Source organism: Lathyrus oleraceus, chromosome 5 (assembly GCF_024323335.1).
Source record: "Lathyrus oleraceus cultivar Zhongwan6 chromosome 5, CAAS_Psat_ZW6_1.0, whole genome shotgun sequence".
Taxonomy (NCBI): Eukaryota; Viridiplantae; Streptophyta; class Magnoliopsida; order Fabales; family Fabaceae; genus Lathyrus; species Lathyrus oleraceus.
Window position 1 is genome coordinate 329,988,605 of NC_066583.1, and position 72,089 is coordinate 330,060,693.

The window sequence follows — 72,089 nt, forward strand, 5'->3', positions numbered from 1 at the left end:
ATTAGGGGAAAGGTTGACTCTACACTCTTCTGTAAAAACATTAGAAATGATCTCATGATATGTCAGATGTATGTTGATGATATAATTTTTGGTTCAGCTAACCCCTCTGTTTGTCAAGAATTTTCTGAGCTAATGCAGGCAGAATTTGAAATGAGTTTAATACAAGAACTAAAACTCTTTATGGGAATACAAATTAATCAAGCTTCAGAAGCTACATATGTATATCAAAGTAAATACATAAAAGACATTCTGAAGAAATTTGAAATGTCAGAATGCAAACCAGCAAAGACACGCATGCATCCAACCTGCATTCTGGAGAAAGAAGAAGTAAGTCACAAGGCTTGTCAGAAGCTCTATTGTGGTATGATAAGCTCTCTTTTCTATCTGACGGCTACTCGTCTTGATATTCTTTGTAGTGTATGTCTTTGTGCCAGATTCCAATTAGATCCAATGGAATCTCATTTAACAGTAGTTAAAAGAATCTTAAGGTATTTGAAAGGAACCCCTAACCTTGGCCTGATGTATGAGAAAACATCAGAGTATAAGCCCTCTAGATATTGTGATACACATTATGCAGGGGACATAATGGAACAAAAAAGCACATATGGGAACTATCAGTTCTTGGGAAACAATCTCATGTCTTGAGCTAGCAAAAGATAGTCAACCATCGCTCTGTCTACTGCAGAAACAGAATATATATCAGCTTCACTATGCACTACTCGAATGCTCTGGATGAAAAATAAACTATAAGACCTTCAGATATTTGAGAATAACGTTCTTATCTTCTTTGATAATACTGATGCCATATGTTTAAGTAAGAACCCTATTTTTCATTCCAGAGCGAAGCACATAAAAATAAAACATCATTTTATCAGAGACTATGTTCAAAAAGGGGTAATATCTTTGAAATTTATAGATCCAGACCATCAATGGGCTGGCATCTTCACAAAACCCCTCGCTGAAGATAAATTCTCATTCATTCTGAAACACTTAAAAATTGAAAATTGCCTAGAATGAATCTAACGTGCTTATCTGAAATAGCAAAATAAGGCTCTGAAAATAACACCTGGTATCTGGATCTAAATCTGATACTTCTACCAGTTAGGAGTCATCTGAATCAGAAATCCTCAGGATCCAAACCCTTTGCATTCCTGAAGATCAGATAGATCAACACGTGGGCTATCTTGCGTCTGACCTTGGATCTTCTAGACAACTATCTAGCAGAAATCAAGAGACAGGCCCTTGAGATCTCCTCAAGCATTTTGCTGATTTGGGGATTAGACTTTCATCATTAGCTATAATCATGTCTCTCCTAAGCGTGTCAACTCGTTTATTGTGCCATCATTAATTTTTTAACTTTCAACTGCTCTTAACGTTGTCGTTTTGCATGTTTTCTATGTGTATTTATAATTTTCACAATTCACAATTTCACACTTTACACTCACAACCTACACAAACCTCTCTTCCTCTCCAAGTTCCTAAAAGTTCTTCAACCTTCATCAACTTCATTAACTTCCTCATGGATTCCCAGCAACAATCCATCTACAACTACTCCCAGCAAATGGAATCAACGGAATAACCTCCCAGTTCCTCTCAGCAAACAACTGCAATAACTGGTGTTGTCTCCACCCCCATTTATAAAGAACCACATATTTTGGAACGTGAACCATGTAACACCCCGATAAAAATAAGATAAGTATTTAATTTAAGTTAATATTATATTTATTAATTTAATTAAATAATTGGAATTTGCTGGATTATTATTATTATTATTATTGGAATAATAATTATTGGAAAATATATATAAGTTGGAAATAAGAAAAAGAGTTCCATTTTTTGGTAAAAAGGGTTTCACGTGAAAAGCAGAGAAGCGGCTGAAAAGAGGAAAAGGGCAAAGAGACAGAGCAAGAGGAAGAAGGTTGGAGAAGAGAAAAGCTTGAAGCTTAAAGATTCGCCGGATTAACTCAGGTAAGGGGGGTTTATCGTCGTTTAATGGGTATTATGGGTTAACATGTGATGGGTAGTGATAAACCGTTGAATTGACCCTAATTGGGATGTTGAATGCTGAAAAATTTTGTTGGATGAGTTGTGTTAAAACTGAAATTGAATCTGTAATTGGATGGGTAGTGATTTCCCGAACGTATAGCTTTTTACGGAATCGGAATCGGAGGTCCGGAAGTCTTCCAACGGCGAAAAATGCGGAGAATTCTGCATTCTGCTTCGTGTTAGCGCAGGAACAGCTTTCTGTCTTGCGTTAACCGGTTAACCCAGGGTGTTAACCGGTTAACACTGTTAGGAATTGTGAAGTATTGTTGTTTTGCTTGCGTTAACCGGTTAACCCAGGGCGTTAACCGGTTAACACTGTTGTAATTTCTGAGAAATTGCTGTTCTGTCTGTGTTAACCGGTTAACCCAGGGCGTTAACCGGTTAACACTGTTGAATTTTGCCAGAAAGCGTGTTCTGTGTTGCATTAACCGGTTAACCCAGGGCGTTAACCGGTTAACACTGTTGGAAATTGGAAAAATTGATATTTTAATGTTGTGAACATTATTGGTGATTGGCCTATATCGGTGTGTGATATAGTAGGGATTATTTCTCGTTGTTTTGAGTAGGATAGGTATTAGTAGAGTGTGCTAATACTGTGATTGAATTATTTGGCATGACATGATATGATTATGTGATAAATATGCTGCTGATGTGTGAAAAAATGCATAATGTTGTGAATGTATATATTATGTATGTAATTGTGGATGGACTGTTTTATGGCTTAGAGTGTGAGCATATGTCCATTGTGGATTGTTGTTGATGTTGCATGCTAGGTGATTGGCATAGCATAATGTGGCCTTTATGGTGGTAGCTAATTCCCATAGTGAGGAATTAGTGATGTTAGTCATTTTGGACTGTTGTTGATGTTTGCATGCTAGGTGATTAGCGTGCATAGCATGGCCCTTGGGGTGGTAGCTAATTCCCATGGTGAGGAATTAGTGATGTGAGTCACTAGGTCTCAAATGAGTGGGACTAGTGAGCTTGGTAGCCGTACCTGGATTTGGTCGGTGAAGTTGAACTATATGTTCACGAATAGTCGGTACCGCATGCATGGAGTCTCATTGCATAGTGTATGTATGGCGTATAATATGAATGGATGTATTCCAATATTATATGTGTGTTTTGTGTTGGTGTTGAGTGTGAATTGAGATTATACGTGTGCCTTATATTGGTGTTGAGTATGATGTTTGAGTTGATGTGCCGTTACTGAATGTGTGTTATGATTAGGGTGATGAAATGTGTTAAATTACTTAACATTGCATGATATTTTATAATGCTTATTATATCGATTGAGGAACTCACCCTTACAACTATTTTTCAGGTAACGAGCAGTGATTGAGTAGGAGCTAGTGCTTGGAGTCTAGTGTAGTTCCTTAGTGGGTCATGCTCTGGTAGATGTAACATCGGGATGGGATGTTTTAAATGTTTTATTGTTGGTTGTGAACCAGTTTACATGTAATGTGTTACATGTTTTGCAAGATTGATTTGATTCCTATCCGCTGCGTATTGTGCAAATGTTTTATGTTTTGAATTAATAAAAGAGCATGACAGTTATTATGGTGAATGGTGTGAAGTGATTGTGTGACACCCTTAATTGCATATTTACTCTGATTGATATATGTTGTTATTTTAATTAAATATTTGGGGTAATTTAGAAGGGTGTTACATTAGTGGTATCAGAGCATAGTCGGTCGAGTCGAGTCGTAATTATTCTGTTTCCCTGTACGTGATAGGTGTTGCGCAACCCTATCAGTACTTATTGTTTTAGCTTGTTGGGTTTTCAGAGTAGAGATGGCTGGAAGAGGTAGAGATGATGCTGCGATTGCTGAGGCTCTGGGTATGCTAGCTGGAGTACTTGGAGGGAATCCGAATGTTGTGGGAATGGGAGCTGCTCGTCAACTGAGTGAGTTCCAGAAGAACAATCCTCCAATGTTTAAGGGAGCATACGATCCAGATGGCGCTCAGAAGTGGTTAAAGGAGATCGAGAGAATCTTCTGAGTGACTGAGTGTGCCGAGAACCAGAAGGTCAGGTTCGGTACGCATATGCTGTCGGAAGAAGCAGATGATTGGTGGGTTGCTACCCGCACTGAGTTGGAATCTGCTGGGAATGCTGAGATCACTTGGGCTGTGTTTAGAGAGAGATTCCTGAGGAAGTACTTTCCAGAGGATGTTAGAGGAAAGAAAGAGATAGAGTTCTTAGAATTGAAGCAGGGCAATCGGTCTGTTACTGAGTATGCTGCTAAGTTCACAGAGCTGTCGAAGTATTACACTCCCTATGATGAGGCTACTGGGGAATTTTCAAAATGTGTGAAGTTTGAGAACGGGTTGCGTCCCGAGATCAAGCAGGCTATTGGATATCAGCGGATTAGAGTGTTTTCTGATTTGGTTGACTGTTGCAGGATTTTTGAACAGGATACCAAGGCCAGAGCGGAGAGCTATCAGCAGAGGGTTGATAGGAAAGGCAAGAATCAGAATGATCGTGGGAAACCGTATGCAGCTGGCAAAGGTTTCCAGAGACAGAGTGGGATGAAGAGGCCTAGTGGGGGAGACTCTAGTGCCCCTGCTAAGTGTTACAGAAGTGGTCAGGCTGGACATCGTTTCCATGAGTGTACCAGTGCTGAGAAGAAGTGTTTCAAGTGTGGCAAAGGTGGTCACTTGGCTGCAGAGTGCCGGTTGAAGACTATGACTTGTTTCAACTGTGGAGAGGTGGGTCATATTAGCCCACAGTGTCCTAAGCCGAAGAAAGAGAACCAGTCAGGAGGCAAGGTCTTTGCTTTATCGGGTTCTGAGACTTTTGCAGATGATCGTTTGATCCGAGGTACGTGTTATATTAATGGCTTTCCTCTTGTAGCTATTATTGACACAGGTGCGACTCATTCCTTTATATCTTTGGATTGTGCTGTGAAACTTAAGTTAGAGATATCTGAGATGCATGGAAGTATGGTGATTGATACTCCTGCGAAGGGTTCAGTGACTACTACTTCAGTTTGTTTAAATTGTCCTTTGAGTATTTTTGGTAGAGACTTTGGGATGGACCTAGTGTGTCTTCCACTAGTGCAGATTGATGTTATTCTGGGTATGAACTGGTTGGTGTGTAACCGAGTTTATATCAACTGTTTTGATAAGACTGTGATCTTTCCTGAGATTGAGGAAGGGAAGAGTTTGTTTCTATCAGCAAGGCAGGTGAATGAGGCAGTAGCAGATGGGGCAGAGTTGTTTATGCTGTTAGCGACTTTGGAGGCTAAAGATAAACTCGTGATTTGCGATCTAGCTGTGGTGTGTGATTTTCCTGATGTGTTTCCGGAAGAAGTGAATGAATTACCGCCAGAGCGTGAAGTTGAGTTCTCGATTGATTTGGTACCTGGTACTAGGCCGGTGTCGATGGCTCCGTACCGTATGTCTGCTGTTGAGTTAACGGAATTGAAGAGCCAGTTGGAAGATCTGTTGGATAAGAAATTTATTCGTCCGAGTGTGTCACCGTGGGGTGCACCAGTGTTATTGGTTAAGAAGAAAGAAGGTACTATGAGGTTGTGTGTGGACTACAGGCAACTGAATAAAGTGACAATCAAGAATCGGTATCCTTTGCCGAGGATTGATGATTTGATGGATCAGTTGGTTAGTGCGAGTGTGTTCAGCAAAATAGATTTGAGATCGGGGTATCATCAGATACGTGTGAAGACTGAGGATATTCAGAAGACTGCTTTCAGAACGAGGTATGGACATTATGAGTATTCTGTAATGCCTTTTGGTGTGACTAATGCGCCTGGAGTGTTTATGGAGTATATGAATAGGATTTTCCATCCGTACCTAGATCAGTTTGTTGTGGTGTTTATTGACGATATTTTGGTATATTCGAAATCTGAAGAAGAGCATGCTGAACATTTGAGAGTGGTTTGGGGAGTTCTGCGGGAAAAGAAGTTATTTGCGAAACTGTCAAAGTGTGAATTTTGGTTAGAAGAGGTTAGTTTTCTTGGCCATGTGATTTCAAGAGATGGTGTTGCTGTTGATCCTTCTAAGATAGAAGCGGTATCTAAGTGGGAAGCTCCGAAGTCAGTTTCTGAGATAAGGAGTTTTCTTGGACTTGCAGGTTATTATAGGAAATTCATTGAGGGATTTTCTAAGTTGGCGTTACCGTTGACGATGTTGACTAGAAAGGGGCAAGCGTTTGTTTGGGACTCAAAGTGTGAAGAAGGTTTCCAAGAGTTAAAGAGAAGATTAACTACTGCTCCTATTCTGATATTACCAAGTCCGTCGGAACCATTTGAGGTTTACTGTGATGCTTCATTGTTGGGCTTGGGTGGTGTTTTGATGCAGAATCAGCAGGTTATAGCTTATGCTTCGAGACAGCTGAGGGTTCATGAGAGGAACTATCCGACACACGATTTAGAGTTGGCAGCTGTGGTTTTTGTTCTGAAGTTATGGAGGCATTACTTGTACGGGTCAAGATTTGAGGTTTTCAGTGACCATAAAAGTTTAAAGTATTTGTTTGATCAGAAAGAACTGAATATGAGACAGAGGAGATGGTTAGAGTTTCTGAAGGATTATGACTTTGGTTTGAATTACCATCCGGGTAAAGCAAACGTAGTGGCTGATGCATTGAGTCGGAAATCATTGCATATGTCGATGTTAATGGTTAAAGAATTGGATTTAATTGAACAGTTTAGAGACATGAGTTTGGTGTGTGAGAGTACTCACAATAGTGTTAAATTGGGAATGTTGAAGTTAACGAGTGGTATTCTGGATGAGATTAGAGAGGGTCAGAAATCCGATGTGCTTTTGGTTGATAAGTTGACTCTAGTGAATCAAGGTCAAGGTGGTGAATTCAGAGTTGATGAGAATGGTGTTTTGAAATTTGGTAATCGGGTGTGTATTCCGGATGTTACCGAACTTAAGAAGAGTATTCTTGAGGAAGGACATCGTAGTGGCCTGAGTATTCATCCTGGGGCTACGAAGATGTATCATGACTTGAAAAAGTTATTTTGGTGGCCGGGAATGAAAAGAGAAATTGCGAGTTTTGTTTATTCTTGTTTGACTTGTCAGAAGTCAAAGATTGAGCATCAGAAGCCGTCTGGGCTAATGCAACCGTTGACTATTCCAGAGTGGAAGTGGGATAATATCAGTATGGATTTTGTTTCTGGTTTACCGAGGACAATTAAGAATTTTGAAGCTATTTGGGTGATTGTCGACAGATTGACGAAATCGGCTCATTTCATTCCAATCAGAATGGATTATCCGTTAGAGAGATTAGCTGAGTTGTATATTGAGAAAATTGTAAGTTTGCATGGTATTCCGTCGAGTATTGTTTCGGACAGAGATCCTAGATTTACATCTAAGTTCTGGGAAGGTTTGCAGAGGGCTTTGGGAACTAAGCTGAGATTGAGTTCTGCATATCATCCGCAGACTGATGGTCAGACTGAGAGGACGATTCAGTCACTGGAGGATCTTTTGAGAGCTTGTGTTTTGGAAAAGGGAGGTGCTTGGGATTGTTACTTACCTTTGATTGAGTTTACCTACAATAATAGTTTTCATTCGAGCATTGGTATGGCACCGTTTGAAGCTTTGTATGGTAGGAGATGTCGGACGCCTTTATGTTGGTATGAGTCCGGTGAGAGTGCTGTGGTTGGACCGGAGATTGTTCAACAGACTACGGAAAAGATTAAGATGATTCAGGAGAAGATGAGAATTGCTCAGAGTCGTCAGAAGAGTTATCACGACAAGAGAAGGAAGTCACTTGAGTTTCAAGAGGGAGATCATGTGTTCCTCCATGTTACTCTGATAACTGGGGTTGGTCGAGCTTTGAAGTCGAAGAAGTTGACACCTCGATTTATTGGTCCTTATCAGATTTTGGAGAGGGTAGGGGAGGTAGCCTATCGTATCGCTTTACCGCCGTCGCTTGCGAATTTGCATGAGGTTTTTCATGTGTCTCAGTTGAGGAGGTACATTCATGATCCGTCGCATGTAGTCCAAATAGATGATGTACAGGTGAGAGATAACCTGACTGTTGACACATCACCTATGAGGATCGAGGATCGAGAGTTGAAGCAGTTGCGGGGTAAAGAGATTGCTTTGGTGAAGGTAGCTTGGGGAGGACCAGCAGGTGGAAATGTGACTTGGGAACTTGAGAGTCAGATGAAGGAGTCCTATCCAGAGTTATTCGCTTAAGATATGTTTTCGAGGACGAAAACTCTTTTAGTGGGGGAGAGTTGTAACACCCCGATAAAAATAAGATAAGTATTTAATTTAAGTTAATATTATATTTATTAATTTAATTAAATAATTGGAATTTGCTGGATTATTATTATTATTATTATTGGAATAATAATTATTGGAAAATATATATAAGTTGGAAATAAGAAAAAGAGTTCCATTTTTTGGTAAAAAGGGTTTCACGTGAAAAGCAGAGAAGCGGCTGAAAAGAGGAAAAGGGCAAAGAGACAGAGCAAGAGGAAGAAGGTTGGAGAAGAGAAAAGCTTGAAGCTTAAAGATTCGCCGGATTAACTCAGGTAAGGGGGTTTATCATCGTTTAATGGGTATTATGGGTTAACATGTGATGGGTAGTGATAAACCGTTGAATTGACCCTAATTGGGATGTTGAATGCTGAAAAATTTTGTTGGATGAGTTGTGTTAAAACTGAAATTGAATCTGTAATTGGATGGGTAGTGATTTCCCGAACGTATAGCTTTTTACGGAATCGGAATCGGAGGTCCGGAAGTCCTCCAACGGCGGAAAATGCGGAGAATTCTGCATTCTGCTTCGTGTTAGCGCAGGAACAGCTTTCTGTCTTGCGTTAACCGGTTAACCCAGGGTGTTAACCGGTTAACACTGTTAGGAATTGTGAAGTATTGCTGTTTTGCTTGCGTTAACCGGTTAACCCAGGGCGTTAACCGGTTAACACTGTTGTGATTTCTGAGAAATTGCTGTTCTGTCTGCGTTAACCGGTTAACCCAGGGCGTTAACCGGTTAACACTGTTGAATTTTGCCAGAAAGTGTGTTCTGTGTTGCGTTAACCGGTTAACCCAGGGCGTTAACCGGTTAACACTGTTGGAAATTGGAAAAATTGATATTTTAATGTTGTGAACATTATTGGTGATTGGCCTATATCGGTGTGTGATATAGTAGGGATTATTTCCCGTTGTTTTGAGTAGGATAGGTATTAGTAGAGTGTGCTAATACTGTGATTGAATTATTTGGCATGACATGATATGATTATGTGATAAATATGCTGCTGATGTGTGAAAAAATGCATAATGTTGTGAATGTATATATTATGTATGTAATTGTGGATGGACTGTTTTATGGCTTAGAGTGTGAGCATATGTCCATTGTGGATTGTTGTTGATGTTGCATGCTAGGTGATTGGCATAGCATAATGTGGCCTTTATGGTGGTAGCTAATTCCCATGGTGAGGAATTAGTGATGTTAGTCATTTTGGACTGTTGTTGATGTTTGCATGCTAGGTGATTAGCGTGCATAGCATGGCCCTTGGGGTGGTAGCTAATTCCCATGGTGAGGAATTAGTGATGTGAGTCACTAGGTCTCAAATGAGTGGGACTAGTGAGCTTGGTAGCCGTACCTGGATTTGGTCGGTGAAGTTGAACTATATGTTCACGAATTGTCGGTACCGCATGCATGGAGTCTCATTGCATAGTGTATGTATGGCGTATAATATGAATGGATGTATTCCAATATTATATGTGTGTTTTGTGTTGGTGTTGAGTGTGAATTGAGATTATACGTGTGCCTTATGTTGGTGTTGAGTATGATGTTTGAGTTGATGTGCCGTTACTGAATGTGTGTTATGATTAGGGTGATGAAATGTGTTAAATTACTTAACATTGCATGATATTTTATAATGCTTATTATATCGATTGAGGAACTCACCCTTACAACTATTTTTCAGGTAACGAGCAGTGATTGAGTAGGAGCTAGTGCTTGGAGTCTAGTGTAGTTCCTTAGTGGGTCATGCTCTGGTAGATGTAACATCGGGATGGGATGTTTTAAATGTTTTATTGTTGGTTGTGAACCAGTTTACATGTAATGTGTTACATGTTTTGCAAGATTGATTTGATTCCTATCCGCTGCGTATTGTGCAAATGTTTTATGTTTTGAATTAATAAAAGAGCATGACAGTTATTATGGTGAATGGTGTGAAGTGATTGTGTGACACCCTTAATTGCACATTTACTCTGATTGATATATGTTGTTATTTTAATTAAATATTTGGGGTAATTTAGAAGGGTGTTACAAACCACACATCCATCTTGCTACTCCCTTTGACAAGCTTGAGGTCTTGTGTGAATCCTTGGTGGACTTTGAGAACATGAAGCAAAATGGAATAGACCTTACTGAAGAACTCAGAAAGCAAGGGTGGGAAAACTACTTTCAAAGGCTCTATGGTCCTGTCTACAACTATCTGGTAAAAGAATTCTAGCGGTTTGCAGACTCACATGATCATTATATAGTGTCATATGTTCTGGGGGTAAAAATTGTCATCACTGAGAAGTCCATCGTCTCCCTTCTGAACATGAAGAAGACATGGGAAAGAAGGATTTACAATATCAACCCTAGGGCAAAGTACACGTCCCAGGAAATTGCCCCAACCATTTTCCAACAGAACGTTGAAGACAACTCCTCCAAGAACAAGGAACTTCACCAGAACCTCCGAGTCTGGCTAAAGATCATCCTGGGAAGCATTCATTACCTCCCAGCCTCCAACTCTTATGACTACATCAACACGGATCAGAAGTGCATACTCTACTGCTTCCACAAAGGGCTCAAGCTGAATCTGTCAGCGCTGCTATTCTAATACCTGAGAGACTCTGTAAGAGACACCAGGAACAATATGAAGCCCAAAACCTACATCCATTTGGGAAGGCTAATCTATGACATTCTGATCGAGAGCGGGCTGATGGATCACCTGATTCATCACAATTTGATGGAGGATGTCACCGTGGACACTGGAAGGCCTCTGAACGCTCACAATCTGAAGAGCATGGGGGTGATTGAGCAAATTAGGGTGAAACCCTCGTTGGACACCTCCTGGGAAGCCCTCAAAGATCAGAGGAAGATTCCAAATGGCCTCTACCTCTTCTCTAAAATCGATCCTCCAGAGGTTGCTACACACTATCTGCAGGATCTCGCAAGACAAGGAGTTGACATCTCAGAGTTCTCTGTGGATTGGCTGCCTGAGCATCCACCCAACTTCATGAAGAGACAACGAGAACCTTCTGGGAATTTAAAGAAAGCCAAGAAAGCAAAGCTGGGGGAAACTTCTATATCAAGACCTCTGGTCCCTCTGATCGAATCTCCCAGTAAGTCTCCGCCTCCTCCTTCTCGCCCTGTAAATTTAAAGCAAATTGCCTCTTCTCTTACCCAGACCATACCCATCTACACTTACTTTGAACCCTCTCCCTCTATCACTAAACCATCTAATACTCCCATCTCTAATCCACCATCACCTCAATTTCAGAAATTTAATCTCTCCACAACAACTCTACCAATCTCTGAAGCTGAAATGCTTAAAGAACCTATTTCACCAATCTCTTCAACACCATCCTCTCCACCTTACTACATTCTCTCGTCTGAATCAGAACCCTCTGACCCCCAATCCCTCACCTTGGCTTAACTTCAGGCTCATACTCTTGCCTCACAACAACAACCTGAACCAGAAGCCAACACTCATACACCACCTGAACAACCAATTCCACCACCATCCAAACAACCACAAATACCAACACCTGAACAACCCACAACAACACCATCTGAACAACCACCAACTCCACCACTTGAACAACAAACAACACCACCATCTGAAACTCCCATCGTACCACCCTTTAAACACATTACTATCCCTACCTCTCAACCTCCCGCTGACACTACCCAAACACCACCAGAATCTCCATCCCCCAACTCTAAACCAGAACCTATCTTCCCCACCCTGGAAGAAGCAATCTCTTTATTTGTTGAGTCTTCAGTGGAGAAGATCAAACCTCTATCTGAGAACTCTGGTATCAGTGGCGATCCCTCTGCAGTGAGGATTCACTGGAACAAAGTGATCAGATGCATGACCTCTGAGGCCTTCAAACTGAAAAGCCTCTCTGAACAAGTCCGCAATGACTTTATCAGAGAAGCTGGAGAAAGGCTGCAGGCACGACTGTTCAGAGAGGCAGAGGAAAAGGCCAGAAGAGAAGGAGAAGAGAAGGCTCGTGTGGAAGAAGAGCAAATGGTTAGAGAAGCTACAAAGAAGGTTGCTGCTAAAGCTGCTGCTGCTGAAGCTGAGGCAAAAGTAAAAGCTGACGCTGAAGAGGCAGCACACATAGCTGTAGAAGAAGCTGCAAAGGCAAGCAATGATGCTCTGGCTCAGGGGGAGCAATCAAACTCTGATTTTCCTCCTCTAGTACTGAAGACTCTGGAAGAGCTGCAGAAGGAACAACAAATTGTGAGAGCCAAATTGGATCAACAGGACTCCATCAACAACAATATTCAGAACCTGCTGACTCAGCTGCTCCAGATGATGCCTCCGCCTCCAAACCCTTAGGCACTTAGGTTTCTCTTGTTTTATTTATGTTTTCTGCTGTGTATTATGTGTTCTTTTTTTTTTGAATTGTTGCTTACCTGTACCTGTCTTTATCATATATGAACTTTTTCTTTTGCCTACTCTTTTATGTGCTAAGTTTTTTTTGAGTCTGACAAAAAGGGGGAGAATAAAAGCAGCTCTGATGAAAATATATCTAAGCCTCTTGCTGCACTGCGCACATTAATCTTGTATGAAAACTAAGTTATGCAGGATAACAACTAAGGTAAAAATTAGCTGCCACACAAGGAAAATCTGGTAAGAACTTCTGAGAAATCCTTATGCTTCATCTCAGGGGGAGTCATCTCTCATCTGACCCTAAGATATTATTCTATATTCTTACTGACAGTATATTGTTTCATCATCACTATGAATATTTTTTGTCATCATCAAAAAGGGGGAGATTGTAAGAACAAATTCAGTATCTACAATTCATCTCTAAGATTTTGATTATAACAAAGGATGAAACAAAATGGTATCCTAACAAAATTTATCTAAGTGTGCAAGACTCTAATAAAAAAGAAGTCAAGCAAACACTCATCAGATACAAACATAATTTCGGAATAACCACTTAGAAGGTACTCAAGCAGAAGCTCTGACTCTGATTAAAGGACATGTACAAAGAGCAACAAATAAAAGATCAACATCGGACATTGTATCAATGACAAGCTCTTCAAATTGAAGAGGTTTAGGTTACACGTGAATAAGACTTGCAATTGTTTGCAGCGGATGATGATCAGCTTCTCTAAACTCATGAGAGAATCAAAGGAAAGGGGACCATTGCACAATTCTACCAAACTTTCCATTTCATCCAAATATAGTATAACTAATTTGGAGAACACAATTGTTACTTGAGAATTACCATGCTTAGTGTCAATGAGACACTTAAGCTTTGGAATGCAACTCAATCTAAGCTCGACTAGATCATTCATACCATGATCCATAGGAACAATCTCAGGTATGATATTTATCCATCCCCGCCAGATTCCTCTTAGTACAAGAACCTCTGCTGCTTGAATACAATCCTTGAGTTTTTTTTCAGAGAGTAAATGTTCATTTTTTTGATGTAAAAGAGACACACATTTTGATAGTGAATCATCCACAAATCTCCCATTATCATCCACTATAAATCTTTGTAACATTGGGAAGGATATTTCTCGGCAACAATCATTAAAACTGGTTATGAAATACAACTCTTCAAGTGAGGAGCATCCTCCAATCACTTTAAATGGATTATTCCTTCTAATTTCACAAAATCTCAAATTCAATAATCTAAGATTCGGTAGTTTTTCCATTCCTTCTGGAAATTCATTAATTTCACACATATCCAAATCAAGTGTCTAAAGACTTTGCAGATTTCCCAAAATAGAGATATCACCTAAATCAACACCATTAAAAAGAAGAGATCGAATATTCTTCCACAACAGAATTGATTGATCTAATGATAGATTTGTTGGATAAATATAACTAAAGAAATGAAAAACACAAAGGCCACTAATATTTTCAAAAAATGAATTTGGGACTTCGATTTTCTCCTTGTGCCAATAATCATCATCACTGTCGATATGGACAATTAGAATTTGGAGCTTTGAACTCTCAAGCTTGCACAATATCACGTCTTTTAGCTTTCCTTCGCATAACAAATATTTAATACTCTTCTCCCTTTCAACCATTGTTTTTTTATTTTTATCATACAACTTTACTGTTTGAATCTCTTTGTTTGCTATCCATTGGGCTGCATCACGAACCAAGTCATGCATTTTCACTGTATCATCATCGACCTCCAACAATAAACAAGAATCTAGGAGTTTATTTTTGGATATAACTACTTGACTTCGAGCATCTTCGTAGCTGCCATAATCTTCCCCGAAAAGGCCAGCTCTTATGCCAAGTCTGATTAAACTTTCAGTAGGAATTTTTTCATCTTCTCGAAATACAGAACACAGCAGGAATAGTCTCTTTGCCTTTCCATCGTTCATATTATCATAGCTAAACTTCAAGCATTCATATATTTTAACCAAATCATCATCATCATCAATATCATGCATTGAAGCATATTTCTGCAAGGATTTTAAGGCAACATCCCATTCTTCCCGATGTTGTTTTCCCCTCAAACTACTTGCGATAACAGCAATTGCAATTGGTAATCCTTTGCATTCGTCTGCAATTTTACGACCCTTGTCTAGCAAAAGCTCTGACTCTGATTAAAGGAAGTGTACAAAGAGCAACAACCAAAAGAGCGCACTCCAGGATCTGAAACTTTTAGACTCTGATGTAATCAATCAGGAAGACATCAAGAACCTCTGAAGACAGTCAACTGCAAGCAACTATCTGAAGATATACTCGCAGAACAGAAACTCGGATATCTGAACCTTATGATTCAGAAACGATTTCCAAAGACTTAGGTATGAAGACTTCCGCTTATGGCAAGAATCTAATTTTGGAAGAAAGTTATAGCGCCCCAAAACTGCTTTGGAAAGAACATAGAGATTAATGACATTAATCAACCATCATTGCTAAAGATCCTTTCATTATACGGTCTCCTCATCACTCCTATATATAGGATGGATCATTTCACTAAGTATACAACAGAAACACACGAGAATACAAAACTACTTTCATATATTTTACTCATTCTCTTTTTCACACGAATTGCTGCTTTAAAGTGTGAATATTTCGTTTGCTCTTACTTTGTGTAATTTCTGCTTACCTAGAAGCACTAAGCATTACTGCAATTCTAATTAATTGTTGAATTCTCCTCAAGTGGCTTGTGAAGTCTGTAAACTTGAGAGGGATAAGAGATCTTTATCCTCTTAGATGATCATTGTTGTAATCTTTCAAGATTAATAGATTAAGTCCTTATTGAAGGCGAAATCACCTTGGTCGGGTGGACTGGAGTAGCTTTGAATTTCTAACGAACCAGTATAAAAATTCCGTGTTGATATCCTTTATTTTTCGCGTGTGTTTATTTCCCAAATTTTTTTATTATCAGTTAAAACAATTCAAACCCTCTTTCTTGTTTTTCTCTACCTTCAATATGACCTATCAAAGTCTTTTAGATCACCTTGGACCAGACGATGTATTACAACTAAACTATTCATCATCTCAGTAATTTATTTTTAATATTAACCATTTAATAATATATTTTTCCACTACAGTTTATTTGGAGGCAACATCTGAGTATGGAACATGAAATTAACCATGAAGATGTTGCTGTTTGGACTGCAAAAACAACAATAATCAGGTTCACTAGTGTGGAGATGCACCATATTGAACGTGTCAAACTACAACTCGACATGCATCAACAAATCCTAGATTCCCAAACGTGTTTGGGACAATGGCATCAACTTAGTGTCGATGCCCAGTGGAACTTCTCTGATTGGAAAAACTTCGCCAAAGATGTGTGTCGTCATTGGAAGTGTCGTCATCAATGGGTCATAAACAAAGTTGTCGTGCCATTCGAATATAAACCAACTCATAATTATATAAATTTGTATACATCAGTTACAATAACTTAGTTTGTCGGAACCGAGGTATTTGATCGATCCACGCCAACGAGCTTCATCATCAAACGCCCAACATGATTACCAACACACCTACACCCAACAACAAACCAAACTATATTACCAACCCAACTACACCTAACAACCAACCCAACAACATTACTAATTCACATGCACCTAACAAATAACCGAACATGATTACTAACCCACCTACACCCAAACTTGCGACCAATACATGTCACACCCAAACACAAAACCAAGAACATGACTCATACCACCGACAAACATATGCTTCCACCATATCTTACCATAGCACCGAAGAAGCATGTGATACCACAATGTCTACCATTGCATCCAACCAACGTACAACCAAACATCATCCCATCAAAGCACTCAAACATCACACCACAAAAGCACCCAACCAACACATGTCTATCAAACATTGCGACAACCATTGCTTCGTTTCCAAAACGAATCAATGTCTCAATTCAACCGACCATCCCGCTCACCCATAACCCAACCAACACGACCAAACTATGATGACATTGACACCAAACTCGAATACGACAATGCGTCCTAACTAAGCTGGGAAAAGATGCTAGATTTAATGGATAACACTAATATCCTAGGGACCTCGCACCAAATACCTCAAGTGAATCCTGGGAGGCACCAAACACCTCAGGTGAATCATGGGAGACCTCAACAGCGAAGGGCGTTGTCTGGGTGTGGAACTGATGGTCATTATGATCAAGCGAGTCGTCAAAATGTGTGTACCAAATTTTCCCGCATGTCATTATATTTAAACTAATTAACAATAGTAATAATTTTTTTTTATTTCCCAAAATTTTTATCATTATTTAATTGTAAATTTAATTTTAAAAAATAAAATAAAAATGAATACACATTGGCGCCAGACCAATTGGTGCATGCGTATAGCAGTTGCTCATAGATGCCAATGGGTTTGGCGCATTAGTGGTGAAGGCGTAACAAGTGTGTGTGTGTCGTCTAGGTGTATTTTTGAGTGCATACGCACATATGTGTGGCATCTTTTCTTTGTTGCAAAATTATTTTGTTTAAAACATGAGTATTTTGGTATATTTGGGGAAAAGATGATTATTGTGGTAAGAAAGTTAAAAAAAAAATCATGAAAAAAATTTCTAAAATTTATAGTTAGAGGTGATTTTTTAAAAATATTTTTCATTTCTTCCTGACAACTTATAATCTTTTAGTTGAATTTGAAAATATTTTTTCTTCAAAATAACATTTTATAATTAAAAATGAAATTAAGAAATTAAAAAAAAAAGTAAAACTTTCTCACCTCTATGTATAAATCTCCACTTAATTGTATTTTTAAATATCTATAAATCTCCATTTAATTTAAGATATTTTATTTATTTTTGTTTATAGAAATATAATAATTTATATTATTATAAAAATAAAAAATAATTATAAATGATATTTTTTGTTATTTAATTTTTATTTATTTATTATTGTTTTTATAGGTTTAATATCTATTTTAGTTCTGTATGTTAATCTAAAAATTTTAATCCTAATTTATAAAAAAAGATTGTATTGGTTATTTAAAGACACATAATGTTATTTTTTCCGAACAATTATTGATTAATTTACCAATCAAAGTAAACTTGAAACTTTTTACAATTTGTAGGGATTTATACATAATAGTAGGTTTTACTAAAAAATTCTTCTAGGGATTTATACATAATAGTAGGTTTTACTAAAACTTTTTTGATTCTTTTCTTCTCCAAAAAGAAATAAGAAGAAAGTTCAAGTTATGCCTTGCTTAACTCGTTTTCATCACTCAATGAATGCACTTTACGTGTTTGTAATAATGTTTCTTCTAAACATGTATATGAGTTGTAAGAAACCAAAAGAGAGAAAGAAGAACTTGAATTGCATTGAACACTAGAAGATTGTTCATACTACTTCGCTCAAAGTTGGGAATACGGTAAATCACAATCATATGATTTTTTATTTTATTTTTTAATTTTTAGAATTAGCTTTTCTTCATAACCTATATGATCAATGTCACCTTAGAATGTTTTCAATTTTATTTCATGTTTTCATAAATAACACTAGCATGTACAATACCCTTTCATGATTAAACTATTATGAATTATGATTAATCTATGATGTAATCTCTGCTGCTCTTTGTTTGCTGTAGAACTTGAACTGAAGTGTGCACTACATATTGGAGAAAGAAGATTAATTGTTCATTCAACTTGAGCTTGCATTGAAAGTGGTGAAAATAAAAATAAGGTAAAAAAATAGCATATGGTTGCCTTTCTTTTTAATATTTTGTTGTTGCTCATAACCCAGAATTATTATATCACCATAGACAACTTATGTTCATAAACAATTACCTCAAATATATAATAATTATTACATGATTCCTTTTTATATTGTTGGATATTCTATGGATATTTTATTTTTTCTATAATGCATATATCATGGGATGCTGAGAAATATTTTACTTTGAGGGGTGCATGTAAGTGGACGAGCTCACAGGAGAGAGATTGTTGTGATAGAAGTGTGAGTTAGAAGTTCCACATCATTTGAAAAAGTGGAGATAAAGAAATATATAACTGAGAGGATCCATAATGAAATTCTAGTTATCAGACTTTAGATGTCACACGGGTTGTTATGACATCCAATTCTGCACAGACAAGAATTAAGCAGAACTTAAAAGTAAGTGCAGTAAATAACCCAAGTAATTGTTTACCCAGTTCAGTTCAACATGACCTACATCTGGGGGCTACCAAGCCAGAGAGGAAATCAACTATCAGTAGTATTAATTCAAAGCTAAACTCACCCATTTACAACTTGTCACTTAATCCCTACCCAATGCAATTTCAATCTTACTCTAAGATCAGAGTTCCTACTCACTCCCCCTCAATCACCTCAGTGATTACTTCCTTTAATCAATATTAAAGACAACTTTGAAGTCACACTTCAAACAACTCTTGATTGTGCTTAACAGCTTTAATCAAGATACACAGCACTCACGCTTAAAAGCTTTGAGCGACACAACACTTACAACTCAATGAACACCCTATGCCAAAGCAATCATCAACGTGATAATGGCTTGGCTTACAAGATATGTCTAATACAAGACTCACAAAAATACAGCAGTGAAGTATGATGGACACACTAAATCTTCACGCCTCAAAATCCCCAAAATCTGAATGAAGGAACGACTTCCTTTTATATTGCAGTACCTGGGCTTTTGCACTTGTATTCTCCTGAATTTAAGGTCACGCGAGTTCACATAAATTCAACATCTAGGTTACTAACAAATAGGCTATTTGTTAGGTTCATTAAATGTAGCTTGGTTGTTGATTTCCTGGATTTTCTCTAAGTTGTTGAATCCCTGAAGAATAGCCTGAGAAAAAGCTGAAACAGAAAACTGAACAACCTACAATATAGCATATGCTGTCAGGAATGAATGTCACGACATTCAGCTTGACATCAAGGATCATATGCTGAGTCTGTTTTTCCAGAAAACAGACTGTACAATTTTGCTGACCTGTATATGACCAAAATGACCATACTACAGTAACAGCTTACATTAATAGATGTCAAAGTATCCAATTTGACATTTACACATTTGGCCTTAAGTCAGTTCTGTTATCCTCTTGAAGAACAGACTAAGTAACATGCTGAAGTATAGCAGAACACCACTCTGTCTAATGTTCAGTATATGCTGTCAATGATGAATGTCATAACATCCATTTTGACATTCAGTCAGTAGGCCTTATGCCAGGTCTGGTCTTTCCTTGATAACCAGACTGGAAATAAATACTAAGTTCTAACAGAACACCAGCTGTTCTATTCCTTAGTATCTGCTGACAGGTATGAATGTCACAGCATCCAGTTTGACATTCAATAAATCCTATATTAGCTAATCCTGCAGTAACTACTCAAGTGTGTCATGACATCAGTCAAGACATCAGAGTACAGTTAGTTATTCTAACCTACAACGCAGTCACACATACACACCATGTCATGACATCAGTCAAGACATTAGTAACCAGCTAGTGTTTTACCATATAATGCAGCCAATTAAACACCTACAAACTCCCCCTTTGGCAAATTTTTGACTAAAACACTTTGATCCCCATAACAGAGTTCATAGCAGCGGAATCACACATCTAGCAGGAAATAAACCTAGCTAACACACTCAAAGTGGCAGCACACTCACACACATGGAAGTTAAATAAAAACTTCACATAACAGCACACATACAGAAGTTAAATAAAAACTTCTAATTGCAGCACACATACAGAGGAACAGAAGTTAAATACAACACTTCAACACACATCAGCTGCAGGGGAAGGAAGTTAAATAAAAACTTCACACACACATCAGCATACAACCAGAAGTTAAATAAAAACTTCATCACACACCAGCTGCAGGAGGGAAAGTAGAGTCTGTCATGGATATCTGTTTAGCAAGATACTCTGTTGTCTTGGGGTATCACCTGTTACTCCCCCTTTTTGTCAAAAATGTTGCCAAAGCAACACTTTAAATTACAAGCCAACACCATAAACAGAATTAAAAAAATGACAGAATTACAGACAATGATTTATTCCTCAGCCTCATCATCAGCCTCCTCTTCAGAACTGGCCTCCTCCTCATCCTCAGAACTTTGCCTAGCAGCTTCATTCGTATCCTCAGCAGACGTCTCCAATTGAAAGATCAGCTTTTCCAACGCAAGCTTCCTAGACTCCAGCTCTTTGCAAGTCTCTCTGAGCACTGCAATGACAGCAGCTTTATCTGGTTGGTTGCTAGCTTTGGATGCTTCTTCCGATGTCATGACAATGTCAGGAACATGCTTGCCCTGGAACAGTTTGTAGCTGAAGGCCAATGGACTCACTCTTCTTTTCACAAAGTCATTGTCTGTCAGGATGTGTGGGAATTGATTCAGCACAATACCACATATGAGAGATGGAAAGGCTATAGGTCCCTTCACACTGAAACTCCCAGCATGTTTCATGGTCTGATCAAAGATGTAGGTGCCATAATCCACCTTTGCCTTGGTTCCCACAACATATATGAACTTTCCCAACATCACAGACACAGTTGACTTGTGATTTGTGGGTACCCAGTTGGCTGCTCCAACTTTGTGTAACATGGCATACTTCACACTGAGTTGGCTGGCCACCAGCTTCCCTTTGAGAGGCCATTTCCGGACTTGCTTTGTTGTGATGACTTGACATATTCTGTTGTCAGTCACTTCAAGCTCTGGTTGCACTTCATCTGCTCTTCCCAAGTACAGATTGATTACTGAGGGGGAAAAGGTCACACACTTGCCACGCACATAGACCTTTCTAAATTCTCTGGACTTCCCATCAGCACACTCCTCAGATAGATTGACAATGAACTCCTTCACCAAAGTCTCATAGCACTTAGGGAGTTGAGTCACAGTTCTCATCAGCCCTGCCTCTTTAATGAGGTCCACAATCTCCTTGCACTCTAAGGCGTTCTGAGCCAGTTCCCTCTCCAAGGCCAGCCTCTTGTGGTAGACATACTTCCACCTGTTCACACTAGAGGCAAAGTGGAAGGACACATTGTCTATAGGTACCTCTGGAACACTAGCAGCCAACTTGCTAGAGGTTGGCTTTTTCCTGGACAGGGATGTTGTGACATCACAGGGAACATCCGAGTCAGATTCCACCACAACAACCTTGGTCTTCAGTTTCTTGGGCACCTCTTTGCTCCAAGGTTTTGCAGGTCCATGTCCTTTTCTCTTGCGTGCACTCTCTGTCACTGTTTGCTTGGGAGAGGTTGTCTCATCAACTTCCTTGGTTGGGGACTTTTGCACAACTGTCTTTTTCTCTCTCCTAGTCATGACCCTCTTGGCTATGCTAGGGATGACTGAGGCCAACAGTTCATTATCAGAGAACTCTTCCAGGTTGACTGTGTCAGCTCTAGGGTTGGCATCAACAGCTTGAGTGACACTAACCTTCTCACCTCTCACTTTGCTCACAGGTTTATCATTCTTAGGACCCTCTTCAGGTAGTCCAGACACATTCTCTCTTAACACAACTGCGGTTTCACGACATGCACCATCATCGGGTATGATAGTGGTCAAGGGAACGGAAACCCTGATTACCGGACAAAATCTTTGTGACAATAGAGGCAATGGCATTATGCACATACCTCGATCCTTCCTTGGAAGGTTTGTCCAGAGCGATAGCTGAGGAGTTTCTGGAGACCGTTTCTTTTGGTCTTCTTGCATGGGAAGACGTTGCAGCGTTGACACCAACTTCCTCCCGGTTAGGGTTGCCAAACTCCGTGCTGTGTGAATCGGACACGGTAGTGTAGGAGGTGGTATCGGATTGATGTGCCATGCTGAATATCTCAGAGGGAAGTTGAACCGTTTCTTTGGAAGAAGGTTTGCACGAATGAGGGTTTAAGCAACGGAATGTGAAACGCTTGATGCAAGAGTAAGGTCTGTTAGCTTTTGACCACTCAGAGCGCACTATTTGTTGTTTAATAATTTGACTTACTAAACAATAGCTACTTAACTTCATTAGTTGCTATAAGTTATCAGACGTACACATTCCCTCTTTGCCCTTACTATTGTCAAACTGAGTAACGTACAATGTCATGACATTCCGGGTGACATTGTACTCAGTCTGCATCAGGTTCCTCCATACTAGGGTTGACCACCTGCTACCAGACGCTAGGTAATCAGTTTCTGCAGACGACAATAGTACACACCTCTGTTTATCCCTTGCTGTCATATCATTTGAATGATGACCAATAGGTGCGAATGACTCATGACTTTCAATCAGGCATTTTCCACAGTCTGTCCTTTTATCTAAAGACAGATATGGGACTCCTCTCATAGTTCCCTTGGAAGGGCTCTTCTTCATTCCTTTTACATGAAGTTGATCAAGTCTTCCATGTCCCAGCTTCCCTTCCTGATCTCCCTTGATTAAGGGGCACTTGGGAAAGTAGAGTGAGTCTTTGGATTTCCATAGATAGCAATTATCTTTGGATCTGTCTCCTCTCATCACTTCCTGATTGCAACCATCCAACACCACACATCCTCCCTTAGTAAATTCCACCTTGCATCCTTGGTCACATAGCTGACTTATGCTTATGAGGTTTACAGTCAGTCCTTTTACTAACAGTACATCACTCAGTTTTGGAGCTTCAGGACAGTCCAGCTTACCAACACCCTTGACTTCTCCTTTAGTTACATCACCAAATGTCACAAACTTGGTGGTAGGAGGTTGTAGATTCACCACTAGGTTGCTCATCCCAGTCATATGCCTTGAGCAGCCGCTATCAAGGTACCAGTCTTGTCTGATAGGTGCCCTTGGAGATGTGTGAGCAAGGTTAGCAACACATTGTTAATTCTCAGGAGAGGAATGAAGCTTAGTTGCCTGCTGCTTAGGATTGACCAGAAGTGTCTGTTTAGCCGCCCATGTTTGTTTCTTAATGGGGACATTATGCTTAGACACCTTCTTCTTAGGCCTACCTTGCGAGGTCTGGTTTGGGTAACCATGCAGCCTATAGCAAAAGGGTTTTATGTGACCAAATCTACCACAGTAATGACATCTCCATCTCTTAAATTTCTTCTTCTGATGATTGCTCATTCTGGTTCTCCGATGTTGAGACATTGGATGTGACTTCTGTTTGAATTTCTGAACTTCAGCCTTAGATGTTTTGAGTTCAGATGAAGAATTCTTAGTGAATCCTAAACCAGACATGGCTCCTGACTTCTGTCTCACCTTTAGGATTTCTTCCAAGGTGTCAGATCCTTTATTCAACACTTTGATGGATTTGGTCAATTTGTCTAGCTTAGAAGTTAGCAGAGAAATCTCACCATTCAGACCCTCTATGACTTTCAGCTGCTCCTGTTTCTCAGCTTCTAGCTCTTTGATGAGTTTCTTCTGCTTTTCTCCTTGGATACATACTTCTGCACTTTTAACACATAGTTCTTTATATGAGGCAGCAAGTTCATCCAAGGTGAGCTCATCTCCACTTGAGTCATCCTCTGAGGCACAGACACTGGTCAGAGCTGTGACATGTTTAGCAGATTCTCCTTCAGATTCACTCTCAGTGTCTTCTTCTGACCAGGTGGCAGATAGCCCTTTCCTTTGCATATTGAGAAAGGTAGGGCATTCAGCCTTAATATGACCATATCCTTCACATCCATGGCACTGGATTCCCTTGCCTTGGTTACACTTTTCTTCAGAAGTTGATCTTTTCTTTATGTCAGACGGAATGTTATGGACATTAGGTCTACCATGTTGATCAACATTCTTTATGAACTTGTTGAACTGTCTTCCAAGCATGGCTATGGCTTCAGAGATGCTTCCATTTCCTCCACTGTTTCCTTCTTCTGACTTCTCTTCAGTGTTAGAAACAAATGCTATGCTTTTGTTCTTCCTGTCAGCATCCTCACATAAGCCCGATTCAAAGGTTTGGAGGGAACCAATGAGCTCATCTACCTTCATCTTGCAAATATCTTGAGCCTCTTCTATGGCTGTGACCTTCATAGCAAATCTCTTAGGCAAGGACCTGAGAATCTTTCTTACAAGTTTCTCTTCAGCCATTTTCTCACCTAGTCCACCAGAGGTGTTTGCAATTTCAAGAATATTCATTTGAAAGTCATGAATAGTCTCATCCTCTTTCATCCTCAGATTTTCAAACTTGGTGGTCAGCATCTGAAGTTTGGACATCTTCACCTTGGAAGTACCTTCATGAGTTACCTTGAGGGTATCCCAAACTTCCTTAGCTAGTTCACAATGGTGCACCAGCCTGAAGATGTTTTTACTGATTCCATTGAACAATGCATTCAAGGCCTTGGAATTTCCAAGAGTTAATGCCTCTTGCTCCTTGTCCCACTCTTCTTCAGGAATCTGCACACTGACTCCATCTTCACCTGTCTTCGTTGGATGTTCCCATCCTTTGTTGACAGCTCTCAAGACTTTGCTATCTAGAGACCTTAAGAAGGCTATCATACGAGGCTTCCAGTCATCATAATTAGAGCCATCCAACATGGGAGGTCTATTTGAGTGTCATATATCCTTGTCCATGGTACTAGAAAGTAACTTCCCTAGATCTCACCCAGAAATTTACAGGCAGGGTGCCTGCTCTGATGCCAATTGAAATTCTAGTTATCAGACTTTAGATGTCACACGGGTTGTTATGACATCCAATTCTGCACAGACAAGAATTAAGTAGAACTTAAAAGTAAGTGCAGTAAATAACTCAAGTAATTGTTTACCCAGTTCAGTCCAACATGACCTACATCTGGGGGCTACCAAGCCAGGGAGGAAATCCACTATCAGTAGTATTAATTCAAAGCTAAACTCACCCGTTTACAACTTGTCACTTAATCCCTACCCAATGCAATTTCAATCTTACTCTAAGATCAGAGTTCCTACTCACTCCCCCTCAATCACCTCAGTGATTACTACCTTTAATCAATATTAAAGACAACTTTGAAGTCACACTTCAAACAACTCTTGATTGTGCTTAACAGCTTTAATCAAGATACATAGCACTCACGCTTAAAAGCTTTGAGCGACACAACACTTACAACTCAATGAACACCCTATGCCAAAGCAATCATCAACGTGATAATGGCTTGGCTTACAAGATATGTCTAATACAAGACTCACAAAAATACAGCAGTGAAGTATGATGGACACACTAAATCTTCACGCCTCAAAATCCCCAAAATCTGAATGAAGGAACGACTTCCTTTTATATTGCAGTACCTGGGCTTTTGCACTTGTATTCTCCTGAATTTAAGGTCACGCGAGTTCCCATAAATTCAACATCTAGGTTACTAACAAATAGGCTATTTGTTAGGTTCATTAAATGTAGCTTGGTTGTTGATTTCCTGGATTTTCTCTAAGCTGTTGAATCCCTGAAGAATAGCCTGAGAAAAAGCTGAAACAGAAAACTGAACAACCTACAATATAGCATATGCTGTCAGGAATGAATGTCACGACATTCAGCTTGACATCAAGGATCATATGCTGAGTCTGTTTTTCCAGAAAACAGACTGTACAATTTTGCTGACCTGTATATGACCAAAATGACCATACTAAGTAACAACTTACATTAATAGATGTCAAAGTATCCAATTTGACATTTACACATTTGGCCTTAAGTCTGTTCTGTTATCCTCTTGAAGAACAGACTAAGTAACATGCTGAAGTATAGCAAAACACCACTCTGTCTAATGTTCAGTATATGCTGTCAATGATGAATGTCATAACATCCATTTTGACATTCAGTCAGTAGGCCTTATGCCAGGTCTGGTCTTTCCTTGATAACCAGACTGGAAATAAATACTAAGTTCTAACAGAACACCAGCTGTTCTATTCCTTAGTATCTGCTGACAGGTATGAATGTCACAGCATCCAGTTTGACATTCAATAAATCCTGTATTAGCTAATCCTGTAGTAACTACTCAAGTGTGTCATGACATCAGTCAAGACATCAGAGTACAGTTAGTTATTCTAACCTACAATGCAGTCACACATACACACCATGTCATGACATCAGTCAAGACATTAGTAACCAGCTAGTGTTTTACCATATAATGCAGCCAATTAAACACTTACACATAAACCTAATTCCTTAAGGTATAAGGTGAAGATGTGATGTCTCTCACTTATATGACTGCTCTTAACCCTATGTGGATGCCCCTGTTACGACTCATCATTTATTCTTAATTTTGATAACCCTATCAATCCTACATTTGTTGCTCGACTTTATGCAATGCTCAACATTTATTCTTAATTTTGATATATTGGAGTAATGTTGAACATTTATGCCTAACTTTGATCTATTGAAAATGATTTAGATGGCTAGTTTTCTGAGTGATTACGCGAAGAAAAATGTGGAGAAATTGATAGATGGAGCGCTCAAAGAATTACGATATATATGTTGTTTCACTTGCATTGCTAAGGAATTTGAAGAAAAGAAAGTTAGGTTGGAAGCAGAAAGGACAAGTGTTGGGCAACGTGTTCAAGTTGCAAAAAGAAGAGGTGAAGATGTTCAAGCTACTGCTCTTTTTTGGGAAGATGAAGCTGATAAGATCATTCAAGAAGACACCAAAACAAAACAAAAATGCTTTTTTGGATTATGTCCTGATTGCATTTGGCTATACAAAAGGGGAAAGGAATTGGAAATTAAGAAAGAGCAAATAAGTTTTTTTATGGAAACTGGAAAGGAACTTGCAATAGGTCTCCCTGCTCCTCTTCCAGATGTTGAACGATATTCATCTCGACACTATATTTCTTTTAAAAGTAGAGAATCGAAATATAATGAGCTTTTGGATGCACTGAAAGATGAAAACAATTATATAATAGGGTTGCAAGGGATGGGGGGAACAGGAAAAACTACATTGTCCAAAGAAGTGGGTAAGATACTTAAGCAATCCAGACAATTTACGTGCATTATTGTTACGACAGTGTCATTTTCTCCTGATATTAAAAAGATTCAAGATGATATTGCTGGGCCCTTGGGATTGAAGTTTGATGACTGTAGTGAATCAGACCGACCTAAAAAACTATGGAAAAGATTAACAAATGGTGAAAAGATTCTTGTAATACTTGATGATGTTTGGGGAGATATTGATTTTGAAGAAATAGGGATTCCATATAGTGACAATCACAAAGGTTGTAGAGTTCTTGTAACCACGCGCAATGTGGAGGTATGCAACACATTAGGATGCAGTAAGACAATCAGATTGGAGCTCTTGTCTTCAGATGATGCATGGGAAATGTTCAAACGACATGCTGGTCTGACTGAAACTTCAACTAGAAGTTTGCTAGACAAGGGTCGTAAAATTGCAGACGAATGCAAAGGATTACCAATTGCAATTGCTGTTATCGCAAGTAGTTTGAGGGGAAAACAACATCGGGAAGAATGGGATTTTGCCTTAAAATCCTTGCAGAAATATGCTTCAATGCATGATATTGATGATGATGATGATGATTTGGTTAAAATATATGAACGCTTGAAGTTTAGCTATGATAATATGAACGATGGAAAGGCAAAGAGACTATTCCTGTTGTGTTCTGTATTTCGAGAAGATGAAGAAATTCCTACTGAAAGTTTAATCAGACTTGGCATAGGAGCTGGCCTTTTCGGGGAAGATTATGGCAGCTACGAAGATGCTCGAAGTCAAGTAGTTATATCCAAAAATAAACTCCTAGATTCTTGTTTATTGTTGGAGGTCGATGATGATAGAGTGAAAATGCATGACTTGGTTCGTGATGCAGCCCAATGGATAGCAAACAAAGAGATTCAAACAGTAAAGTTGTATGATAAAAATAAAAAAAGAATGGTTGAAAGGGAGAAGAGTATTAAATATTTGTTATGCGAAGGAAAGCTAAAAGACGTGATATTGTGCAAGCTTGAGAGTTCAAAGCTCCAAATTCTAATTGTCAATATCGACAGTGATGATGATGATAGGCACAAGGAGAAAATCGAAGTCCCAAATTCATTTTTTAAAAATATTAGTGGCCTTCGTGTTTTTCATTTCTCTAGTTATATTTATCCAACAAATCTATCATTACCTCACTCAATTCAGTTGTTGAAGAATATTCGATCTCTTCTTTTTCATGGTTTTGATTTAGGTGATATCTCTATTTTGGGAAATCTGCAAAGTCTTGAGACACTTGATTTGGGAATGTGTGAAATTAATGAATTTCCAGAAGGAATGGCAAAACTACCGAATCTTAGATTATTGAGTTTGAGATTTTGTGAAATTAGAAGGAATAATCCATTTAAAGTGATTGAAGGATGCTCCTCACTTGAAGAGTTGTATTTCATAACCAGTTTTAATGATTGTTGCCGAGAAATATCCTTCCCACTGTTACAAAGATTTATAGTGGATGATGGGTATACAAATGAGAATGTGTCAGTATCAAAATATTTGTCTCTTTTAGACAAAAAAGATAAATATTTACTCCCCAAAAAACAATTCAAGGACTGTATACAAGCAGTAGAGGTTCTTAGACTAACAGATGGAATCTGGTGGGAATGGGTAAATATCATACCGGAAATTGTTCCTATGGATTATGGTATGAATGATCTAGTCGAGCTTAAATTGAGTTGCATTCCAAAGCTTAAGTGTCTCATTGACACTAAGCATGGTAATTCTCAAGTAACAACTGTGTTCTCCAAATTAGTTATACTACATTTGGATGAAATGGAAAGTTTGGTAGAATTGTGCAATGGTCCCCTTTCCTTTGATTCTCTCAAGAGTTTAGAGGAGCTGACCATCATCAGCTGCGATCAATTGCAAAGCTTATTCACGTGCAGCCTAAACCTCTTCAATTTGAAGACATTGTTATTGCTACAATGTCCGATGTTGATCTTCTCCCTATTTCAACTGACTACGTCTGGTAGCCTAGTGTCATTGGAGGTATTGAGAATAACTGGCTGCAAACATCTCGAATACATAATAATAGATGAAAGAAAAGTGAAGGAATCGAGAGGAGAAATAGTTGCTGCTGATGATGATAATGATCGCAAGATGAGTCAAGACTCAATATTTCCAAAACTGAAACATCTATATATTGAACACTGCCATGGATTAAAATTTATATTTTCAATTCAGGATCTTCCGGCACTGGATTTTTTCTCAATATCTGATTGTGAGAAGCTGCAATCCATATTTGGCCATGATTCAATAAATAATTTTCTAAAATGTGATGTTACCACGCCTTCTCCCATTTCTAGAGATGCTTCCAAGCCAGGAAAACAATTAGAACCTTTGAAATGCAGTACCTTTTCATGGACCAATATATGTTGCTTTGGTAAAAAATCAAGGACTACTGAAGATCAACAGCAGGTAAGCCTCTCGCCTTCTGTTATGTTATCTTTTGCTATTTTTTATTAGATATTATAACATTTGTGACTTACATGAGGAAGTTTTCTTTGATTGGTTTGTTAGTTTATTCTAAAATGAAATATTATTTAATTTTTTTTACTTAATCTCAAAAATGTTTTTATCTTACTACTTATTTATTTTAAGCAAGAATTGAGTGGGAACATCGATCATTTTGTTGGTTTGAAAAGTCTCAAGCTATATGATTGCAAAGTAGAAATTATATTACATGAACAACAAATGAACTTATGTTTGGAGTACATTGCGTTGCAGGATCTGCCTTCGAAGACTACCAGCCTTTTGGAGAATTCAATTTCCCTCAATTACCTTACAGTGATAAAAATCAGGCGATGTAAAAAATTGGAAATTGTGTTTTCCACATCTATATTAAGATGCCTACCACAATTGGTTGCTCTAAGAATAGTAGAATGCAAAGAGTTGAAGCATATTATTGAAGATGATTTGGAGAATGACAAATCCATAAATTTTGAGTCTACAAACACATACTTTCCAAAGCTAGAAATACTTATTGTAGGAAACTGCAACAAACTCAAATGTGTCTTTCCGACTTCCGTATGTAAAAAGCTTCCAAAGCTAAAAGTTCTGATAATAAGAGAAGCATATGGGCTGCAACAAATATTCAAAACCGAAGGTGATGATCAGAAACTCGAGATTCCAAATCTGGGAGTTGTATCATTTATCAATCTGCCAAACCTCTCCGATGCTCAAAAAGTGCACTTTGAGGCCGTAAATTATCGATTTCTACATAGTTGTCATAAACTGTCTCTGACTTCAGCATCAAAATCCGACACCATTGATAACATTATTGATCCTTTGTTCGACATAGGTACACACTATATCCAATATTTTTGAAGACTATTACATGTATGCTTTAAATAATTACATATTTTTATGTAATAGTATTTATATAAATTACATATTATTACAGGTTTATGCTTACTTTTTCCCTTAATTTATGAATTTGTGTGTTTGCACATGCACAAAATGCGGGGAAAAATTGAGTAGAACACAGTGAGATGTACATGTCTAAACTTGAAAATGATGATTTATAGTCAGATAGATGTTTTGATTTATTATGATTATGAGTTACTATATACTGATTTTAATCTTCATAATAATTTGTTATAGATTCTGATATCTATATGGAACTCATGGTTCTATTGCAATCGCAACCATTAAAAGAAGCGTACAAAGGCCACCACACCTGGAATCAAAGTCCTACTTCAGAAATCACTAGAGAATTTGCAGATGGGGTTGGGATTGAAGCGGAAGCAGCATTAGGACACATATTGACTTCTCCACAGGTCAATAGTAATCATATCCTATCCATAAAAATTTTGGATAAATTTAATTAATAGTTTGCTTCTGTTCTTTCTAGTTACAGATGTTATTGAATGAACAATCAATGGATCAACAACTATTGACGAACAAACAACATTCACTTGGAGAAACTGAAACGACCAATAAACCTCAGGTATACCTAAAAAGAAATAAAGTATACTTCTGGTGCTTCTTACAAATATATTACAACTTATTTACATTTGCATGCCATGAAATTAGTTGGATGGTTCTGTCACGCCGCCAGAAAAAACTTTAGCAGCAAATTCTTCTATCATTTCAGAAACAAAGAAGGAGCAACCTATACAATTACTTGGTCCTAAACAAATGGTATTTCCCCTCTTTTGCATATAATTTTTTACTCTTTTCCGATGCAGTAATCAATGATCAAGGTATAAGTTTTAAGACAACGTCATTTGTTAATTTGAGTCTAAGCAGGAAGATGTTGATTGCCAAATAGCCACAACCTCTTTGTCCAGTGTCACTACGGAAAACAATGATGAAGGTGAAGAGTCTTTGAATATATTTTTAGAGACCAATGATGAAGGTGAAGACTCTTTGATTAAACTTTCAGAGACCAATGATGAAGGTGAAGACTCTTTGAATATATTTTCCTATCCTACAATTTCTCTAAATGATGATGCTTTCATAAAAGTATGCTCAAATGTTCCTAAAGATGGTGAAAGAGTAGTTTCCAAATCTAAACCCTCTTCTAGCATCATATCTCCTATTGCATTTCAATTTCCTTCAAATTCTTCTAAAGGTATTTTATTGCTTCATTTTATTTTTAATTAATTTTATTTGTTTCTTGTAGTTTCAGAAGACTCTTCTCAAATAGATGAAAATTTAAGTGAGCTGGAGCAACTAGCTTCGAAGAAGCATTTGAATGATGAGAACTTGTGTTTGTTGAATGATTTCCTTGCAAAGCACCCTTGTGTTCGTTTAAGAGATACTTCACTTAGTAATAGATACAAGGGCTATGCCTACAACTTACTTGCTGAGCTATTGAAATTCCTCCAAAGGCATAGTCTGGTCGATGTATTGGGCTCAAGCCGCTCTGAACTTTTCGAGTTATTACAAGATGTGCGCAGCTTTGCTTTTGATAAGGATTGGTTGGATGGTGTCGAAAGGCGTATAATTCAACAAGAGGGGGTTTTAAATGCCCCTATTGGCTATTAGACTTATATTCCTCCAATGAGGGTGTCTAATGAGCATTTGATTTGATTTCGTCTAGAATTATAGAAGATTTGATTATGATTTGTTATTCCACAATAATCTCAAAGATATATTTGTTATTAATTCAGATTCAAACTTAAATCTTCATTTAAATTGATTTGATCTTCAAACAAATGTCAGACAAATCACATAAATATTGTTAAACAATCTGCAACAAATATATGATTGAATCTCAATCATAAATTTTGCACTAAGCAACGTCCATCATGGCCTGTTGACCAAGGTCAAATGTTGTATTGCATAAACCATGTTCCATATATTGTACAAGTACATCCAAATTAACTCTTCTAACTTAATTGTAGATCTTCTCTGTGGAATGAATCTTGAATAGAATAAATCTGAAGCAAAACTACTATATCATTTGTCTGTTGACAGAGACCCGATATTGCAGCATATAGGGACCAAAAGTGTAAATGCAAATTTTTAGAATGATCATTTTTTAAAGGAAATTTTTTGAGATACTAAAAGTGAAATATAAGATATTTAGAAGGACCACAAACATATTTAACCCTAAAATAAATACAAATGCAATATCATATTAATTATTTATAAATTAATATATAATTTATACAATTTAGTTTTAAGAAGTGGCTTTCTGGAATGGCAATTGATAAAACAACCTCAGTGCAAGATTTATAATAAAAAGTGAAAGAAAAATACATAGGTGGAGTCATATAAAATCAACCCAACCTAAAAATACAAAACATAACGGTTGTGGTCACTTGCACCTGTGCTACCTGCATGATATTCCTGCAGTTTCTTACCTGCTAATAAAATACATGGGGTATGAGACTATTTTTTTCCGGTGGATTTCATATGCATTTCTGATCCGTCCCATGTGATCCAGTTGGATGATGTGTAATTTAGAGAGAACTTGACTGTTGAGGCATCACCTTTACAGATCGTGGATCATAAAGTGAAGCATTTGAGAGGCAAGGAGATTGTTTTAGTGAAGGTAGCGTGGGGAGGATCTGCTGGTGGGAGTGTGACGTGCGACCTCAAGAGTCAGATGAGAGAGTCTTATCCAAAGTTTTTTTCTTCAGGTAACTTTCAAGGATGAAAATTCTTTAAGTGGGGGGAGAGTTGTAACACCCCGAATTTTCAATTAATCATTTAATTGAATGTTAATTTTCTTTTGCTTATTTCTTTTTGAGTATTGGTGAATTTATATGACTTATTAATTTTATTTAATTATTGGTGTGCTTGGATATTTTGGTGGGATTTATAGAGATTAGTGATAATTATTTAGAACCTTAATTAATTTTAAAATAATAAAATAATAAGAAAGTAAGAAATTCATGAGATTTAGGTGGTTATTAAGATTATTGGAAAAATAAGGGAATGTGGTGAAAATAAGAATAAGTTGGGGAAAGAGTGAAATGATTAAAAATCTAAAAATTAGATTAATATTAATAAGGAGGATTAGTGGAGCTTTGTGGAATTGGAGGAAATTTGCAGAAAGAGCAAATAGTGAGAAGAAGCAAAACAAGGGTTTGAGAAAGAGGAACAAGTTGTAGCCAAAGCTTGCTTTTGCTGGAATTTAAGGTAGGGGGATTACTCTAATATTGGTGTAAATTGCATGAAGGATAGAGACGGATCCTCACCCTCCTCTAGGTTTTCCCATCTTTTTTACCATTGTTGATGTTTACGTGTTATTGAGAGAAATATGTGAAAAATCTGTTACAATTACTATGGGATATATGAAATTCGTAGTCTGTTTTATGCTGAAAGTTATACATGATGTGGTTATGTGAATCTAAATGTTATTGTTGTGGTTGATGTATTTTGGTAATACATAACCTTAAATTCATGATAAAGTGATGGCTTAGGTGTTTAATTAGTGAATATGAGATGTATTAATCATGGGATAATATATATATGTTATTTTCTATTCGATTTGGATGGTTGGGGGTCAAAATCAGAGCTTTGATAGGACTCAAATGGTGAATTCGAACTATGGACGCAACGATAATCGATTACTTGCAGTTGGTAACCGGTTACTTGTGAGAAAAATGGTTCATGATGTACTTGAGGGCATAATTATACGGTGTTACTTGTTGTGTAATGCTAATTAATGGTTAATGACGATGAAAAAATTTTGTTTTGATTGTTGTGATTGATTGAATTAATGATTGTCCATGAGGATTGATGTTGATGTTGATATTGAGATGATATTATTGTGATAAAATATTATGAGAAATTGAATAACATTTGGAAAACGGATATAATTGTACGATTGTGTATTTCTGAATATTTCATACTTGTTGTGTTAAGGTGATGAACTCTTGGTGGTGTACACTGTTAGAAGTGGGGCAGGTTATGAATGATCATACTTGCATGTTATTATTGAATCCATGCATCATGGTGAACGGACTTCGGTTCAGTGGTGAGTTCTGGTTCAAAAGTGGGGACTGGGAACGAGTAGTTGATTTTAGTAATGGGATCAGTGAAGTGTTGCTGATTTAGTAGTGGGCATCAATGACATCACTATATTGAGCTCTAGTTCTGAAGTGGGGACCAGGAGCTAGTAGTTGATTTTAGTAATGGGATCAGTGAAGCGTTACTGATTCAGTAGTGGGGATCAGTGACGATTATGGTGGGCTCTGGTTCAGAAGAGGGGACCGGGAGCAAGTATGGACGAAAATCGGTAACATACCTATATGTCCTAATTGATACCACATGCATTGAGTCAAGATGGTTGGCCATATTACATACATAAAAGTATTGTGAATTGTTTAGTTGTTGTGAATATGTGACGTGCTTGCTGATTTGTGTGAATATGATACCCTTTTTATCTTTTGCACCATTAATATATTTGAGCATATTCTCAACCTTGTTTCTTTGTTGTGGTGTATGTGCTCCTTTGGAGTACATAAAATTAGGAAGAGGAGTGGCAGTTTGAGCTAAAGGACGATATTGAGGCGTCTTTAGTTATTTATCGTTCGAGTCTTTAGTGGAGTCGATCTAATATGTAGCATTAGGGACAAGTTGTCTATATTTCGTTGTTACATGTCTTATTCACTTTGAAGTTGTTGAACCACTTTGTTATTCATTTGTCATTGAGAAATTATATGTCAAACTTTATTGTTTCTGTTGCTTAATTCAAATGATTGGATTTTGTTGGTTTCTATGTTTGGTGAAACATGCGTGACACTCTAAGTGTTGAATTAAAATTGAATTATTTTACTAAATTTTGAGTCAAAGAATTAGGGTGTTATACACCTACTTCAAACTCCTTAGGAACGACTACATCAACAGTAGGTGTATCAACATGACTGGTGGGGTATATGGGGAGTTAGAAGATGAAATCTTCCTCCTCCGGGAAAACAGAGTCGGAGATGTGTGAGTCCTAGAAGTTTTCGCATTTGTATCAAAGCAATTAACATTGATTGATGGTCACGAGGGTTAGGCTATTTCCCTACGAATAGATGCATGTTGGGACATTCTGACGATCCCTAGTCGTTCATGGATGTTAGCCATGTTATCTATAATTAAACTATATAAGCCATACAAAGTAGAAAAAATCAAACACAGATGAAGCACATTGAAAATCAAGCCAAACAATACATAATACAAAATTACACTTCCGTATTTCTAGAAAATCAAATTTTAAACAGATACGGAACTGCATTTTCGTCTTTACCTACAACTTAGAAAAAAACTCAAATTACATAAATATATGGAAACTAATTATGATCAAAACGCATTGTTCATTATAAAATGCATTGGATTGAGTATTACACAACCTAATGCTCAATTTAAACAAATGCATGTATATAAAATCAAATGCGAAAAATTTGGATTCTAAAACTTATCAAATGTGAAATATTTTCACATAAATGTATACACTACCAAATTAATGCACTAGAGAATTAGTGTGTGCTAAATATATACACACTATTGGAGTTTCCGAACATCTATTTACATATTAATACATTACCACATACTAACATAGTCATTTGGTAGTAATTTTAGTTTTTATATCAGATCACAACACACTACTAATACACGATACATCAATGAATAATAGTTTTAAATACACAAACATAATAAGATGGTTTATAAGTTCATGTCATATGAGAAATGACGAAGCTTTATGCACAAGAATAACTCTCACGTTGAAAAGAATAGCATATTAGAAATGAAGGAATACATGTACATGAAAATATAATCTAATAACCAATAGGGGCGCTTAAAACCGTCTTTTGTTGAATGATACTCTCCAAAACAGCTTCAGACGATTTCAATTCATGCTTAAGATCTTCAACTTCCATGGAGACAGCTTGTTGCTTGGAATCCAATAATCTTTTCAATGTCTCAGAAAACAAAACGCGCCTTTCTACACCATCCAACCATTCCTTATCAAAACCACATTTGCGCACATCTTGTAATAATTCAACAAATTCCGAGCGGTTTGAACCTAACACATCCAACACACTATGGGTTTGGAGGAATTTCAATAGCTCTGCTAGACAGTTGTAGGCATAACCCTTGTATCTGTTACTAAGTGAAGTGTTGTTTAAAAGAACAGAAGGATGCTTAACAAGAAAATCAGTTAATAGAGACAAGCTCTCATAATCCAAATGCTTCATGGAGACTAGTTGTTCGAGCTCCCTTGTGACAAGAAAAGGAGAACTTAAATCTTCTACTATTGGAGGAAACTGAGATGCTATTGGAGACGTGATACTAGAAGAGGGTTTAGATTTGAAAACTATTATTTTATCATCCTTAGGAAACTGTTCCTCAATGTTTGAGCTTTCTTTCATGGAAGCGGCAGCTTTTAGAGAAACTGAACAAAATGTGGGATAGGAAAAAGTTCAAAACCAAAATGTGGGATAGGAAAAAGTAACATAAAAGTAGAAAATATATTGAAAGACTCTTCACCTTCATCATTGGTCTCCGTCGTGGCTATTTGGCAATCACCATCTTTCTGCATAGACTCAAAAAGAAAAAGTTTAAAATTTGATTTTTAGGCATCCAATCTCATAACAGTTAATGAATAAAAAACACGACAAGACTACCTGTGAAGATGGATCAAATGATGAACTGACTAATTCTAAATGAGGTGATGATGAACTGTTTGATTTTGAATGGGTTGAGGATGTTAAAGTCTTAACATTGGTTGATGTAATTCCATCTTCGGTACTTATCTCGACACCCTGCTTAAATTTAAAAATCTTGTTTTCAAACTCATTTTGATTATTTAGATTTTTAATATGAAGTAAAGTATTCACCTGTGGCTGTGACGAAGTCAATATACTTCCTGATTCTGATGTTGCTTCAGCTTCAACCCCAACTGCAGATTCTTGAGTGACTTTTGAACTTGGTTTTCCATTGCAGGTGAAATGGCTTATTAATGGTTTCAATTGAATCTTCAATTCCGTATAGCATTCATATTCTATAGCAAAATATTATAGAGATTAACCTCATTATATAGTAGCATGTTAGAGAAATGGAAATTTATTAACCGATGATTTCACTTTGCACTCTTAATATTTATAATAAGAATTCTGACATAGGGAATTTGGAAGAGAATTGGGCCATTACAAGGGAAACCAACTCATATTCATAATATAACTCATAATCACAATCACAAATCAAAATGTCTACTTTCAACTGAAAAATCATCATTTTTTTCAACTTTAAAAATAATATATCCTTAACTTTGTGGCATTCTGTGCATGGGTAAACACGCACAAATTAATAATGTCTTGAGAAATATTGATATAGTGTGTACCTATGCTTTGAACAAAACCAATAATGTCATCAATGTCATCTATGTCATCCGATTTTGATGCTGAAGTCAGAGAAAAATTATGACAGTTTTGTACAAGACGATAATTTACGGCCTCAAAGTGCACTTTTTGAGCATCGGAGAGGTTTGGAAGATTGATAAATGCTACAACTTCCAGATTTGGAATCTCGAGTTTCTGATCATCACCTTCAGTTTTGAATATATCTTGCAGCTCATATACTTCTCTTATCATCAGAACTTTTAGCTTTGGAAGCTCTTTACATATGGAGGTCGGAAAGACACATTTGAGTCTGTTGCAGTTTCCTACAATAAGTATTTCTAACTTTGGGAAGTATGTGTTTGTAGACTTAAAATTTATGGATTTGTCATTCTCCAAATCATCTTCAATAATATGCTTCAACTCTTTGCATTCTACTATTTTTAGAGTAACCAATTGTGGTAGGCATCTTAATATAGATGTGGAAAACACATTTTCCAATTTTTCGCATCGCAAGATTTTTATCACTGTAAGGTGATTGAGGGAAAATGAATTCTCCAAAAGGCTCGTACTCTTCGAAGGCATATCCTGCAACGCAATGCACTCCAAACATAAGTTCATTTGTTGTTCATGTAATTCTTCATTGAGAAAATATATATTTTCTACTTTGCAATCATATAGCTTGAGACTTTTCAAACCAAAAAAATGATCAACATTCCCACTCAATTCTTGCTTAAAATAAATAAGTAGTAAGATAAAAACATTTTTGAGATTAAGTAAAAAAAATTAAATAATATTTCATTTTAGAATAAACTAACAAACCAATCAAAGAAAACTTCCTCTTAATATTAAGATGTAAGTCACAAAGGTTATAATATCTAATAAAAACGAAGAATAAAAAATAGCAAAAGATAACATAACAGAAGGTGAGAGGCTTACCTGCTGTTGATCTTCAGTAGTCATTGATTTTTTACCAAAGCAACATATATTGGTCCATGAAAAGGTACTGCATTTCAAAGGTTCTAATTGTTTTCCTGGCTTGGAAGCATCTCTAGAAATGGGAGAAGGCGTGGTAACATCACATTTTAGAAAATTATTTATTGAATCATGGCCAAATATGTATTGCAGCTTCTCACAATCAGATATTGAGAAAGATTCCAGTGCCGGAAGATCCTGAATTGAAAATATAAATTTTAATCCATGGCAGTGTGCAATATATACATGTTTCAGTTTTGGAAATATTGAGTCTTGACTCATCTTGCGATCATTATCATCAGCAGCAGCAACTATTTCTCCTCTCGATTCCTTCACTTTTCTTTCATCTATTATTATGTATTCGAGATGTTTGCAGCCAATTATTCTCAATACCTCCAATGACACTAGGCTACCAGACGTAGTCAGTTGAAATAGGGATAAGATCAACATCGGACATTGTAGCAATAACAATCTCTTCAAATTGAAGAGGTTTAGGCTGCACGTGAATAAGCTTTGCAATTGATTGCAGCAGATGATGTTCAGCTTCTCTAAACTCTTGAGAGAATCAAAGGAAAGGGGACCATTGCACAATTCTACCAAACTTTCCATAAAATCCAAATCTAGTACAACTAATTTGGAGAACACAGTTGTTACTTGAGAATTACAATACTTAGTGTCAATGAGACACTTAAGCTGTCGAATGCAACTCAATCTAAGCTCGACTAGATCATTCATACCATGATCCATAGGAACAATCTCAGGTATGATATTTATCCATCCCCGCCAGATTGTTCTTAGTATAAGAACCTCTGCTGCTTGAATACAATCCTTGAGTTTTTTTTCAGAGAGTAAATGTTCATTTTCTTGATGTAAAAGAGACACACATTTTGATGGTGAATCATCCACAAATCTCTGATTATCATCCACTATAAATCTTTGTAACATTGGGAAGGATATTTCTCGGCAACAATCATTAAAACTGTTTATGAAATACAACTCTTCAAGTGAGGAGCATCCTTCAATCACTCTAAATGGATTATTCCTTCTAATTTCACAAATTTTCAATTTCAACGATCTAAGATTCGGTAGTTTTGCCATTCCTTCTGGAAATTCATTAATTTCACACCAAATCAAATCAAGTGTCTCAAGACTTTGCAGATTTCCCAAAATAGAGATATCACCTAAATCAACACCATGAAAAAGAAGAGATCGAATATTCTTCAACAACTGAATTGAGTGAGGTAATGATAGATTTGTTGGATAAATATTAGTAAAGAAATTGAAAACACGAAGGCCACTAATATTTTCAAAAAACGAATTTGGGACTTCGATTTTCTCCTTGTGCCTATCATCATCATCACTGTCGATATGGACAATTAGAATTTGGAGCTTTGAACTCTCAAGCTTGCACAATATCACGTCTTTAAGCTTTCCTTCGCATAACAAATATTTAATACTCTTCTCCCTTTCAACCATTCTTTTTTTATTTTTATCATACAACTTTACTGTTTGAATCTCTTTGTTTGCTATCCATTGGGCTGCATCACGAACCAAGTCATGCATTTTCACTCTATCATCATCGACCTCCAACAATAAACAAGAGTCTAGGAGTTTATTTTTGGATATAACTACTTGACTTCGAGCATCTTCGTAGCTGCCATAATCTTCCCCGAAAAGGCCAGCTCCTATGCCAAGTCTGATTAAACTTTCAGTAGGAATTTCTTCATCTTCTCGAAATACAGAACACAACAGGAATAGTCTCTTTGCCTTTCCATCGTTCATATTATCATAGCTAAACTTCAAGCGTTCATATATTTTAACCAAATCATCATCATCATCATCAATATCATGCATTGAAGCATATTTCTGCAAGGATTTTAAGGCAAAATCCCATTCTTCCCGATGTTGTTTTCCCCTCAAACTACTTGCGATAACAGCAATTGCAATTGGTAATCCTTTGCATTCGTCTGCAATTTTACGACCCTTGTCTAGCAAACTTCTAGTTGAAGTTTCAGTCAGACCAGCATGTCGTTTGAACATTTCCCATGCATCATCTGAAGACAAGAGCTCCAATCTGATTGTCTTACTGCATCCTAATGTGTTGCATACCTCCACATTGCGCGTGGTTACAAGAACTCTACAACCTTTGTGATTGTCACTATATGGAATCCCTATTTCTTCAAAATCAATATCTCCCCAAACATCATCAAGTATTACAAGAATCTTTTCACCATTTGTTAATCTTTTCCATAGTTTTAAAGGTCGGTCTGATTCACTACAGTCATCAAACTTCAATCCCAAGGGCCCAGCAATATCATCTTGAATCCTTTTAATATCAGGAGAAAATGACACTGTCGTAACAATAATGCACGAAAATTGTGTGGATTGCTTAAGTTTCTTACCAACTTCTTTGGCCAATGTAGTTTTTCCTGTGCCCCCCATCCCTTGCAACCCGATTATATAATTGTTGTCATCTTCCAATGCATCCAAAAGCTCATTATATTTCGATTCTCTGCTTTTAAAAGAAATATAGTGTCGGGATGAATAACGTTCAACATCTGGAAGAGGAGCAGGGAGTCCGATTGCAAGTTCCTTTCCAATTTCCATTAATTTTTTTATTTGGTCTTTTTTATTTGCCAGTTCCTTTCCCCTTCTGTATCGCCATATGCAATTAGGAAATAATCCAATAAAACATTTCTCTTTTGTTTTGGTGTCTTCTTGAATGAGCTTATCAGCTTTTTCTTCCCAAAAAAGAGCATTTGCTTCAACATCTTCTCCTCTTCTTTTTGCAACTTTAACACGCTGCCCAACAGCTGTCCTTTCTGCTTCCAACCAAACTTTTTCTTCTTCAAGTTCCTTAGCAATGCATGTGAAACAACATATATAACCGAATTCTTTTAGCCCTTCATTTATCAACTTCTCCATATTTTGCTTTGCGTAATCAATCAGAAAACTCGCCATCTAAATCATTTTCAATATATCAAAGTTAGGCATACATGTTCAACATTGCTTCAATATATCAAAATTAAGCATAAATTCTAAACACTGCATAAAGTTGAGGGACAAATATAGAATTGAAGATAAATTGATCTGGGGTTATGAGCAACAACAAAATAGCAACCATATTATTGTTTTTTTTACCTGTTTTTTTCACCACTTTCAATGCAAGCAAGCTCGGGTTGATTGAGAAATTAATCTTCTTCTTTCTCCAATATGTAGTGCTTTCTTCAGTTCAAGTTATGCAAGCAGTAAACAAAAAGCAGCAAGATTACATCATATATATATATATAGTGCTGGCACAACTGTTATAGACGAGGAATAAATTTCATTCTCCGATACCCCTTCACACGATGGAGCTAGGTATATATCTATCAAGCCCAATTTTAAACCTAAAGTCGTGAAAGGTTAGGGGAGAAGACCTTTGGTGAAAAAGTCCACAACTTGTTCTTGAAAACTCACAGATGACAAAAGCAATACACCAGTTTGTACTTGGTCAAAAACAATGTAGCACTTTATGACATTAGTTGCAATATGAAATGAACTTTGATTATCATAATAAAAGAATTTTAAGATCAGCCAAGAAAAACAAAAGTCACTTAACATAATGTTGAGTCGAGTGATGATCAAATATATCAAACGACCAATGAAACATCTTTCATGTATATATCATATGCATCAATACGAGGTTTCATCGAGATTTGGTGAAGATATTGGTTAACTAATCATTTGAGCATATGTTTCAACGGGTCTTAAACGAGACTCTAATATTATCTTAAAAATTATGGTTGGTTTAACTTAACCTTAAAAAACCGACTTGTACGGTAAAGACTGCTCCAATTTATATACACATATTCAAACAATTAATGATATATGGTATAACGTTAGATTTCTTAACAATTTACAAAAAAGTATATACACAACGCACACGTTACCACGGTCCTTTGAAGGATCGTGGTGATATATCTAAATTCAGGTGCCACTATTATTTTAATTAAAAATTATTAACATATTACAACGGTTATTTTGAACAACTGTGGTGATATCTTTAATCTTTCATTGGTTTGAATCCCAACACTAGTAAATTCGTGATTTCTTCAGAATTTTAGTTGAGTCTTTCACTTTTATTTAAAAGTGATATCACTTCAATTTTTTTTATAAAATTTCATTAAGTAAACAATATATCATCATGACTCTTTTAGATGACCGTGGTGGAATGATTTATTCTTTTGAGAAAATAATCTGCTCTTTTGACTCGATAGCTCTACCAACTATAATGATAACTATGACACATAGGAACACATGTTCACCTTCTTCCATCTCCAAAGACCTACATGATATTTATCTATATAGCTTATCTACCGAATTTGAGAACCCTTCATCTTTCTCTTATCTTTTTGATATTTTATGTAGATTGTCAAACCAAGAATGAAATATGGATATAGAATGAATTTTATCATATTCAATTTTATTCTATCCATTATTTATAAACTCGAACAATATAATCTCACTATTTATCATTCCATTCCATTTTGTCTCATACCACCAATCTAAACATAAGAAAAAGGTATAGCCTATAACAGCTAGGTTGGGGTCTTCAGTGAATCATCCACCAAAACAATTATTCTATGTGTATACTAGTGTTATTGATTCTAGGTTATGAGACAATTGTTATTTATTGTTGGAAATTGTTTTGCAATATTAGTTTCAAAATGACAAAAGAGTTAAATAGCATTTAATGCTTTGCTTTAAGTCCCACATAGAAAGTGGAGACATCCTTTAAAGCATTTATAAATGCTTTGGAACTTTAACTCACCAAAGGAACAAAGAGAATAAGGTGCCACATGGACATGTGGTGGTCCCAAGCATTATGCCACTTGACACAACCAATGGACCCTCGCCGGTGTTGCCACCGGCTCCGGGGGCGTGGGCGTGGGCGTAGAGGCGCCTTGTAGGCGGCACTTGCTCAGAATTTTAGTTATTGTTTTGTTTGAATTTTGAATTCAATTTTCATATCTTTTCATGAAAAAATGTCATATATGAAACATTGTGTTTTATGGTGAAATGGTGTTGTTTCATCAAAGGTTGCAAACTTTTGAAACAACATCCATATCTCCTATAAATATAAGATTCTATTTAAAAAAAATAACACAAGAACTAAAAACGTATTTCTCTTCCAAAATTCCAGAAAAACCTTCCTTGCATTTCGGGTTCTTCACTTGTCTTGTGCAAACTCGAAATTAAGGCTGATATTATCCTGAGTGTTCTTGCATTTTCCAACTCTAAGACATAATAAAAGAGTGCTTGAAATACTTTTAAGGAAAGTGATTCTCAATCACGATTCAGTCCTGGATCCATTTAATTTTACCGAATTTTCTAACAATCTTAAAAGTATTAGTAACATAATGGCTTCAGACGCTGCTGTTTCAAGCATCAAAGTGATGAACCAGGATCTTGTCAAGTTAGATCGATTTGATGGAACAAATTACACAAGATGGCAAGACAAGATGACATTCCTATTGACTGCCCTGAAGGTTCACTATGTTCTTGATCCCGACCTACAACCAATACCTGAACCAACAGAAAATGATTCGGAAGAACTCAAGAAGGAGCGCAAGAAACGCAAGGAGGACGAACTGCTTTGCCGTGGACACATTCTGAATACTTTATCTGATCGTCTCTACGACCTCTACACAGACAATCCATCGGCAACAGAAATATGGAAGGCACTAGAATTCAAGTTCAAGGCTGAAGAGGAAGGTACGAAGAAGTTCTTAATATCTAAATATTTCGATTTTAAATTCTTAGATTCTAAGCCCATTCTTCCTCAAGTGCATGAATTGCAAGTTCTGGTCAATAAAATAAAGGTAGTAAAAATAAACATCCCTGAGACCTTCCAAGTCGGTGCAATTATTGTAAAATTACCACCTTCATGGAAAGGCTACCGAAAGAAATTGTTGCACAGTTCCGAGGACTTCTCCTTGGAGAAAATTCAGAAACATCTTCGAATCGAGGAGGAATCGAAGGAGAGGGAGAAATCAGAACCCCTTACTCATTTCAAAACAAACGCTGTGACCAACAAGGGAAAGAAGAGACATGATGGCATGAAGAGTCATCTTGGACCAAAGAAAGAACATAACAAGTTCAAGAACTCTGGCGGTCATAAAGGTCCAAAGAACGGATGTTTCGTATGCGGTAAACCTGGACACTATGCTCGAGATTGCAGACAAAATAAAGCAAAAAATGAGATCAATGCAATTCGATCAGATGATGACATAATTGCTACAGTGAGCGAAATTATGACAATCAAAGGAAAAGTTCAAGGTTGGTGGTATGACACTTGTGCTACGGTGCATGTTACTTATGACAAGGCTGCATTCAAAACCTATTCTGAAGCAATTGATGGACAAGAGGTACAAATGGGAAATGAAGTCCGCTCTAAAGTTGTTGGAACCGGTTCGGTCGAACTTAACTTCACTTCTGGAAAGAAAGTTACACTTGTAAATGTGCTTCATGTTCCAGACATGAATAGGAATCTTGTTAGTGGGGATTTATTGGGAAAATCGGGTATTAAATCTGTATATGAATCGGGCAAACTTATTTTGACCCGTAATGGTGTATTCATTGGAAAAGGATATTCCGCAGAGGGAATAATCAAACTATGTACTAATGATAATATTATTAATGAAATTTCTAATTCCGCTTACATGCTTGATTCCGTTTCTTTATGGCATAATAGATTAGCACATTGTGGTATTAGTTCTATGAAGAGACTAATTAAATCTGGACTAATTTCATGTAATATAAAGGATTTCAAAAAATGTGAATTATGTGTTGAATCAAAAATGATTAAGAAGCCTTTCAAAAGTGTTGAAAGGAAAACGAAATTACTTGATCTTGTGCACTCAGATTTGTGCGAATTTAATGGCATGTTGACACGTGGAGGGAATAGATACTTTATTACATTCATAGACGATTCCTCTAGATACACTCATGTATATCTCTTAAAGCATAAAGATGATGCATTTAATGCCTTTAAGACTTATAAAGCAGAAGTCGAAAATCAATTAAATAAAAGTATAAAGGTCCTTAGAAGTGATAGGGGCGGCGAATACTTTTCAATTGAATTTGATGCATTCTGTGAAGAGCACGGTATAATACATGAATGTTCGGCACCACGAACACCACAACAAAATGGCATGGCAGAAAGAAAGAATCGAACATATCAAGAGATGATGAATGCCATGTTGATGCATTCTAAATTACCCCTTAACTTGTGGGGTGAGGCATTATTGTCCGCCTGTCATATAATCAATAGAATTCCGTTAAAGAAAACTGGTATATCTCCATATGAGTCATGGAAAGGCAGAGCGCCAAATATCGGTTACTTTAAAGTGTGGGGGTGTGTGGCATACTACAAAAACATGGACCCTAAAAGAACCAAGTTGGGTCCTCGAGGAATAAGATGTGCTTTTGTAGGATATGCACAACACAGTAAAGCATATAGACTCTTAAATCTAGAATCTAATGTAATTGTTGAATCCCGGGATGTAGAATTCTTTGAAAACCTTATCACAAAGGATAAAGGATCGGAGTCGGCCACTAATAAAGAATCTCATGAAGATAACTCTTCTCGGATTGTAGAAATACAAACTGAAGGCACTCCTATAATCATTGAACCACAACCCGAGCCTAGGATAAGCAAGAGAATTCGGAAAATAAAGAATCTAGGACTAGATGAGATTGATTCTCAATCTATTTCCTTTTATCTTGTTGAGGGAAATTGTAAGAACTTTGTTCAACGCATTCCGATTATTCTTCAAGTGGAAGATGATCCAAAAACTTATAAGGAAGCAATAACTTCAAGGGACTCCACTTTTTGGAAAGATGCTATCCAAGATGAAATGGATTCAATTGTATCAAACCACACTTGGGAACTTGTTGACTTACCTAAGGGATCAAGGCCCATTGGATGCAAGTGGGTGTTTAAGAAGAAATACCATAGCGAAGGTACTCTAAACACTTATAAAGACAGATTAGTGGCAAAAGGATTTAGACAGAAAGAAGGCATAGATTACTTCGACACATACGCACCAGTAGCAAGAACAACTACTATTAGATTGTTGTTTGCCTTAGCATCTTTGAATGATCTTATAATCCATCAGATGGATGTTAAAACAGCGTTCTTAAATGGAGATCTCGATGAGGAAATCTACATGGAACAACCGGAAGGCTACCTGCTTCCTGGAAATGAACAAAAGGTGTGTAAACTTGTCAAATCCTTATACGGACTAAAACAAGCACCAAAACAGTGGCATCAAAAATTTGACTCTGTAATACTCTCAAATGGATTTATTCCTAATTCTTGTGACAAGTGTTTATACACAAAGACGTGCAAAACCACTGTAATATTCCTTTGTCTCTATGTCGACGATATGTTGATCATTAGTAATGATTTAAAAGGAATCTTAGAAACAAAGAAGTTTCTAACATCCACTTTCAAGATGAAAGATCTTGGACTTGTTGACACAATTTTAGGGATCAAGGTTAAGCGAAATAGTGGGGGTTATGAACTTAGTCAAACCCACTATATTGAGAAAATGCTTGATAAGTTTAAACATCTAAACTTTAAGGAAGTAACCACTCCATTTGATCATGCCAACAAACTTCAAAAGCATAATGGAAGATCAGTGGCTCAATTGGAATATGCAAGTGCAATAGGGTGTCTAATGTACCTAATGCAATGTACCAGACCCGACATATCATTTGCAGTCAGTAAAATGAGTCGATTTACTAGTAATCCAAGTAATGAACATTGGAAGGCAATTACAAGGATTTTTGGCTATCTACTGAAAACCAAGGACCTTGGTCTTCACTATGGAAGGTTCCCTGCCATATTAGAAGGATACACTGATGCGAGTTGGATATCTAATATTGGAGACCATAAATCTACAACTGGATGGATATTTACACTTGCTGGTGGAGCAATTTCTTGGAAGAGCAAGAAACAAACATGCATTACACTTTCGACCATGGAATCAGAGTTTGTGGCTCTCGCTTCCGCCGGTCAAGAAGCGGAATGGTTAAGGGATCTTCTGTTGGAAGTTCCATTGGCTAAAGACAATGTCTCAAAAGTGATGATACATTGCGATAGCCAAGCCACATTAGCAAGAGCATTCAGCGAAGTGTATAATGGAAAGTCTAGACATATAGGACTTAGACATTCGTTCGTAAGAAAATTGATTAAGGATGGAATCATTTCACTCACCTACATACGAACATGCTATAACTTAGCAGATCCGTTTACTAAGCCACTGGCCAGAGACTTAGTACGAACAACCTCGAGAGGAATGGGGTTGAAACTCCTTAAATAAAAGTTCCGACAGCGGCAACAACCCAATCTTATGTTAACAAAACATTAACTTCAAGATTCAATGGGTAACAACAAGTCGTTGAATTGGATGTAAGTCAAGAATTTGGGAAATAAGGTTGACTGTGTTGAATTGAGGGTTGAGGTTTCCAAAACCTCTTAATGAAGTTCATTAACGAAGAAGAGTATCTATTGGAAAGGATGCTATATGAACCTCACCTATGTGAATTTTGAGATGGTGCCGTCTCAAAGTGAGAGTTGGAGTTTCTCTCATGAAAAATTCATGAAAAGGATAGCATATGGCCATAAATAAGTGCTAAGAGAGATATGTAAAGGAAGAACCTTTAAAGAGTGTGTGTAAGGTAACGTCGGTCTGATCCCATGGATTAATGGTTTAAAAGCTTTGCTACCAAACATTCCGATTAAACTTTGCGTTATCCTCACTAAGGTTAAGTTTAAAATCGAAAGATACCTAACTGTATTAACATTTTTTATACTTCACTATCTGGAATGATTTTTGTCATTATTAGAACTAGTGGGGGATTGTTGGAAATTGTTTTGCAATATTAGTTCCAAAATGACAAAAGAGTTAAATAGCATTTAATGCTTTGCTTTAAGTCCCACATAGAAAGTGGAGACATCCTTTAAAGCATTTATAAATGCTTTGGAACTTTAACTCACCAAAGGAACAAAGAGAATAAGGTGCCACATGGACATGTGGTGGTCCCAAGCATTATGCCACTTGACACAACCAATGGACCCTCGCCGGTGTTGCCACCGGCGACACCGACCCCGACTCCGGGACCGGGGGCATAGAGGCGGCACTTGCTCAGAATTTTAGTTATTGTTTTGTTTGAATTTTGAATTCAATTTTCATATCTTTTCATGAAAAAGTGTCATATATGAAACATTGTGTTTTATGGTGAAATGGTGTTGTTTCATCAAAGGTTGCAAACTTTTGAAACAACATCCATATCTTCTATAAATATAAGATTCTATTCAAAAAAAAATAACACAAGAACTAAAAACGTATTTCTCTTCCAAAGTTCCAGAAAAACCTTCCTTGCATTTCGGGTTCTTCACTTGTCTTGTGCAAACTCGAAATTAAGGCTGATATTATCCTGAGTGTTCTTGCATTTTTCAACTCTAAGACATAATAAAAGAGTGCTTGAAATACTTTTAAGGAAAGTGATTCTCAATCACGATTCAGTCCTGGATCCATTTAATTTTACCGAATTTTCTAACATTTATAACAACATAGATTATGTTTTTAAAAATTCTGACTATGTTATGAGCACCAGCTAATTCTGAAAAATAAAAAAATAAAATAGAAAATGATATGATTGTGATTTACCTTATTCCCAAGTATGAGCGAACAGTGAAGTGGTATGAACAATCTTGGCCTTTCTCCAAATTGCAATTCAAGTTCTCCTTTCTCTTTTTTGGTTTCTTAGAACTCATATATATATGTTATGTAGCAACAAATTAAGGGATGGAATAAAGTAAAATAGCTGTAATGTAAGGACAGACATTGTTACAAACACGTAAAGTGCATTCATTGAGTGATGAAAACAAGTTAAGCAAAGCATAACAATATATGGTGGTTTGGGGGTACCCTTTTCTTTTTGAGATGAAAAGAATCAAAAGGGGGAACAATATGGTCATTTTACTAACCACTACAAACTATAAGAATTGTAATTTTACTTTTTGTTTTATCATTTAACTTCACTCCATAAAATATTTTTTAGATTAAACTCGTGATTACTTGCAAACAAAAGTAAATGGATGCTTGCTTGCAAATTGTTTCTTTTAACATTTTCCATTAAAAGTTAAATAGATAATAAATATAGTAAAATGATTTGAATATATAAATTCAATACAATTATCAGATATGTAATGAAAGATTATTTAATTAGTCAAAATTAAAGTTGTCTAATTGATATTAAATCTATGATTATGAGTATATATGTCGTGAAAGGTTATTGCGTAGATACATAACTTAATATCTAATTTGATGAGGGGTAAATTAGAATATTGAAAACTAAAAAATTTGTGAGACCTTATTTGCCAAATTTTATACACTAGGTTGAGACCCGCACGATACGCGGGGATAAGATGAGATTTTTAAGTAGTATTATAAAATATTTATTTTGATTTTGCTTAGTATAAAAGAGTTGCAATTGAGACGATAAGATGAATAAAATAAAAAAGAAAAGTAAAAATTTAAGAGATAAAAAATATGTTTGAGTAATAGAAATGCAAATAAGAGATGACAATTTAATTTTAAAATATAAATTATATGTAAAGAATTATAAATGATAGTTGGAAAATTATAGTTTATTTTTGTAATAAGTATATGCAATTATAATTCAAAATAATATTTTAGAAACAATTTGATGCTTGTCTATTTCAAAATTCTAAGTTAAATTTGAAAGTATTGTTTGATGATCATTTTTAGCATTGTAATGAGATTTACTGTTTGAGTTTAAGTGTGTACCATGGAATCACATTTATAATTCAGAATTATATTTTTTAAAATTTGAAATATTTGTTTGTTTGTTTGAAAGTATTGTTTGAGTATTTTATTTTAAATATTGTAATGTATTTTTTTCCGTTGTTAGTATGGTTTTAAGATTGATACATACAAATGAGTATTTTCAATAAATATATTTCATGCATAATTTTTTATGGAGTAAATTATTATATATTGCACTTTTCTTAAAAATATTGATAAACATGTAGGTACGAAAAAAAATAAACATAATAATTAATATAGGAAAAACAAAGTAAATTGTATTTTTATAATAACTTTTCTATCGATTTGTTTAAAAATTAATTAATTTAATATTTTTTTTTGGTGGTGAATAAGTGTGTGTAATAGAAAATAGTGTGAAATTTTAATAATTTGAATTTTGATGTAAGGTTGATAAACGATTTGTAGACATATGTAACTTATGATAATATATGTTTTGATGTATTATCAATGCATAATTTGTCCATGTATGTAATTATGTGTGAAGTGCAAGCTCAAAGGAAGGAAATAAATAGGTATATATGAATTTTAGTTAGAGGAATATTAGGAGATGATTTATGGAATATAAAAATATATGTATTTTAATTAATTTAATTTTATAAATGAAAGGTTACACATTTTCTCAAAAGAATAATTGAGGTTTTGAAAGATTGTGTTTTGAAGAGTACCTCGTCATATTTTTAATGATGTGACAAGTAAGAGAATGAATTGTCAAAAAAATATTCAGTATCTCAATTTTAATATATTATAATAGATAATGTTATTTTCCCACCATATTTTTATATCAATACTTATATTTAATTATTATTCACCAATAAAAATATTTTAAATTTTAAATTTTTTGTTAATACAAATATAAGATTTATCATTAATCAATTTTATTATTATATTAACTATAAAAATATATGTTATTAATCATATATTTTACCGTATAAATACGATAAACAATTCTGATGTAAATATTTGATGTAAAAACTAATGTCAAGATAACAATGTTGTTATTATATTAGATATAATCAATTCTATCTCAAATAAAATATCGTCAATAAAATATCGCCAAGGTCCGGTAGTTTATGATTTTAGTTCAATATTCCAGATCACACAACCATTTGCGGAAAATAGATGGACAAAAACAAGATAAAATGTAAATAACAAAGCAGATGAAATGACTTGGTAAGTTAAATTGCTTGAAGATAAATGGGGAAGCAAGTATACATTTTTGCAGGAATGAACTTTTTTCTCTTAGACGCTTGATACTTTGAGTATTTTCCTTTTGCAATGTTACAAATGTTACCCTTGAACTAGAAATCAAATCTAATTAAATAGTAATAAAAATAATTGATATATGACCATTGGCCATTTACAATGCGGCACGCGTCTGAACCTGTAATAAACCCACAAACCCACGTCTTTTGCATCTTCTCACACGTTCTACTCAACCAATTATATCAATTTTTGCTCATTTGGTTTTGACTTCGACTAGCTCACCCCCGTCGACCTCCTTTCGACTTGGCTTATGTCTTTCTTGATTGTCGAACCACTTCGACTATGTTCACCCCTTTCGACCCTTCGCCATATAATTTTGTTCTTCTTGCTTCAATTTTTTTCTCTTCGACATAGTCGAAATTTGCGGGCTAACAATCATCTACAACATTTATCCCTATTAAAAGACTTTTTTGAAAATTAATATGAGATTACTTCGAAGATCTTATATATTACTCTCTACGTTTTTTTTAAGTGATATTTTTTTGATAATTTTTTGTTCATTTTTAAAATTGTCATTTTCAAAGTTAAGGTATTATTAATTGTATTTTTGTCAAAGAGAGAAAAATAAAATAAAAGAAATATAATAAATAATTAATGATATTATAGATAAAGAAAATTATTATTTGAGAAGATTAACTTTATTAGTATATTTTAAAAAATAAAAAATAATACATTGAAGAGAAATATAGATATCTCCATTAGGCACAGAGAAAATTACAATAACTGTGGAGACTCGAGCCTTAAAAAAAATTATGAAGACTCAGGTAAGGACAAAAAAACATAAAGAGGAGGAGATTTCAAAGCCTAGGTTAGAATCTAGTGCATACTATGATAACCACGTGGCAGTTACTAAGCCAGCAAAACCACATAGAAGTTAAACAATACAAAATTCATCACTTCTTATTTTACACACCACTCTCACAAACCTATCATTCACGTGAATCTCCAAAATGGGTTCTGAGAAGAAGGAAAATGGAGTGCTTATCCCGTTTGTGTGTATTTCTTTTCCAGATCACACAACCACTGGATCAATTGTAACCATTTCTTAATTCAATATTCAAAAGTTTATATTTTAAAATATTCTCAGTGACACTTTATAAACTAATAATGTATATATGTGCAGTTGCGGCTAGTACAATATGTTCAACCAGAGGTCTTTAGGAATCTAATATATGAAAAGTGATATTTGATTAGCAATTTAGGTAGATATACATAGTATCTATGAACTAATGAAATGTGTTGAGCCTTCAGATTATAATCTTGGTTATGAACTAGAGAGTGTGATGGATGAATTGTCCTCAAAGATATATTGAGATGGCCATCAAACTTAGTGAATCTTGAAGCTACATTCTCAGGATGTCTTACACAGCCCCTCTCAACTACGGATTGTGGGGTTGACTCATCCCCAAAGATCTAGTAGAACCTAGCAAGCTCGCTTGACTGATAGGTACATGTTCAACATTGTCGAACCTCATTTAAGTTCTCTTTGTGCATATCATGTCGTCATGAGCGAGTGGACCGATGTCGTTTTTATTCTGTGGTATTGAGCCATAATATTTATAACAATCCAAATAGCATTTTACCCGGCACCCCATAAATTATACTTGGCAGCCCCACATAATTTCATAAAATAAAAAATACCCTCTCATTTTTTCAACTATTCACAAGTTTCAAAATTTTCTCTCATGCACAAAAAAATATGGCAGTTCAAACAAAAACTCCCAACATACATTTTTATCGACATTTTCAAAAAACACAGTGCAAATCAAAATATTTATGTCGATTTAAGCACGAGGTATATAAGGGATAAATGGTTAATAAAATACATCAGGGTCACCACCCAAAGCACGAGACCAATAAGGAAGAAGTGGTCAAAGATGGCGACATTCTCAAAAATGATGCTACTTTGTGTTTAGAGTTGGATCAATTGTGATCGTACGAATTGTATAGATGTTTTATTTTCTTGATCAACAAATGTTTGTGTAATACTCTGGGTTTCTTCTTTAAAGTTGTTATGATTAAGTTTTTTGAAATGTGCACTTTGATCCAAACCTTTCCTTTCCTGCATGCTTAGAAACAAGATCTTTGATGGCCTAACACATCCATGATGAATGTTAGGCTTGAGAAGTTATGGGCTCTTTATAATTTCATATAGTAACAAATCCCATTTTCACTATTTTTTGCCTTTACTTACCACACTTGTGAGTGCTTCTCTTACTCTTATGTTTCATTCTCCAACCAAGTTTGCCAAGCACCTCACGAAGCCTTATATCTGGTATTTCCTTCTCCCCTTTCTATACCATTTTCAATTAGCATTTAGAGGATGGTTTTTCTTAGAGTGTTCTATACAAAAGGTAATATGGTTGACCCTAATACTCACGATGAAAGATGAGACATATGACATGGTTATGTTGAGAGTTCAAGGTGAAGAAATGGGAAAGTCAACCGGGAATTTCTTGAGAGGAAATATTAGGGAGTTATGACAATAGTTCTAGTGGTGGTTTAGATAGTGACTCCTCTAAGGATGATGGTGTTATTTTGGTCTCTTCTTTCTCAAAACTAGTGAAAAGTACATCAAGGACATTGATGGCTTCCACACACACAAGCTTGGATCCCTTTTGCAACAAACTCACTATTACAAGTATATATATTTTATGACAACACAACCATTTCATCCAACAAAAACTGAGATATAATTTATGGACGCGTCACTTTTTTTTCTCAGAAAAATACCATCTATTTTGTCGATTATAGTAGATAATCAAGGGGTAAAATAATTCAGGATACATGCTTTAAATCCCCGCTTTTGCAGTTTATATTTTTATTTCATTCAAAGTGGCGCCTTTATTTTTATTTAAATATTAAAAAATATATTCCTTCGGTTACTCTAATAAGCGAGGGGTAAGAAGCCCAATTTTAACTATAAAAGGATTTTTTTATTAAAGTTTTATCCTAAAACTAACTAATACATACTCGTAAACATCATTCTTTGGGATACATTGCAAGACAGAAAAAACTTTGGTTCTGTGTTGTTTTTCTACTAACACCAACCTTGGACAAAACATTGTTTTGTTCTTGTAATCTATCTCACATAAAGATGTTGATTTTATTATTTTTGTTGTTGTTGTTTTTGTTTATGTTGTTGTTGTTGTTTGAATTGTTTTTGTTGTTGTTCTTATTGTTGTTGTTGTCGTTGTTGTTTATTGTTATTTTTGTTGTTGTTTTTATTGTTCTTGTTGTTCTTGTTGTTGTTGTTTGTTGTTGTTTTTGTTTTCGTTGATGTTGTTATTGTTGTTATTTTTGTTGTTGTTGTTGTTGTTGTTTTTGTTTATTGTTGGTCTTGTTGTTGTTATTATTGTTATTGTTGTTGTTTTTGTTTGTTGTTGTAGTTGTTGTTTTTGTTTGTTTGTTGTTGCTTTTGTTTGTTTGTTGTTGTTGGTGTTTTTGTTTGTTTGTTATTGTTGTTTTCGTTTGTTGTTGTTGTTGATGCTTTTTGTTTTGTTTTTTGTTGTTATTGTTTTGTGTTGTTGTTTTTGTTATTGTTATTGTTGTTTTTGTTTGTTATTGATATTATTGTTGTTGTTGCGACTATGGACGTGCAAAAAACTGGTTCACAATAACCACTTTTAAAAATATGGTGCACCAATTTTAAAAATCCACATTATTTGGTTTAAAAACTAGCCCAGATCCATTTTATTAAAACCACAAAAAACCAATATCCACTTTTTAAAACCAATATATGAATGGTTAGTCCACTTTTCAAACATAATGTGATTTGTTTTTTCTCTATTTTTGGTTCATAAGTGACAATTAAAGTAATGTATATTTAATAAAAAAAAATCATAAATATTATTTTCTATGATAAGATAAAAAAAAAATATATATTAATTACATTTTCTTAAATATAGCTTTGTGTTTAAACTCATGGTCTCAAAATAATGTGTTTAGTCTCTTCTCCCACATTCAACATGATATAATAAATACTTTTTGGTAGGTTAAAATTATATGATTACTAGCATCTTTCCTTAAATTAATTCATTCATAGACTCATGTTTATTTTAAGAAATTTCTACCACTTTTGTAAAATGAAAATGAAGATGGATGGAGTCATGAAAATGGTAACTATAAAATACTACACAAAGAGAGAGAATTATATATATATATATACATTGAATTTTGATTTTTCAGATTAAAATTTGAATTTGTTTTGTTTACAGTTTCTTAGCATTTCTTCTTCGCCGATGTATAGTGATTGATTTCAAAAGCGATTTGATAGAGTTAAGAAGTTGTTGGAATGAAAACTAATTTTGAGGAAAATTTGGTTTTAAAATTGGTCCAAGCAAAAACTGATTTTTTTAGTTCAAACTGGTTATTAACCAAACCAATCCAAACATGAACCAATTTTAAAAAAATAAATCGATTTTGTCAAAATGGTTTTAAAAACCAAGTTAATCCATATATTTGATTCAATTTGGTTTGGGTTTTGAACCATGCACACCGCTAGCTGTTGTTGCTAATGTTGGTGTTGATGTTGTTGTTATTGTTGTTATTGTTGTTGTTGTGTCATGAAAAATGCATATTTTACCTCTTGATTTTAAAATAACCGACGAGTATGTGAAAAGGTCATGGGTTCGATCCCCAAGAAGAACTTTTGGAATTTTAAAATGACAAAAACATATGTCCCCTCTATTTTGTAATTTTATCGACGAATATATCATATTTTTACCTCGGTTATCTAATAAAACCGAGGGATAAAACAATTCTGAATTTATTACATCTAATGTGGATTGCTCAAAAACAACAACTTATATTATACAACAACTCAAAAAAAAATATCTTAACAAAACTATAACAACATCGTCAATAAACCTATAACATAAATCAATTTATACAACAACAACAAGATTAAACCTTTAGGGTTTATGGTCTCAACAACAACAACATCAACAACAACAACGTCAATAAACCTATAATATAAATTTACTTAAACAACAACTACAATATTCAACCTCTAGGGTTTAGGGTCTCAATAACGGGTCTCAACAACAATAATAACAATAAGATAAAATCTTTAGGGTTTCAGATCTCAACAACAACAATAAGAAGAACAATACGAGTAGTGATGTTTGACGTACCGAATCTCTGAAGAAGACATAAAAGAAAATGATTTGGATCTCTAAAAAAGAAACGAGAGCACTAAACACATAACATCTTCCCACTGAAGAGAGTAGGTGTTTATGGCTTTCTTTGTTTAGGACTCTTTGTTAGGTTTCTGTTTGTGTTGTTTAGACAAATAAAAGTAGATGCTACAAGCTAAAGTTATATATATATATATATATATATATATATATATATATATTTCAGAGAAACATATTCACCTCGGTTGGAAAGAAAACCAAGGTGAAAAGTAGCATATTTTTATATTAAAAATAAAAAAATTCAAGAAAGCGCCACTTTTAATGAGATAAAAACATAAACTGAGGCGGATGGGTTTCAAAGCATGTACACTAAATAGGTTTGTCCTTCGGTTTTTAAAATAACCGACAAAATATATTGTATATATTTTTTATAAAAAAAACAGGGTGCATCCAGGAATTATACCTCAGTTTTTTAATACATGAGGTGAAATCGTCGTCATAAAATATATCAAGGTTAGCACTCTAAATCTCAAGTCAATATGTGAGAGAGAAGAGTAAAATGAGATTGAATTTGAAACTTGTTACCTCAGTTTGGCACATTCTTTATATTTGTTAGGAATGAATTACAGTGAGTCGTTGAAAGCACTTGTAGTTGAGATCATTTGTGATCATCAGGAGATTCTTGTGTGCTAAGAAGATTCTGGAAGGAATGTGGTTACTTCATTGGTCGGTCGAGGTCGATATTGTTGGCCCAGAACACTTACCATCTTTAACCACTCCATCCTTTTAGTCCTTGTGCTTTTGGGATTGTGGGTCATTATATATTTTTTTAACCATTTATCCCTTCCAGACCTCTTGCTTAGGGGATTGTGGATTGTTATGAATATTATGGCATAAGTCCACATAATATCAACGACCTCGTCCCACTCTCTCATGACCACGTCAGAAGCATAGATAGAACTCAAATGAGATTCAACAATGTTGAACATGCACCTATCAATCAGGTGAGCTTACTAGGTTCTGCTGCATCTTCGGGGATGAGTCACCCACTGCACTCTCTAGTTGAGTGTGATCGCGAAAGACATAAATGAGAATATACCTTACATTTTCACTAAGTTTGATGGTTGTGTCTCGCTATATCTTCAAAGATGAGTCATCCATCATGCTCCCTAGAAGAGCGGCATCATAGGACTCATAACCATGAAACTCAACACATTTTATTAGGTCATAAAGACTATGTATACATATCTAAAAGCTTAAGTCAAATATCACTTCTCATATACCACAATCTTAAAGACATCTCGGTGAGCATATCACAAGAAAGGTATTTTTTTTTTATAAAAAGGTTTGACACTTTGGATATGTCTGGATTTGTGGTATGAGATGGAATGAAATAGAGTGGAGTGATAACTAATGTGATTCCATTGTTTGAATTTGTAAATAATGGATAAAATGAAATAGAACATGATAGAATCCATTCTATCTCATTCCATCAATTCCTCATTTTTTGTTCCACCCAATTTAGAATGTATGTGATGGATTGATGCTAGTTACTGCAGATTGCCGAAAAATTTGGAACAGTGTTCATACTAGCTACTTGAGTTCAGCATTCCCGGAAACTGCGGGAAATAAGGTAACGAAGTTTTATATTGCTAGAGAGTTTAAAATTCAACTTAAAGTTTTATATTTTTCTATGATTTTTTAGAGAAAGCAACAACGTAAAAAAAAAAGTTTTTTTTTACATAATCTCTGCTCCTTTTGTTTGCCGCAGATTCGACAAAGATGAGGAAGATTGTTTATACTAGCTACTTGAGTTGAGCATTAGCTGAAAGTGCAGGAAACAAGGTAACCAAGTTTTAGATTATATGCTTAAGAGTTTATTAATAAACTTAGAGTTTAACTTTTGTATGATGATTTTGATAAAGCAACTTGTGTTGTGTGGATAAGCCAAAAGCTTTCTAAGTAGTAAGAAACACTAACAGGAGAACCTTGCCATTTTGACTGTATCAAAAGATTACTTAAAAAGTTGCAAGATTACTTTATTAGTTGCGATATTCAGTATTTTAAGTATGTAGACAATATGGAAAAACTGCAGCATTATGCATATCCTACTTCAATTTAAACAATCATATATACATTAACAGTTTATAAAGGTTCATAAACTTAAAGTATGAGATGAAATTAAGGGCGTGCAAATTCATAACTAAATCTAAATTCATTTAAAATATTCCAACATTTAATTATTAATCAGTCAGTTATCCAACCATATTTTATTTTTGGATTCGGTTATTATCCAAAATTTAAATAATTCAATTCAATTATAATTTTTTTTAATTTATAAAAAAATAATATTTTTTTTAATTTAAGAAAAAAACTCCAGATTTTTTTTATACTTTTTATTTGTTTTGAATTTTTTTTTTAAGTTTTTAGAAAAAAGATAAATTTTTTGAATTAAATAAAAAAATTGAAAAAAAATAATTTTTATTTTCCAAAATAACTAATTTTATTTGTGGAAAATAAATTTCCAGATTTCTTTTTCAAAAAAATTATATTTTTTCCTTTTCCCAAATAAATAATTTTTTATTTTAATTTTCTTAAAAAAAATATTCTTTGAAAAATTTAACAATATTTTTGAAAATTTATAAAAATTATATATATATATATATATATATATATATATATATATATATATATATATATATATATATTTAAATAAATAGTAATAACAAAATAACAGAATTTTAAATAAAAAAAAATCTATTTTTTCAATTTTATAAATAATTAGTTTTAAAATGATTTTTAATTTGTATAGAAAAATCATTTAAAATTGGACTTTAAAAAGAAAATCGGTTGTATAACCATAATCAAATATATAATCGATTTTATAATCCGTTTTGATTGAAATATGGTTATGATTATGAATCCAAACCATTTAAATGGTTTAAAAATGGTTATGGTTTGGTTTTTAAAAATAACCAACCATGCATAGCCTAGATGATGAAATCTTTGTTGGAACTTTTTCTCAAATTTTTGTTTAAATAAAATACACACATACATATATGCCTGATAGATATGATAGAGATGGGATGTTATTGGATCAACCAAATGGGTCGAGGGAGTGGAAAGTCTATGGTAGGAAGAATAGAAAATAAATCCATTGATGTGACAGTGGGGTCTTTATTAGAGATTTATTTTTAATCGTAATTTTTATTATAAATAATTAAGGGAGGGGAAGAGAGAGTTTACGGCAGAAGTTGATAGAATTTTCTGTTAGAGCAAAGAGTATGAATTCTTTGCGGAGCGTAGCTCTGTGGGTAGATAGAAATTGTATTTCATCTATATTATGTTTTCTTATTCCAATAATACACTCTTTTTCATCTATTTCTGAAATTTGCATCAATTGGTCTGACCTACCGGATACCTTGAATGCCCCGAAAATCCAAGATGGAAAATATGGTGATTGCGCTGGAAGAGAACATTGAGAACATTGGAAGGTTGAACAAAATCCAGATCCAACCAGTTGTTAATCATGCAAAGTTAGTCGCATTACTCACATCGGGTAAAGTGACAGATGATGGTGTTTCGTCGGTGACGAAGGAGACCAAAGGAGTAGATCTTCTTAAGGAATTTTGTAGATCTGTGAAGAAAGTCGATCTACCCACGTTCACCGGCGATGATCCCGTCGACTGGATAGCTCGCATTAAGGTATACTTTAGGATGCAAGATATGAGAGGGAGATGTTTTTGAGCAATTAGCATCGTTACAACAAGAAGGTGTTATGGAGGATTACATCAAAGTATTTGAACGATTGGTAGCTCAAGTCCCACGAATTTCAGATGCACAATACGTGGGATATTTCCTCTATGGTTTACGTGAAGGGATACATGGTCAAGTTTGTAGCTTGAAGACGGTGAGTCTGATGACGCGTGTAACACCCCGATAAAATATGATAATTATTTAATTTAAGTTTAATAGTATATTATGATGATAATATGAATGAGAGGGTATTATTTTTCAAAATAAAAGATAAACCATTCATATATATTATTATTAGTATATTTATTAATTTAATTAAATAATTGGAATATTATTGGATTATTATTATTGGAATAATAAAGTTGGAATTGGAACGATTTTTGGAATCAGTAAAGAGTCCCATTTGGTAAAAAGGTTTTTACACGTGAAGAATAAGGAGTTTAGAGAACAAGAGGCATTGTGAGTTAGAGCTTAGAGGAGAAGACCGTAGAGATAGTTTGAGAGCTTGCTTTTGCTGGAATTACAAGAGAAGCGACTAAAAAGTGGAAAAGGGCAAAAAGGAAGAGCAAGAGAAAAAGGGTTGAAGAAGGGAAAAGCTTGAAGTTAAAGGATTTGCCGGATTAACTCAGGTAAGGGGGGTTTATCGTCGTTTAATGGGTATTATGGGTTAACATGTAATGGGTAGTAATAAGCCATTGAATTGACTCTAATTGGGATGAAAAATGCGGGGAAATCTGCATTCTGTTTCGTGTTAGCGCAGGAACAGCTTTCTGTTTTGCGTTAACCGATTAACCCAGGGCGTTAACCGGTTAACACTGTTACGATTTATGAAAAATTGATGTCTGTCTTGCGTTAACCGGTTAACCCAGGGCGTTAACCGGTTAACACTGTTATAAATTGTCAAGAAGCGCATTCTATTTTGCGTTAACCGGTTAACCCAGGGCATTAACCGGTTAACACTGTTTGAAAAGTGAAAAATTGATATTTAAATATTGTGTACGTTATGGAATGGAATTATGTGTACATAATTAATGATTGACCTATATTGGTGAATGATATATTGCATGTGTGATATAGTAGGGATCATTTCCCGTTGTTTTGAGCAGTATAGGTATTAGTAGAGTGTGCTAATACTGTGATTTATTATTTGGCATGACATGATATGACTGTGATAAATATGCTGATGATGTATGATGGTATGCATAATGCTGTGAATATATCTATTATGTATGCAATTGTGGATGGACTGTTTATGGCTTAGAGTGTGAGCATATGTCCATTGTGGATTGTTGTTGATGGTTGCATGCTAGGTGATTTAGCGTGCATAGCATAGCCTTTATGGTGGTAGCTAATTCCCATGGTGAGGAATTAGTGAGTGAGTCACTAGGTCTCAAATGAGTGGGACTAGTGAGCTTGGTATTGTGGATGGACTGTTTATGGCTTAGAGTGTGAGCATATGTCCATTGTGGATTGTTGTTGATGTTTGCATGCTAGGTGATTTAGCGTGCATAGCATAGCCTTTATGGTGGTAGCTAATTCCCATGGTGAGGAATTAGTGAGTGAGTCACTAGGTCTCAAATGAGTGGGACTAGTGAGCTTGGTAGCCGTATCTGGGTTTGATCGGTGAGGTTGAACTATGTGTTCACGAATAGTCGGTACCGCATGCATGGAGTCTCATTTCATAATGTATGTATGGCGTATAATATGAATGGATGTACTCCAATATTATACGTGTGTTTTGTGTTTGTGTTGAGTATGATTATGAGTTAATGTTGCCGTTGCTGAATGTGTGATATGATTAGGGTGATGAATGTGCTAATTTACTTAGCATTACATGATATTTTATAATGCTTATTATATCGATTGAGGAACTCACCCTTACAACTATGTTTCAGGTAACGAGCAGTGATTGAGTAGAAGCTAGTGCTTGGAGTCTAGTGTAGTTCCTTAGTGGGTCATGCTCTGGTATATGTAACATCGGGACGGGATGTTTTACTTTGTTTTCATTTTGGTTGTTGAACAACTTTACATGTAATGTGTTACATGGTTTGCATGTTGTTAGATTTCTATCCGCTGCGAATTGTGCAATGTTTTATTTTGATTAATAAATGAGCATGACAAGTTATTTTGGTGAATGGTGTGAAGTGTCAAGAGTGACACCCTGAAATTGCATATCTACTCTGATTCATATTTTGTTGTTTTAATTAATTATTGGGGTATTTTAGAAGGGTGTTACAACGCGCACATGTTTAACGAATCTGGCACGTGCTATAGAAAGAGAGGTAAAAGAGAAGCCTTATGATGGGAAATCATTTGGATCACGTGGATCCAGTGGTTGGAGCCTTCAACCCAAATGGAGTGGGCAAATGATCGGGTAATAGTTTGTGGAGCAAAAGATGGGCCCGATAAAGGGGGAACAGTCAGTAACCCTAGATCTGAGGTTCGACCCGAACAACGACAATCAGGTTATCGTGAAAGAGGAATTTGATATCTCACATCCCAAGAGATTGCTGATCGCAAGCATAATGGGCTTTTTTTATGCAACGACCACTACCACCCACGTATCAATGTCCGGATATGCAATTAAGGATCATGGTGACTGAGGAGGATGAAGATGAGGATGGAGAGGCATGTGAGATGGAGATAGAAGAGGAAAAACATGATGAAGAGGGAACCTTGAGTATCATGAGTTTGAGTGGTCTCGTCATAGGAAGCAATACCCAGTTTTAGACTATGAAATTGAAGGATTCCATACAAGAGGTACCGATTCTCATGCTAGTAGATAGCGGAGCGACCCATAATTTCATCTCACAAAAATTGGTTCGAGCAATGGGGTGGAAGGTGGCTAACACAGTGTCATTGCTGGTAAAGATGGGTGATGGTTTCATGGAACATACTCAAGGGGAATGCAAAGACATGATCATTGAAGTTGGAAAGGTAAAGCCCACTGTTACAACATTACTTTTCGACTTGAATGATATTCATGTGGTATTGGGTATGGCTTGGTTTACTAAACTAGGGGAGATGTGGGTGGATTGGATGCAACAGTTGGTGTGATTCAAATTTAATGGTGAATGGGTAGAGTTAAGTGGTGTTGGGACTAAATTAGAATCACATGGGGCTTTACAAACTTTTCTCACAACTTCAACACACAGGGTAGATGGGATGTATATGTCTATTGAGGTGCAAGAAGTTACCACTTCACATTTTTCCAAGGAGCAGAAATAGGAAGTGGAAGGAATATTGTCTCAATTTGCTGGATTTTTTTAAAGAACCAAAGGGTATGCCTCCTGAGAGAAAACAAGAGCATGCCATTCGCTTCGTGGAGGGAGCTCCTCACCATTCATAGTTGTAAGAATCAATGCACTACCGGAGAAAGCTCTCTTAAAAACATTTGATCCTTTATAACTAAGAGTCCACTTCCCCCTTGAATCAGTGTTGAAAGACAATATCTTCTTGAGTACAAGGTCACCTTCTCTAAATACACGAGGTCGAACCTTCTTTTCAAATGCTTTCTTCATTCTCTTTTGGTATAATTGTTTATGACACAAGGTCGTTAGTCTCTTCTCTTCAATCAAATTCAACTGATCATATCTGCTCTAATACCATTCAACCTCAGACAAGTTGACTTCCATCAGGACTCACATTGATGGGATCTCAAGCTCTACGGGGAGCACTGCTTCCATGTCATACACAAGAGAGAAAGGGGTTGCCCCTGTTAAAGTGAGAACAGACGTACGATATTTATTTAGAGCGAACGAGAGAATCTCATGTCAATCTATATATGTCACAACCATCTTATGGATAGACTTCTTGATATTCTTATTTGCAGCTTCAACAACCTCATTCTTCCTGGGTCTGTAAGGTGAAGAATTATGATGTTCAACCTTAAAGTTGTCATAAAGCTCTTTCATCATCTTGTGATTCAAGTTCGACCCATTATCAGTAATGATCTTACTTGGAACATCACATCGTCAAGTAATTTGGTTCTTAATAAGTCGGACCACAACCTGCTTTGTCACATTAGCATAAGATGTTGCTTCAACCTATTTGGTGAAGTAATCAATAGCTACCAGGATGAAACGATGTCCATTCGAATCTTTGGATTCAATCATACCAATCATATTGATTCCCCACATAGAGAAAGGCCATGGGGATGAGATAACATTGAGAAGTGTCAGAGTCACATGAATCTTATCAGCATAAATATGACATTTATGGCACTTCTTCACATATTTACAACAATCAAATTCCATTGTCAGCCAATAGTAACCTGCCCTTAACATCTTTTTAGCCATCGTGTGTCCATTAACATGAGTATCAAAGGATCCTTCATGAACTTCTCGCATTAACATGTCTACTTCGTGTCTATCCATGCAACTGAGCAAGACCATTTCAAAGTTTCTCTTATACAACACATCTTCATTCAGAAAGAAATTGTCAGACAGTTTTCTCAAAGTCTTCTTATCTTTGCTGGATGTCCCAAGCGGGTCTTCCTGACTTTGGAGGAAACACTTAATGTCGTAATACCAAGGCTTATCATCTTTAACTTCTTTTGCCGCAAACACGTGAGAAGGTATATCAAGGCGCACAATCGTGATACCAATCACGTCATTCAAACGATTTACTTTATACATAGAAGATAGAGTAGCTAGAGCATCCGCCATCTGATGAAACTCTATTTTATTGAAGAAAATTGACAACCTCCTTGCATAATCTTTGTAAGGAATTAAACCAGGATGACGAGTCTCTCATTCTTCTTTAATCTGATTAACCACCAAGGTTGAATCTCCATACACATCAAGGATTTTAATTCTCAAATTAATGTCCTCTTCAAGGTTGAACATCAAGGATTTTGTCTTCACCCCTATTTATAAAGAACCACACATTTTAGATCGTGAACAACACATCCATCTTGTTACTCCCTTTGACAAGCTTGAGGTCTTGTGTGAATCCTTGGTGGACTTTGAGAACATGAAGCAAATGGAATAGACCTTACTGAAGAACTCAGAAAGAAAGGGTGGGAAAACTACTTTCAAAGGCTCTACGGTCCTGTCTACACCTATCTGGTAAAAGAATTTTGGCGGTTTGCAGACTCAGATGATCATTACATAGTGTCATATGTTCTGGGGGTAAAGATTGTCATCACTGAGAAGTCATCGTCTCCCTTCTGAACATTGAGAAGACAGGAGGAAGAAGGATTTATAATATCAACCCTATGGCAAAGTACATGTCCCAGGAAATTGCCCCAACCATTTTCCAACAGAACGGTGAAGGCAACTCCTCCAAGAACAAGGAACTTCACCAGAACCTCGGAGTCTGGATGAAGATCATCCTGGGAACCATTCATTACCTTCTATCCTCCAACTCTTATGACTACATCAACACGGATCAAAAGTGCATACTTTACTGCCTCCACAAAGGGCTCAAGCTGAATCTTCCAGCACTGCTATTCAAAGCCTCTTGCGCAGCAGAAGCATGATGGCCATACTAGATCGATGGGCATACGGGGTATGCCTGAATGGCTCTAGTGCTAGTGGGAGATTGTTGGTGTAAGCCCTAGAGGCCAATAATTTTGGTACTTGTATCGAATTATTTGTTAATAATAAAAGACATTTTCTTTATTATGGTTGATTAATAAAGTCCCTGGAATAGATAGTCCCTTTAATGTATTAAGTGTGACTTAATCATGAGAACACATTAAACATAAGGACACTATTCTTAAAGTATCCGTAGTCGAGCTTTAGTGTGAAGTGGGATAACATTAAAGCATTAAGACTATTATGTTTGTAGACTGATGATCACATCTCATGGATCATGGATAAAGAGTTATCAAGTCTTAAACATAGGTATGAATATTAGGAGTAATATTTATACCGGATTGACCCGCTATGAGAATACTATATAGAAAGTTATGCAAAGTGTCATAAGTTATTCTCATGGTGATAATGGTGTATACCACTCTTCGACCTGAAACCACTATGGACCCTAGATGTATAGTCGAGTGCTTTATTGTTGATCCAACATTGTCCGTAACTGGATAACCATAAAGATAGTTGATGGGTACTCCATGAAGCATGCTGAGGGACATGAGTGACCTAGATGGAATTTTCCCATCCCGCATAACAGGATGAATGTCTATGGGCCCAATATTGAACTGGACAAGGATGACACGGTCTATGCCTTGTGTTCAATATAGACATAAGGGCAAAAGGGTAATTATACATATAAGTATTATCACAGAAGGTTTTGTTAGATCACATGACATTTTCGTGTCTTGGGTAGCAGTGATGTGTTGCTAGATACCGCTCACTGTTTATTATGTCAAATGTGTGATTTAATATAATTGCCAACGTCACGAAAACCTACAGGGTCACATACAAAGGACGGATTGATGAGAGATAGAGTAACTAAGGAATACCGTAAGGTACGATGCCCTTAAGTGAATTATAGAACATTGTAAGGTACGGTGTACTTGAGTAGAATACGAAATATGGTAAGGTACCATGGGCTTAAGTGATTTTGGGCATATTATAAGATATGGGCCAAAATACACTTAAGTGGGCTTTTTAGCTTGAAGCCCACACAAGTGGTTCTATAAATAGAACCCTCGTGCAGAAGCATTGATTGCGGTTGCATTATTTTCGTTTTCTCTCTCTCACACTCAGAGCCTTCATTCGTACCAGCTAGCACTGAGATTGAAGAAATCCGTTCGTGTGGACTGAGTAGAGACGTTGTCATCGTTCAACGTTCGTGATCACTCCGTGGATCTGCACCAAAGGTTTCAACCGTCATAAGAGGTAAATATTCTATCACTGATCATGACCATTCGTAAGGATCTCTAAAGGAGAAATTTTAATTTCCGCTGCATTTTGGACCGCAATTCTCCTTCAGTGGTATCAGAGCCACTTACGAAACCATGAATCGGATAGCTGTTTATTTTCTGTATTAATATGATTAAAAGATAGAATGAATCAATTAATTAGACGGGTAATTAAATTTGGCATCATATGTGTACGAGTTGGATGATTGATGTTGACTATGCTTCGGAACCGACATTTGTATGGTGAAGCAGCGATACATCGATCGTCCATAGGTTACGCAATTGAGACCGATCAACTTATATATGATATAAGTGATCCTAATGCAAAGTACGGTATATATGATATACCGTTTCTGTTTTGTTCGTTCAAACACTAAATGATTGTTTTCCTTTGAGCGATCAATGGTCATTTGCTTCGGAATCCAACATTAGTATGGTTAAGCAATGACCTGTTGATCAATCATACTGAATCAACAATCGAGATGTGTTTGACGGTCTGAAATTGGCGCATTAGGGTTGGTGACGGCGCAAGGGTTGTGCCGTCAAGGAGTTGTGAATTTAGGGCTTTTTGGAAGAGGTCTGTAGACTGTTTCAAAGTTCTGTTATTTTGGCCGCGTGAAGCTCGTGCCGAACGTAACAAGCTGGATGCGTGACGGTCGTAACAAGCCCGTGACGGTCGTAACAAGCCTGTGACGGTCGTCACATGTTTTGTGACGGTCGTCACACTCACAGATCCAAAATTGCATGTGACGGTCGTCACACGCCTGTGACGGTCGTCACACGCCTGTGACGGTCGTCACACGCCTGTGACGGTCGTCACACTCACAGAGTCAAAATTTTGGGATTTCTGTTTTGTGACTACGCAAGGGTTGTGTTGATGCAAAACAATGTCCATTTCAAATGAATTGTTCATTAAAATTTTGGACAGGGGCGCTGCCCCCTTGACCCCCGTCCGCTGATCGGTCAGCGGAACCACCGTCCGTTGACCGGGCAGCGGAACCCCTGGCTAGCTCTACGTAGTGTGATCGGTCGCCGAAATTTAATTTGGTTTTAATTAATTAAAAGAATTAAAATTAATAATAATAATAATAATAATGTGTTTATTATTATTTCCTTGTGGTGATCAGTTATGGCCTTAGTTATCCTTTATTTTGTTTTGGGTTTTAAAATACGACCTGCGAGTCGTGCCTCTCCTTTTAATCTCTTAATGTAACTTCTCTTCTCATCTCACTCCCTCGTATGAAAGACGAGTTTCTTCTGTAATGTAATGTTATGAAGAAAGAGAAGAATTCAATATCAAAGAAGGACAACCTTGAAGATCTTGCTTGGAGAAGTTTAGATCGTTATTAGGTTAGCTTAGGTTCTCTCATTGGCTTGGGAGAACAATTACGCTAGGGGCCATAACTGTTTCATTATGTATGTTGATGCATGTGTATGTATGTTGATGCATATGAATATATGTTGATGCATGTGAGAGACAATTTATATGATAAATAAGCCGGTGAGATCATAACAATTACAATTCCCTCAAATTAAATATTAAGTTTATGCTTTCCAAGTTTTAGCACTCATCAAGACTAGTATCGGATAATGTAGGTTTCGCCTACGCGAGGTGCATGTTCTATATTAGTAAGGTGCGATGGGATAATTGTAATATCCAATTGCTAAAACAATGGGTCAAACTTAACTAAATAAATTATAATAAGATTATATATGTTTAGAAGCAAGAGTTGGGAATGATCCATATGATGGATTGGAATAAGGAGTTATTCACCCAACTGAAATTTTTGAGAGTTGTATGAGATACAATTGGAAGGAGTTCCTACCTAAATAACCTAGTTTTATGTAATCCGCCTACGCGGACTTAAAACAAAGTGAAATATGGATCTCGACCCACTAGAAAATTTTCCAACGGGATTTTCCGAATCAAATGATGAGGGTCATTTGTTTTGAGTAAAATAGTGGGAGCATATTTAATTAAAGGCCTAATTAAATATGTTATTGATACTTATATTTTCATTAATTCTTATGTAGATAACCATGACAACAAACACCTCTAGCAACATCTTGCGATCAATCCTTGACAAGGAAAAATTGTCTGGGACAAATTTCCTGGATTGGCACCGAAACCTGAGGATTGTCCTCAAACATGATAAAAAGTTGTATGTCTTGGAGAAACCTGTTCCTGAAGAGGAACCTCCTAGTTCTGCACCTAAGGCAGAAAGAGATGCTTATAAGAAGCATGTTGATGATGCCAATGAAACTGCTTGTCTCATGCTAGCTACCATGAACTCAGAATTGCAAAAGCAACATGAGAACATGACAGCGTTCGATATGATCGAACACCTGAAAATGCTCTATCAAGAGAAAGCAAGGCATGAGAGGTTTGAAGTTTCAAAAGCCCTTTTTCAAAGCAATTTAGCTGAGGGAGCCCCTGTAAGTCCCCATGTGCTCAAGATGATTGGGTATGTGGAAAATCTTGAAAGGCTGGGTTTTCCCCTCGGAAACGAACTTGCGACTGATGTGATCTTGCAATCGTTGCCAGATGATTCAGTCAATTTGTCCTAAATTTCAATATGAATGATATGGACAAATCTCTTCCTGAACTGCTAGCCATGTTAAGAACTGCTGAGCAGAATCTGAAGACAAAAGGGAAGTCCATTCTGATGATCGGAAATGGAAAAAGACAGAATAAAAGGCCCATCAAGCAGGGTGATAAAGGGAAAGGTAAGGAAGTTGCCAAACCCAGACCCACTGTTGCTGCTTTGAAGCCTAGTGGAGGCATAGCAAAGGCAGACACCTGCTTCCATTGCGGTAAGACCAGACGCTAGAAGAGAAACTGCCCAAAGTACCTGGAAGATATGAAGAATGGAGTAGAGACTTCAACTTCAGGTATTTTTGTTATTAAAATAAATTTATCTACTTTTGCATCATTGGTATTAGATACTGGATGCGGTTCTCACATTTGTACAAATGTGCAGGGGTTGAAAATGAGTAGAGATTTGGCAAAAGGTGAAGTTGACCTACGAGTTGGCAATGGAGCAAAGGTTGCTACTTTAACCGTAGGATCTTATGTATTGACTTTACCTAGTGGTTTTATAATTCAGTTAGAGAACTGTTATTATGTACCTGCAATTAGCAGGAATATTATTTCCATTTCTTGTTTGGACAAGTTTGGTTTTTCATTTATAATAAGGAACAATTGTTACTTAATTTATTTGAATGATATATTCTATGCTGCTGCACAAATGAGAAATGGATTATATGTCCTTGATCTCGAAATGCCTATTAATAACATTAATACTAAAATGGTGAAACCTAACGAGTTAAAACCAACTAGGTAAGAATATTAAAACTCTTCGATCAGATCGAGGTGGTGAGTATTTAAGCCTAGAGTTTGATGACCATCTGAAAGAGTGTGGGATCTTATCCCAACTTACTCCTCCTGGAACACCTCAATGGAATGGTGTATCTGAGAGAAGAAATCGAACCCTGTTAGACATGGTACGATCCATGATGAGTCGCACCGATCTTCCAAACTCCTTTTGGGAACATGCACTATTGACAACAACTTACACACTTAACCGTGTTCCATCCAAAAAGGTTGAGAAGACACCATATGAGATATGGAGTGGTAAGAAACCACATATGTATTACATAAAGATTTCGGGTTGCGAGGTTTATGTGAAACGACAAATTTCAACTAAGCTTGAGCCCAAATCTGACAAATGCTTCTTTGTGGGGTATCCTAAAGAAACAATAGGGTATTACTTCTACAATCCTTCTGAGGGCAAAGTGTTTGTCGCTCGAACTGGAGTTTTCCTAGAAAAGGATTTTATTTCCAAAGGAACCAGTGGGAGGAAAGTAGAGCTTGAAGAAATTCAAGA

General features: G+C 36.0%; 5 protein-coding genes across 10 annotated transcripts; 2 read left to right on the forward strand and 3 right to left on the reverse strand.

Moving 5' to 3' along the window:
* Window positions 1-10,982: 10,982 nt before the first annotated feature.
* Window positions 10,983-12,845, forward strand: LOC127080469 (uncharacterized). Its single transcript, XM_051020789.1, has 3 exons — window positions 10,983-11,387; window positions 11,679-12,485; window positions 12,834-12,845. Exons 1-3 carry the CDS (start codon window positions 10,983-10,985, stop codon window positions 12,843-12,845), a joined length of 1,224 nt encoding a protein of 407 aa, XP_050876746.1.
* Window positions 12,846-13,225: 380 nt separating this feature from the next.
* Window positions 13,226-20,578, reverse strand: LOC127080470 (probable disease resistance protein At1g61300). Its single transcript, XM_051020790.1, has 3 exons — window positions 20,548-20,578; window positions 14,192-14,820; window positions 13,226-13,960 (listed from the first exon to the last, which is right to left on the reverse strand). Exons 1-3 carry the CDS (start codon window positions 20,576-20,578, stop codon window positions 13,226-13,228), a joined length of 1,395 nt encoding a protein of 464 aa, XP_050876747.1.
* LOC127084400 (probable disease resistance protein At4g27220) lies at window positions 17,941-32,793 on the forward strand. Of its 3 annotated transcripts, none has more exons than XM_051024839.1 (9): window positions 17,941-18,089; window positions 18,306-18,400; window positions 26,982-29,981; window positions 30,291-30,864; window positions 31,167-31,342; window positions 31,417-31,512; window positions 31,599-31,706; window positions 31,815-31,965; window positions 32,197-32,793. In XM_051024839.1, the coding sequence occupies exons 3-9, from the start codon at window positions 26,982-26,984 to the stop codon at window positions 32,553-32,555; spliced, it is 4,464 nt and encodes a 1,487-aa protein (XP_050880796.1). In that variant the 5' UTR covers window positions 17,941-18,089; window positions 18,306-18,400; the 3' UTR covers window positions 32,556-32,793. The 3 variants fall into 3 exon arrangements, with proteins under 3 accessions (XP_050880796.1, XP_050880794.1, XP_050880795.1); XM_051024837.1 differs by having other exon boundaries at window positions 32,191-32,791; XM_051024838.1 differs by having other exon boundaries at window positions 31,423-31,512; window positions 32,191-32,790.
* Window positions 20,727-22,494, reverse strand: LOC127080471 (uncharacterized). Its single transcript, XM_051020791.1, has 3 exons — window positions 22,304-22,494; window positions 21,726-22,248; window positions 20,727-20,981 (listed from the first exon to the last, which is right to left on the reverse strand). Exons 1-3 carry the CDS (start codon window positions 22,492-22,494, stop codon window positions 20,727-20,729), a joined length of 969 nt encoding a protein of 322 aa, XP_050876748.1.
* A 3,791-nt stretch (window positions 32,794-36,584) lies between the features above and the next one.
* On the reverse strand, window positions 36,585-50,149 carry LOC127084401 (disease resistance protein SUMM2). 4 transcript variants are annotated; one of them, XM_051024840.1, is made up of 8 exons: window positions 50,041-50,149; window positions 42,461-42,544; window positions 39,284-42,280; window positions 38,350-38,932; window positions 37,847-38,010; window positions 37,634-37,771; window positions 37,497-37,542; window positions 36,587-37,401 (listed from the first exon to the last, which is right to left on the reverse strand). In XM_051024840.1, the coding sequence occupies exons 3-8, from the start codon at window positions 42,278-42,280 to the stop codon at window positions 36,785-36,787; spliced, it is 4,545 nt and encodes a 1,514-aa protein (XP_050880797.1). In that variant the 5' UTR covers window positions 42,461-42,544; window positions 50,041-50,149; the 3' UTR covers window positions 36,587-36,784. The 4 variants fall into 4 exon arrangements, with proteins under 4 accessions (XP_050880800.1, XP_050880797.1, XP_050880799.1 ...); XM_051024842.1 differs by lacking the exon at window positions 50,041-50,149 and adding an exon at window positions 42,739-44,217; XM_051024843.1 differs by lacking the exon at window positions 37,634-37,771 and having other exon boundaries at window positions 36,585-37,401.
* Window positions 50,150-72,089: the final 21,940 nt, after the last annotated feature.

What these genes read in the sequence shown, in the direction of transcription:
- LOC127084401 (XM_051024840.1), bottom strand. Translation starts at nt 42,280, where the DNA reads ATGGCGAGTTTTCTGATTGATTACGCAAAGCAAAATATGGAGAAGTTG. An exon ending in TGGTTTTGTTCAAAGCATAG is followed by an intron (nt 38,011 to 38,349) that starts GTACACACTATA and finishes ATTTTGCTATAG; the next exon opens with AATATGAATGCTATACGGAA. An exon ending in GACGGAGACCAATGATGAAG is followed by an intron (nt 37,402 to 37,496) that starts GTGAAGAGTCTT and finishes CATTTTGTTCAG; the next exon opens with TTTCTCTAAAAGCTGCCGCT.
- LOC127080470 (XM_051020790.1), bottom strand. Translation starts at nt 20,578, where the DNA reads ATGACAGACTCTACTTTCCCTCCTGCAGCTG. An exon ending in TACTTTCCCTCCTGCAGCTG is followed by an intron (nt 14,821 to 20,547) that starts GTGTGTGATGAA and finishes TCCTTTAATCAG; the next exon opens with AGTCAGAGCTTTTGCTAGAC. An exon ending in CAAAGCTCCAAATTCTAATT is followed by an intron (nt 13,961 to 14,191) that starts GTCCATATCGAC and finishes CAAAGTCTTTAG; the next exon opens with ACACTTGATTTGGATATGTG.
- LOC127080469 (XM_051020789.1), top strand. Translation starts at nt 10,983, where the DNA reads ATGGAGGATGTCACCGTGGACACTGGAAGGCCTCTGAACGCTCACAAT. An exon ending in CGCCTCCTCCTTCTCGCCCT is followed by an intron (nt 11,388 to 11,678) that starts GTAAATTTAAAG and finishes GCTTAACTTCAG; the next exon opens with GCTCATACTCTTGCCTCACA.
- LOC127084400 (XM_051024837.1), top strand. Translation starts at nt 26,982, where the DNA reads ATGGCTAGTTTTCTGAGTGATTACGCGAAGAAAAATGTGGAGAAATTG. An exon ending in TACTTGGTCCTAAACAAATG is followed by an intron (nt 31,707 to 31,814) that starts GTATTTCCCCTC and finishes GAGTCTAAGCAG; the next exon opens with GAAGATGTTGATTGCCAAAT. An exon ending in TTCAGAGACCAATGATGAAG is followed by an intron (nt 31,966 to 32,190) that starts GTGAAGACTCTT and finishes TGTTTCTTGTAG; the next exon opens with TTTCAGAAGACTCTTCTCAA.
- LOC127080471 (XM_051020791.1), bottom strand. Translation starts at nt 22,494, where the DNA reads ATGGCACATCAATCCGATACCACCTCCTACACTACCGTGTCCGATTCA. An exon ending in CCTTCCAAGGAAGGATCGAG is followed by an intron (nt 22,249 to 22,303) that starts GTATGTGCATAA and finishes TCCGGTAATCAG; the next exon opens with GGTTTCCGTTCCCTTGACCA. An exon ending in TGGCTGCTAGTGTTCCAGAG is followed by an intron (nt 20,982 to 21,725) that starts GTACCTATAGAC and finishes AAACTGTTCCAG; the next exon opens with GGCAAGCATGTTCCTGACAT.